Source organism: Eumetopias jubatus, unplaced genomic scaffold (genome assembly GCF_037043125.1).
Source record: "Eumetopias jubatus isolate StellerSeaLion01/CBP00866 unplaced genomic scaffold, mEumJub1_p1.0 scaffold_14, whole genome shotgun sequence".
Taxonomy (NCBI): domain Eukaryota; kingdom Metazoa; phylum Chordata; class Mammalia; order Carnivora; family Otariidae; genus Eumetopias; species Eumetopias jubatus.
This window is the reverse complement of record NW_028274820.1, coordinates 39,202,957-39,263,904: the sequence shown is the minus strand read 5'-3', so window position 1 is coordinate 39,263,904 and position 60,948 is coordinate 39,202,957. Positions and strand designations below refer to the sequence as shown.

Sequence of the window (60,948 nt, the reverse complement as noted above, 5' to 3'; positions counted from 1 at the left end):
TTTTAAATGACCCTTTTTACCAGACTTGATTAATGTCTCGTCCCCCAATCTTGGCTACCTGCTCCTTCCTTTTCTCATATGCAATCTTCTTCCCTCTCAGACTGGCACGAGTTAGAGGTGGCTGACCTTCATAGGACCAAGGGTCAGGAAATGTTGTGAGGAGGGTCCCTTGGGCCCAGTGATTAGCCTCTAAAGGGTGGGGGGGCGGGGGGCTGGTCATGCAAGGGTCAAGCCTCCAGTACTCGGCCCAGGCCCCGGGAACACTCACAGGGGACCTCCTGGCTTGGTAAGTACCAGACAGTTCTAGTATGTGGCTTCCAGAGAAGAAACCTCTGGCCAGATAGAGGCTTTGAAAGTGAAATGAGATCTCTGGCAAAAGCTGGCCAACTAAACCCAAATGTCACTGTTGCTGTGTGAAGCTAAGATTAATTTTCTGTGATTCCCTCTCATTAATTAATAGTGTCCTCCACTATCCTCAGAGGACACTTTGTTTAATATTGTGTTCACACATTATTTTATTCTCTCTCTGCAGCCGAATTGCGGAGCCCCCTGAGGCTGCTGCCGCCTGGTATGTATGGCTTTGTGCACCCCTCCCCGGGGCCCCCCAGTGTGGCCGGGTCACAGTAAGCGATGACTCCGAGGCTGGGCTTTTCCTTCTCTTTCAGAAGAGAAGTGGGTGGGAGGTGGACCACTCTTGCCCTGGAGATGGCCACTCCTCACCCAGAATTGTTTTCACTTGCTTGCTGCTTGTTTCTTTTCATAATATTTTAAGGGTAAATTTGTTGTAAATGATAGAGGTGATATAACTACATTACAGCAAATTTGGAAAATTTAGACATAAAATTCACTCCTATCATTACTCCATGAATGCACCTAATCTTAGCATTTTGATCTATATGTTTGATAGATTTCTAATGACAGTGTACTTGAATGTGATATTTTAAAGATTATAACATTCCATTCTAAGCTTTTTTTTTTGTTTAATCATCCTCATAAATGTTATTGGGATATCAAAATATATTTTTCACTCTTCCTATTGTTGTCTATTAGGTATACCATTATTCATTCCTCATTAGTATTGATTGGATATACCATCATTTATTTCCTCATTGTTATTTATCAGATATACCATTGTTTTTTGAACTATTTTCCTGTAATCCCACACTCCTGATTAAATGATGATCAACATAACAATAAAAAAAATTTAAAGAAAAAAAATAATAGCACTAAAGTGAGAAAAAAAATGTACGTCAAAATGACCAGTCTCATAAATTATGGTTTGTACATTAAAATAATATTATGCAGGTACTCAACTTGCTATTGCAGAAATATATGAACTGACATAATTTCTGTGATCACATGTTTTTGTAAAAATAAAATGGATGTGATATATAAAAAAAATGATTATTAATGCCTATTGGCTTAAGAAATCTGCCTATTTGGATTCAGTTTGACAAAGAGCATTATTAACATCTAGCATAGTATTTGGCTCTCAGCTGGTACTCAGGAAATGACTTCTTCCTTCTTCATTTTTGCCTTAAGACAACTTTCTTGGACTGTGGACCTGAGGGCATAACATATTGAAGAAACCCAGCAATTTCTAACTGGTTATCATGTAAGTTTGTGCTGGCCATTTCAGTTAATTTGTTGGGAGCGCTTGTATTCTGATTACAGGGGTTTCATTTTCTTTGTGTCATTTGGTAGGTATATTGCTTCATTCTTGCCAGATACAAAATGTTAGAACTTCGAAGGGCTGTGGAAATTACCGTATCCAGTGGTTTCCAAGTGGATGCACAACACAATTTTGCAAGGTGCTTAATAATACTGATTCCTTACTAAATCTTAATTTGGTGGTTGAGGACTGGGAATCTGCATTTTAAAAAGCATCCCTGTGTTCTGATGCAGGTGGTAGATGGACCATAATTTGAAGTTACCGTTTGGTTAATAGACCTTGCTGACTTTTTAGAGCTGATGTTAGATTTTCATCATGTTCAGTTTTTTGCTTTTAAAACTAATTGAATCTTGAGATGACTTATTTCGGGAGGCAAATATTACAATCACAATTATGTTCTGCAACAGGAAATAAGCTCTAAATGAATCTTAACATTTTACTTGACACATTACTATGTTTAAGTGTATTAAAGATGTCATTGAAAGGTGCAGGGGAGGAAAATGAACTTGATTTGGCAGGTAGGTGTTCATGGTACTATTATCCACAACTGTCTGTGCTGATTGACAGCACACACATTACCTCCTAACAGTCATTGTACTCAGTTGCATCAGATTTAAGTGTATGGCATTTTTACTGAATATTTGAAACTGTTTTAGTTAATAGTATTAATTGTACACAGACCAACTTTCAGCCACTGTTTCAAAGTGCTTAATAGATAATAAACCAGAAGGTTCTGTGGATCTCCGCTTAAACTTAGGTCTACAATACCATTTGTTTAAATCTTATGTATTTTGAGTAGGGCAAATGTTTTATAGTTTAGAGGAATCTCCCCCCCCCAACCATAGTATAGATAGGGAAATTAAACACAGAAAGGTGAAGTGCTCAAGGTCACTCAGCCACAAGGAGCAGTCAGAATTGGAGCTCAGATCTCCTGGGTCCTTGTTCTCTGCTCTTTCTACTAGACCAAATTGCCTTTTTTTGCATAGTTTCTAATGAGAAACGCTCAGTCTAATGGCTGGTAGAGATGCTATAATCCATATTTATATTGCGAAGAGCATCGAAGCAAGGAATTCTACTCAATATTTTCTTTTGGAAAACCAAACATGCTTTATTTCATTTTTTTTCACAATTTATTTAAACATCTCACATATACAAAATAGGTACAATTTTTCTGCTTGTCCGAGAAACAAGGCTTCTTTTTGGTACCACGGGAGAGGATGAAAATGAGACTGGCAAAGAAATGCTGAATTTAAAGAAGAGGACAAGGTTGGGCAAGTGATCTGCATACTTTTATTTGGGAATAAGATGTAAAATGCTTATGCTAAATCAAATGAAAAAAGAATACACAATACAACTCATTACAGAGGATTATTTCTTCTCAAATTCTTCTAGCACCATCAAGGGTCTTCAAGTATCTGAAATACTATTAGCACCTTTGTATTCTGAACAAAACAAAACAAGTACCTCAGCTCATCTCTGTCTAGGTCAGCACCTAATGATGTGGATCACACTCACAGGAAAGTGTTTTGAGGTAGTTTTAAACCTTTGGAAGTTTGGGTTTTAAACTTCCCTCTGCAGAAGATATTCAAAAGCCACAAGTGGTGCAAATGTTCATGGTTTTTATTTTTCAATTTTTATTTTGGTTTTCTTACAAAGGTTGACATTTTCCACAACAGGTGTAGGAGTGTTGAAAAAAAAATCCAAAAATTTTTTTGGGGGGTGGGGGGAGAGGGAATGAATGAAATCATATTGCACTATGCTCTGATCAATCCTTCTCCTTCTCTTTTGCCCACAATTTAAGCAAGTAGATGTGCAGAGGAAATGGAAGGACTCAGCTTTCAGTTAAAAAAGAAGAAAAAGAAATGGCAAAGAGAGAAAGTTTTTTCAGATTTCTTTTCTTTTTTTAATTTAGGTTGAGTTCATTTATTTGAAACAGACGGGGCCAACGTCCACCCTGAATTCTTGGTCAGTATCACCGATGTCCAAAGGTGCAATATCAAGGATAGGCAGGCGGGATGGCTTATTTGTTTTGTATTCAATGATTGTCTTTCTCCATTCATTCGTCTTTTTCTGTTTAAAAAAGAAAAATATATATATATACGTAAAGCAGCACTACTTCTAAATCTAACATCATCAGCAGAACCTTAGACAGTTAAGAACCACTTTTGGGCCTGTTCATTCTGAGGTGTGTCTCAGATCAACATGTTTATCTTTGAAACAGAAGCATTAGGGGTATTTTTAGGGAGAGAGATTTCCTACCAGTCTAATTTTTTAAAAGAAAATTTCAATGCCTATTCCAAGTGGTTTATTGCTACAATATCATTTTTGGGATAGGTGTGTGTCGGTAGGGAGAGCTGGCTGGGTATGCTGTAAATTTTAATTTTTCTTCAAATGTATAGCATATTGTAGAGAAAAATTACAGGCAGACCATACTCATAAGTCAAATAAGGTACATATAGCTATAAATTATACCTTGGGACCTTTTAATCTCAAGTACTTTTAAGTTATGGGCAGACATCATCATTTAACAAACTCATGTTTAAAGAAAAACAGCTAATGCACGGACATGGTATGTATTTCAGCACTTCAGAGAATTTCTGAAGGCAAGATCTGATAAGAATCCTCAAGATTTGCCATCTGAATTTAAATCAAGGTAGGTCTCTCCTTCGCCTGTTCATTCAATGGGTCTAAGCTGGAACTCCAACCCTACTTTCCCCAAATTTCCCTATTACTTACAGAGCAGCCATCTACAAGAACAGTGTAGGTGAACCTGCTGTTGCCCTCGGCAACCAGTTCAACATCATTGGAGCCTTGCAGAATGACAGCCTTCTTTAGGTTGCCAGTCTCCTCATCCAGGTAGGCAATGCTGTTCTTGCAGTGGTAGGTGATGTTTTGAGAGGCATGGTTGGCCAGCAGGCGCATGAAGGCGAGTTGAGTGGCCATTTCCTTGGTGGTTACTCCTTCAGCATTATATTCAAACTATAGAGAAGAAGATAGAAATGCTAGTTAAGTGGAGAGGGACTCAAATACTAAGTAAGTCAAAAAAGAGAGGGGTGGGGGAAAGGCTGACTTAGGGAGGAATGATGGACTCAGATCTGAACCCTGGGGAAAAAGGTACTTTTACAGGAAACTCAATTCACTTGTCTGTGCAATATTAGTTACCTAGAAGGCACCTAGGAACTACCAGGCTGAGGCAAGATCATCTCATCTCAAAAAGGTACCTGTTTTAGATAAGCCTTTACGTGTATGTTTCTTCTTGAGAATAAGAGAGCAAGGAGACAGGGTCAGATCTCTTTCTTTTTCTGTGATTCCCACCAGTAGGCATTCAATAGAGTTGGTGAAGAGATTTGATTAAAAATTCAGAAAAGCACATGTCCTGAGAATACATATGCATGGGCACAGGGCTAGGTGCTGGCCAGCACATCCTCATGCTAAAGGGCATGAGTTTCTCCAGTGATTATCAGTTAAGTCAAATTTGAATAATAACTTTAGATGGTATGGATATGTCCAATCACTCCAGCTTTAATGTGCAGTCCAGGACAGAACTGAAACCCGAGAAAAGAGGTTCTTTTTAATAATCCCACTTTGGTAAAGGATTAAAATGCAGATCATTAAAAAGCAAACAATCTTAACATTCTTTAGTAGGAGAAGGGCTGTTTGTAGGATTCCTCACCTGGGTACCACCATTGATAGTTTCTCCTAACCAGATGTGCTTCTTGACCTTGGAATTTCTGTACCAGTTCTTGGCTGGGATGTTTTCAGGTTGAGCCCGGATGCAGGTTTCGCCAGTAGAGAAATCACAGTATACTTTGATAGCATCCATAGTGCATCCTTGGTTAGGGTCAATCCAGTAGTAACCTTTAAAAAAAGAAACAAGACCCAGCTCATAAAACCTCTCCTTGAGTGCAGCAGAGGTTCTAATAATTACTAGACAAAGATTTTTGATCCCCACATCTAATAGGGAGAGGATGGATATTTTTAAGATTAGACAGTTCCTCCTCTCTTGTCCTCCATGAAAAAAATCAAATCAGAGTATGTTACCACAAAAAAGGCAAAAACTCATATTAAGAGAAGCCTGGGACTGGGTGCTGGCTGGGAGAAGAAAATGCTTTTTTAGTTAGGTATGATTCCACGTAATGCAATATTTACCCCAGACTTTTTCGTTCTAAATGTCAGTGGGAATGGACTTGTCAAAGCCCAGCTCGTAAGAAGGGCCGGTCCGGCTTGGACATCCTGACTTACCGCTGCTCCACTCTGGGTGGCTGAGTCTCAAGTCACGGCATGTGCGAGCTGGGTTCTTCCTAGAGCCTTCAGGAGTAAGAAGGGTCTCGATCTGGTTGTTGAGGGATTTCAGAGTAGCATCAACTTCATAATCCTTGGGTCTGAGAGAAGGTGGTGAGCGAGGCTGGTCAGCCCTGTAGAAGTCCCCTTCATAACCAAAGTCATAGCCGCCACCACTCGGGCCAGGAGGGCCAGGAGGACCAGGGGGGCCGGGAGGGCCCTGCAAAGGTGAAAGCGAGAAAGAGGAGGTTTCATACTTGGTCACGGGGACAGATGTCAATGACAGCAGACTGTCAGTTGAGTGTTACACACACGCACGTTCTAGTAAGTAGAAGAGACTAACTCGATCCCAGGCATGCTGGAGGGGATGGGCTGAAACAGCTCCTTCCATACCATGGCTACACGGCTTAGAGCTGACACATGGAAGTGGGGGACTCCTTGAGTGTGCTGTCTCAGCCATCTTGGGTTTGTCTGAGGAGAACGTTATTTCCCAGAACGGTACTTACAGCAGGACCTTGGCTCCCCTGAGAGCCACGGACGCCAGCAGGGCCAACTGTACCGGGATGTCCGGTGCGACCGTCCTTGCCAGCAGGGCCGGAAGGACCAGCAGGGCCCTGGGGAAGAAGGACACCAAGTCTGAGGGAGTCAGTAAAAACCCCACAAGGAAGGAGGGGCCTGGGGCTCCCTCCCTGCCATAAGCTCTCATCTCAGAGACCAAGGTCTCTTAGGTTGACCTACCCTAGGACCGGCAGGCCCCACAGAACCAGGTGCACCTTGATCGCCATGTTGACCCTTGAAAGAGAGGACAGGAAAATCACACTTTCAGAACACATGTCGACAAACAGATTTTTTTTTTTTAATTGAATGGAAAACTTTAGTTTCAATGGACTCTGGATTGAGAAAATTGAAAATGTAAAAGGGGGCTCTTTTCTCCCATTATGTCTATTATATTCAATTACATTTTTTTTTCTACAGGCTATTTCAGCAGTGCAATATTAGTCATTCCTCTAATTATATTTATTTTAAGTGGGGTTGAAGGACATTGTTGCCAGGAGATTTTAATATATGTATATTTCGATCTCCCTTAACCCTCACCTTTTTGTGTTGGGATGAAATAGCATTATCTCTGTGAGATACAGTCAGCCAGAGAATGGGAAATGAATACGATGTAGTTCATTTTAGAACAAGAGCAGTGAAAATTTGAGGAAGGCCATTTAAGATCTGTACACATGCAGAATGTCCACACTTTACTTACAGCGAGACCAGGAAGACCTTGCAGTCCATTATGGCCCTTTAAGCCAGGAAGACCTCTGGGCCCCTTGTCACCAGGCTCTCCCTTATCACCTCGAACACCTTGTGGGCCCTGTAAAGAAAGAGGAGGACAGACAGGGCATTTTACCTTCCTTTGAAAACGACTCTCACTTCCCCACCAGTATTGCTTTATCTGTTTACAGAGCTAACTCAAGCCATGCGTAGGTTTAAACGCCACGTGGGTGTTACACCCATCTACTCCCCTAATCTGCTTTCATTGAGCCCTCCGTTAAGTGGCTAGATTTTGGTGATTATTTAATACAAACAGCCAGAAGAGATTTGAAATGGAAGAGCCTTAGAAGCTATATGTAGCAATTCTCAGCATGGACTGAATTTTTTAAAAAATATGAGGTCTAGCTTATATATTTATTTTCTTCATGGACAGTCTGGACCGAGTTTCCTTAAATGTTCATTTGTGAAGAAATCGTCATCAGGTACGTACACTAGGGCCTCTTGGGCCGGCAGCACCGACTGGACCCACAGAACCAGCAGGACCCTGCAAATTGGAGAAGCAAAAGCGAACTCGTCAGCCAAGCCCAAGCCCCTCCCCCCAACCCCCCCAACCCCCCAGTTCCCGAGTGTGCGGAGGTCAGAGTGAAGCCTCGGAAGGGGACAGCACTAAGGGACTGGTATTTACGAACTCACGGGTTCACCACGGTTTCCGTGTTTGCCAGTGGGACCCACGGGGCCGTGAGGACCAGGTGCGCCCACAGCGCCAACGGGACCGATGTTGCCAGGGTAACCACGCTCTCCCTACCAAAGGCAAAGTGAAGTTTAGCATCCACTGGCCTGGGTTTTAGTCACTTTTAAATTGGAGAAAGACAAAGAGGTGTGCTGACCTTGTGTCCGGGTTGACCATCGCGGCCTGGGGGGCCATCGTTCCCAGGGTTGCCCTGTGAAGATACCACACCAATTAAGGCGCTTCATGAGGCTCTCTACCCCACCAGCCCCTGTAGTTCAGCTTCTCTGTCTTTATCCCTCCCAGTGCTCCGCAGTGAACCCCCCGTCAGACCATCACACAGGCCAGTTAGAACTTGCCAGCCTAGTTTTCTTAGAGGTGTCTTTAGTATTTTGGCCAGATCTGAAGTATACCATTTAAAGAGCCACCCCCCGACCCCCTAGCCCAAGTAATTTTTCACATTTTCAATAGCAGGAGTGGTCAAGACCCATAGATACTATGGGGAAACAGACCATCTTGTTCAGAGACTTGGAACAGGAGGAACTCAGCTGGGGACATGAAGTCACGCACAATGGGCTACAGTTTGCTTCTACAAACCACACGTCAGACTCACATCACGACCAGCTTCGCCAGGAGCGCCGTTCACTCCGGGTGCGCCCACAGCCCCGGGGGGCCCACGAGCCCCAGACGGGCCAGCGATGCCGAGAGGTCCGGGTTCACCCTAGACGCGGAGAAGAGGAAACATTCCTCTCATTGGATCGAGTGCAAGTCTCACCCTCCCAACACAACCCTGGCTAGGAGATTCCATTTTGAAAAGAGAAAGTGCAGGGGGGGGGGGAGGGGCCACAGAAAGGCCATAAGCGTCGTTTGTGTTATCCTCGGCCTCATCCTACGCACGCGGATGGCTGGCTTTCTGTCATTTGGGAACATCGCTCTGTACTAGGTGAGCCTAGCTGCATCTGCTGTCCCAAATGAAATGAATTCACAAAGTTGAGAGAGTTTACGGAGATGAGAGGATTCTTAGGTGCTGTCATGTATAAGATTTAACGGAATGATTCCGAACTTCCAGAGTTTCATTCTGCCTACAGGATAAATGTTGCCAGCATCTCATGCTGCAGAGGAGTAAATGCAATTAGAGCTTATATAGTTCTTAAGCATGTAAAAAGAACAAAAATCATTCTGCATAATGTTAAGCTGTATCTTTATAGCGTGTGTCTAAGTAAGGTGGTATTAAAGCTTCTTAGATAAGTGACATGTGATCTGTATAAAGAAAATGCCATGAATAAAAAATCTTAAGTGGAGTTATTCAGTGATCAACCTGTCACATCTGAAGTGGCAGCTTTTAAAATCTTTTATTATGTTAATGAGAAGAAGAATGGTGTCAAACACTTACCACAGATCCAGAAACACCTGGTAGACCACGTTCACCTCGAGAGCCTGGGAGACCCAGAATGCCAGGAGCACCAAGGAGACCTTGAGGACCTGCGGTGCCAGGAGGGCCCTGAACAAGAGGAAAAATACATCACTGGTGAGCCGTGAAGTGATAACACACGCTGGCTTGAGGATTGTGAGAATCCTCTATGCTCAGTTTAGAAAAAATCTGGTGACCTTCTAGTAGGAGGACATATCCTTGGACATCTTTTCTCTAGTGATGCCAAGGAGTTGACAGCTTGGCAAGTATATTTCTTTGCACCTGGTTCCTCCTTGAGACCAATGGAACAGCAGTCAAAAATATGTGATTGAGATTAATGAAGACATCTGGGGTGATGCAAGAGAGTTTTATAGAATCTATGCCAAGAAGCAAATTTTGACCTTGGCCTCTAACTGAACCCGGTCTAGGAAAGGCACATTTCAGAGTAACATTGACAGACAATGCATGTTTAAGAAATGGGCAGCTTACTGAGATTGATTTGTGTACAATAGGATGACCATGGCAATGGGATTCTGGCTCTAATCCCAGGACCCGTGAGGTGGCATTCTGATAAAACAGTGAGTTCCTTCATTTATTGTCCTCCCCGTCTAGTGCCTTCTAAGCAACTGCAGAAGCCCCGACACCTCAGTATGTGCCGGACAGATTTCCTGGCTCAACGGAGCTCTACGTGAAAGCCCGCAGTACTCATCAACAAATAGATGCCACTTGAAGATCTGTGTAAAGGCTTTATTTTAATTCAATACAAGGTATTATGAGAGAGGAGCCTGAAATCACTTACAGCGGTACCGGGCTCTCCAGAGGGACCCTTCTCGCCGGCAAAGCCGGGGGGACCATGTGCGCCGGTTTCTCCTGTTCGGCCAACTGGACCTTGGTCACCCCGAGGCCCACGGAGTCCTTCCTTACCAGCAGCGCCAGGGGGACCAGGGGGGCCGGTGATACCCTGTGAGCCAATGACAGAGTCATTTAACCCGTCACAGACCCGGGAAAGAGCATCTGAGGTTCTAGAGATGAAGATGCAAACAGTGTGAAGCAACAAAATGCTATCCTGGCCATTCGGGGGCCCTGTTGGCTTTGTCACATTCCTTGTAATGGAGAGAGGCAACTCCCTGTCCTCCTCCTCTGGAGCCTGTAATAAAGTGACTGACTGAGGTTGAAGCTGGGCCCAGTGTCCGTGAGGAGAAGAAAATGCTGTGCTACCAGGCCCCCGGTGTCTTGGGGTCAGAACTCCAGAGAGTGAGAAGAGGCAGTCGTAAATGAATGGGACTTGGGGTTTGGGAAGACCCTGCTCATTTCTTTTTGAAGAAAGCCAATACTGGCATTTTGTTCATCATTGAGGAATCACATGTGCGCTCCACTAGGTTTAATTAAATGCCTACAGGGAATGAAGATTTTTCTGTTATGAACCTGTAATAGGGTTCCAAGAAATCAACATCTTTGCTGTTTTTTTTTTTCCCTGAAACCTTAACCGGAAGACTTAATCCTTGGTAATTAATTAAATTCTCTTGAGTCCTGACAGGAGAGTCTGAATCAGAATTAAATTAGAGGCCAAACCACCTTTAAATTCAGGAACAATTATACCTGAACAACGGAGGCAGAATGTTGGCCATAAAGGGTAATTAGATATAGAAATATCTGATATGTGACTAAAGCTGTTCTGTTTTTTATTTTTAACGAAGAGACCATGCCCCTAAAAGGGGACTTGTGTTCACATGAATAAAAGCCTCTTAAGCTGATCTTATAAAATATAATTTGTGATGATTTTGCCTTAATGGTTCAGGAAAACTGATTTCAGACCAGGAAAGTAATAGCAAAATATTAGTAGCGTGTTTCCAGACAGTTTCTTACCAGTTTCCTACTAGAGGCAAGGCCTTTTGGGTAGAGTAAATGACATACTTTGAAGTGATTTACTTACAGAGGGCCCAGGAGGACCAGTCCGTCCAGCAGCGCCAGGAAAACCAGTAGCACCCTAAGAACCAAGCACATTAAAATTCCACAATCAATGCCAACTCTAGGGATTTGGGTGAGATGGAAATTTCTCCTCTGGCCAGTCCTCAATACACATGACCAAGGATGGACCAAGGAGTAGCTAGTGGTAGCCCCATATAGGGTATCATTTAACAAGGACCCCAAAGGCCCTCCATCTCTGCACCTCTCTCCTACCAGCACGCCCCGGTTGCAACACCCATATTTTGCATTAAGGCTTTGATGGTCCCTTTTGAAACGCTAACATATAACCTGATGGTTGTAAGAACAAGAAGACAAGACACCATGCCATTATTACACATTGATGTGTATACAACAAGAACTATCTTAACCACCTGGTGGGGTGCGAAGGACATGGACACTGGATAAGTACTTTTGTTTCCAGAGGAAGGTACAACAAAAGACCAAGAGTATTAATTACTGTCCAATGAGAGCAGGAAGGAGTCACTGCAGTTCATTCCTAGGGAGGTCCTGAAGGAGTCAGTGTAACAGCACCAGGCACCAAGAGAAAGGGCATGGTCAGGCAGGAGAAGGGGGGCATCAGTAAAAGGATGCGGGGTACCAGAGAAATGATTTTTTATCCATTTCACAATTAAACAGCCTGGGGTTAACTTTGGTTATTACCTCAGGTGAGGTGGTAGCAACATACACTGCACTGAGTTCCAGTTGGGCTTAAGTTAGTAGCCCATGATCTAACGGTAACTTCACTATCAGAATTTCTCTGAAAGAAGTGAACTTGGATCTCAAGAGTCCCCTTATTATAGTTCAGAATTAACCAAAAATCTCCAAACTTTCAAGTTGTTTTTAGTAGATTCTAAAGAAAGTCACGTTATCAGAGTCCATTGTGAATACTCACAGGGGGGCCACCATCACCACGACTTCCAGCAGGACCAGGGGGACCATTTGGACCCTAAAATGGAAACAAAAAAAAAAAACATGGGGTCAATCACAAGACAATTTTTATAAACGTTGCTTTTTTCTTCGAAGGTTATCATTCCCATGTCTATGAGAAGCCAATCCAGAAATTAAAAATGATGATCTGCGTCATAAAATAAATGTCCTTCAGTGTGACCACCCTCAGGGGGTTATACCAAAGAAGTGAGATGAGACGTTTATGAAATGTTTACAGATTATAAAATGGAATGCAAATGTTACTTCTTATTTTTTAAATCATCTTCTATCTCGCATGTTCCCGGTATACAGCAGGCACTTGATTGATCTACGTTGAATTGTTGGATTTCATGGGTAATGACACAGGCTGTGTTGACCACCAGTGAATTCAACTTACAGATGGGCCAGCAGATCCGACGGGGCCGGTGGGACCGACGGGACCATTTTCACCCTTGGGCCCTTTGGTTCCTCTCTCTCCTTTAGCACCAGGTTGACCAGCAGCACCCTGATAGAGAGGAAGAGTTGGGGTCAGGCGTTCCAGCTCACTCTACTTGCCAGCTTGGGATGTTTTCCGATTAACCTGCATGAGATACTCACAGCAGGACCAGCAAATCCATTGGGGCCAGCGGCACCGACCTCACCACGTTCACCCTAGGTAGGTGGGAGAGGGGGTTTAAGAATGTCACAGCAATCTTAGCTTCGTTAAGTTCTGAAAGTTCTGAGTGCCCCAGATGCCCCAGGTTTCCACTTACAGGGCTACCTCGAGGACCGGCAGGACCGGCAGGACCGGCAGTACCGGCTTCACCCTATAATGGGACCAGAGAGGAGTTTGTCATCGGGCTTCACATCGACGCTCGCAGAGGAGGTGCGGGGAGGGACCGGTGGTAGACAGCGGGCTCTTGTCAGAGTTTGCAGCGTGTGTCAGAAGAGAAAACTAACGCACATCTCAGGGAGTGAAATAAAATGCATTCTTGCTGTGCTTAATGTTGTATTCATTTGGGGGGCTGAAGTGGTATTGGTCATACGCTTGCAAAAACACGATAAATCAGTGCCCACAATACGAGGAGGAGGAGATTTTAATTTTTAGATGGACACAGAGCTGATCTATTTGCTGCAATCTGTGCAGTACAATAAATAAGGTCTATTTTAAGGGGACTGCTCGATGTGAAATGGGCACACTATGTATTTTATTGATTTTTTACAATTGAAGGCTTTGAGGTGGCTCAGTACATTAGGATATTGTTAATGGGCAACAGGGAAAGTCTTTAAAACAAATGATAGGGATGAAAGTATAGATCAGCTAGCTGGCACATCTATAGGAAGGGAAAGAGAACTTTAAACACACAGCATTTGTTTCCTGCGGCCCCATCACAACAGATAGGTTTTTAAATAAGCAGGCTTTCTACCAAGTCATAAAAATGAACTGCGGGGGCTCTCTGGGGCGAGGGCGGGCAGGAGACGCTCGATGCTGCGGTTGGCTCCGTGAAAATGCATGCTTACCCGGTCACCAGTGGCTCCAGCAGGACCAGGGGCACCCACAGCACCAGGGGCACCCTAGCACCGAAAGGAAACAAGTCTTATTAATTACACCCCCAGGCCATCAAAAGTGTCCCTGCCATTCGCCCTCGCTGTGCTTAGACCGTGAGCGAGCGCTGTCACTGCACACTCGGGGTGGACATCGAGAAAGCCTCTGATGCACTTCAGTTCTAATTATCAAAACTACCAGAAGCGGCTCTCGGGAGGAAAGTACCCCAGTGATCGGAGGGGATGGAAATGTGGAAGTCAAGGCAGGTTAGGAACTGGGGAGATCCCGAACTCTCTGCTCTTGTCAAGCTCCCCGGAGAGCAGCAAATGAGTAGCCTTGTTTGAAACCGCCAGGGCTGTGGGATTCAGAGAAGGGACGATTTTCAATGTGCCAGAGCGAGTTATCAGCTCTGAGGGAGGGGAGGAGGAGAAGAGCCAAGGTGGCTGACGGCCCGGAAGAGCCGTGTTGCCCGCGCTCGAGGTAGTGTTATTATCCCTTCATGGGATGATCTTTGGCATCTCCGTGGCATTAACAGCTCATCACTGGGGCTGCTCTTTGAGTGGTCAATCTTAGGACATGCATTTGAATAAATGGGACCTTTGTTAGAGGTTCTGGCTTCTTAAAATGTGAGAGTTACTGGGTTTTTTTTCTTTTTCCCAAAGTCCTCTAATAAACAATCACTTAAAAGTTCTATGAAACCTAGAGCTTTTGGTTTATAATTTGCACTTGGTATAGTTAACACTAAGGAAGGTAGAAAATTATTCAGGTTATGATTTTTAAAGGGCTAAGTTCTGTTTGAATCTTTCTTTTGGAACATGTTAAATGATCCTACTATTCATAGATCCAGGAAGGAAAGGAAGATTCTTACTAAACCTGGATCCTCCTTTTGTCAGTTCTGTTTTGGAGAGCCACTCAACTCGAGTGAAATGTAAAAACAGTAACAACAATCTAAGTACAAACAAAATGCTACTCACACGGGCACCATCTCTGCCTGGGTTACCAACTTCCCCTCTGAGACCAGTTTCACCCTGAAAGTATAAAGCAAGAGCAACTTTTGGTTTTCTGGCCAAATTTTTTAATCAAAGTGTATCTGCATTGTTTTTTACAGAAAATCCTATACACCTTCAGTCATTTAACGTTTGGCAATGTCTTGAGTCCCTACTCTTCTCTAGGATGTTGAAGGAGAAAAAAAAAAAAAAAATATATATATATATATATATATGGGAAAAAATAATTCAGGGCCCTCTCCAGATTATTGTTAAATACTCTTTTCTAATTCCAGCCCGTCTCCTGCGGCCTAATCAAGCAAGGTACAAATTCCTGGGGACGGAGTGACAAGGCAACATCACAATGGGCTCCGGCGCCCGATCTCTCTTACGGCGGAACTGATGCCGCGGCACGTTGGACAGCTGTTCAGCGTAGCTCCTTCCCGTTAATTAGGGCCGGATGAGGCAGTCTTGTTCGCGGCATTAAAATGAGCCTCATGTATTACTCAACACCATCTGTTTGCGTGAAATTCCATGGTAGCCAGCAATTTGGCCAGATTAGTGAGTTTAGAAATGCGTAGGTGCTAGGTGGCAGAGGGAAATGGGTAGAGATCGATATCAAAATGCTACCAGCCCACCTACCAAGAATTGCAAAAAAACCCCACAAAAAAAAACAAAAAACACCAAAAACCAGACCAAAACCCGGGCAGCCCTGCGCAGCCTGCTTCGCCAGAGCTCCTCAACCACACGTGTTAAGGGCCAGCACTGAGAGCATACCTTTTCTCCCTTGCCTCCAGGTATGCCGGCAGCACCCCTCTCTCCTGGCAGGCCACCGGGACCAGATGGACCCGCGGTGCCCGGAGCACCAAGCACACCAGGTTCACCCTGGAATCAAACACACGTGAAATCAATTATGTCAGTGGCAAAAGAAGAAAACGAGAACCCGAACTCTTGAAGGATTCCAATTTAAACATTTAATAGATCGCATTCTCGCCTGCTTAGAGACACAAAGGAGGGCTACTGAAAAGCAGGGAGACTGTAACTGAGGGAGAGGTTATTAACGACACGGTGGCTGAAGGGAAGAGAAGTGGGAGCGGGTGGCGGTGGGTTTTCTATGACCCGCTCCTGGTCCTCCCCAGGCAGGCAGGCAGGCACGGGAAAGAAGAGGCCCCGGACAATAGCAGGCGCAGAGGGAAAAATGTTTGCCCACAAACCTTTTTCAAGGATAAGTCTCTTAGCCCACACAGGAAATGTGGAGAGAAACCTCATCAACTGGGGAGATGTTTACATTTTAATCTCCTTAGAGTGGGGACTATAAGCTTCCACTTCATATAAAAACCCTACAATTCCACGTACTTCAGACCTATTGACTAACTTCTAAGAGAAAACTCTGAGAGTACCATCCTCTGGACCATGTTTTCTTTCTTGTTTCCTCTGTCTTCGCTTTTTATTGTTTTTCTGATACCCTTCCACCTACCAGAATAGCTTTTTGCCCCTAATCCTTGCACCCCTCCCCCGCCCCGGGCAATGTAAGAAATCAGGAGTAATAGGAAATGCCTTCTCTTTCCTGTGGTCAAAGTAATCTGTTTTTCAGAAATGTGTCATTCCACCTATTTTAAAATGTAAACCAGATTCTGTTTTGAAACTCAAATTGTCAGGCTTATGTTTTGGGGAATGAATGCATTGTCCAGTTAGTTTTCACCTCTCTTACTATTAAAATTTGGACTACCTTTGGAAATTTTACTCTCTGAAGTAGGATGGTGAGAAGGTGAAACTTTGTTCTTAAAAACAGTGTCTAAATGTATGTGATGTTTCCAGATTAAAACCAAAGTATAAGCAGTGTGATGACACGACAGTTAAAACCCATACTAATTCATTTATGTCTGTAGAACACTGGGACTTCCTTTCTTTTGGAATAATTCAAGTCCACTGGAATCAGATTGTCATTTACTGTGATGGAAATCATCACAGAGTAGGAAATAAAAAAATCTGAAAAACAATTCATTTCCTATTGTAAACGACCTAGTTACCCTATAGTGGGCCAACGCAGCATGAGAGAACAGAAAATTTTACCTTGTTTCCATCGGGCCCAGGGGGTCCAGAAGGACCTCGGCTCCCAATAGGACCAGAAGGACCAGCAGCACCACTTTCTCCAGGGGGCCCACGCTCCCCCTTTAAAAAAAAAAGAGAGAAATTATTTTTTTAAAAGATTTTATTTATTTATTTGAGAGAGAGCACGAGAGGGAAGAGGGTCAGAGGGAGAAGCAGACTCCCCGCCGAGCAGGGAGCCCGACGCGGGACTCGATCCCGGGACTCCAGGATCATGACCTGAGCCGAAGGCAGTCGCTTAACCGGCTGAGCCACCCAGGCGCCCCAAGAGAGAGAAATTAAAATGTTGCACCCTACATAGCTTTCAGAGATACCATTTTACACATCAGAGTTCATACTTTTTAAGCTTTTGAATCCTGTCTCTGCCATTGACAAATTATAACTATTTTTCCTTAATTTCTCTACCAGCAAAATGAATGGATGGGATGAGATAATCTCTAGAGCCTCATTCAGCTTTAATGTTCTGTGGCTACAACTCTAGAATGTTTTTCTTCTAGAATATTCAACCTTGGAATTCATTCTTTTTTTTTTTTTTTCTGGCTCTTTTTGTAATAGATCCATAGGTAAAAATAAGTGCCAGTTATGCGTGGTATTCATACGAAAGATTGTGTCGTTTCAGGAGAATAGCAATGCTAGGTGTAGATAGGATTAGATATTCTCACAGCTACCCTCCCTTTTTCTAATCTTATGCAAGAGTGATATAACAGTTATAATACTTAATAGGATATACATGTGTATGTGTGTCTGCATGTGTATAGCAATCTATCTACCTATCTAAATTTCTCCCAATTGCACGTCAGTATCACCATGACAAGGTATTCCATGGGCCAGAATATTTAACATGTATGTAGTCCACATTGTAACTGCTTTCAAAGGCCCTTGTTATAATTCTGGTTCTACGATACTAAATTTGTTTGGGCGTCCTAGATATATGGTAACTAACCATGTAACAGGATACGTGAGGGGCAAACTCATCATTCCAGTCATTCTAATGACCACAAATCTATTTTTTTTGTAAGAGCAGATTCATGATTTCAGCTTCAGACTGAACATCAACACACATTGCAAAAACTGATTTTAAATCTCAGTAAGATATTACTTTTCCTTGTCAGGTTGAGCCACTTTCATAATTACATACTTGTCTAATATAAATTACTGAATATAATACATGTATTCGGTCATTTATGTTTCTTATAACCGTGTGGGTTTTGGCTAAGAAATACGAGTAATTAAAAAAAGTCTACTTTCAATTAGAAATCAAATGTTCTCTACAGATTATGTTTGACTACAGAAGAGTGTCAGGAGCTTGTTGCAAGGTCATCAATAGCTTTTAAGAGAAAGCACTACTTGTTTTAAAGACACATTGCCCGAAGCTTATGAAAGTAAATTAAATAACACTTACTCTTGGACCAGCGGGACCAGGGAGACCAAATTCACCCGGGAGACCCTAGGCAGAATGTGATACAGAAATAAATCATGAAATGTATACATGTTCTCGAAATCCACTTATGATTATGATATTTAGATAAGTTTTGAAATAGCCAAACAAAGCCAGCTAGGCTCTAGCTCCCTGAGAGCATAAAAGTACAGGGCTATTAGGAACAAGAGAATTTTCAGTTGTATGTGGACAGATAGAAAAAGTGAGAATTCCACTGATATCAAAGTTATTTCTCTGCTAGAACCTGATATCAGAAAATTTGAGTTTCCATTACTTAGTTTATTACTTTAAAAAAAATGACAAAACACTATCTCATTTGATAATATGATAAATAATGATGAACAATATCAGACACTGCCTATTTTTAGTTCCATAACAGACTGCTTTCTTAATAGAAATGATCATATTCTGCACATTACCTAGTTAATTGTATACCCAAGTGTATCTCCTTTATTCCTGACCAGCTGTCTCCTTAATGTGCCCCACTGTTGACAAAGGAGACCAGGCCACAGAATGTAACTGAATTGAGGCACATTCATCACAATTACCAGAGAAAATGACTCAGAACTCCTGCCCTGATTGTGGCTAGCAGTGTCATGTCTGAATGCCAAGAAAAACATTAAACGCAATTTTTCAGGGTCTAGTTTGATGGAAAAGCAGTGCATTTACTTTTTCACCATGGGAAAGAAAATAATTTGCATGTTAACGTCACCAAGAACCATACAAAAAGTAAGGCTATTAAAGGGAATGTTCATTGATATATTTTCCTTTCATAATGCAGTGTTTCATTCAGTCTTTAAAACAGAGGAGTTGTTATTCCAACGAGAGAGCACAGAGTAACTGGGTTTATTCTCTCCAAAGTACCAACTTAAATAGAACGCTATCATTAACATATGAAATACGAAGTTTCTTTTTGCATATTATAATTGCACTGCAGTCAGGTGTTCGCTATTGGGTGGGGGGTGGAGTCCCAAGTTTCACTAAGCCTACTATCCCTTGTTTTACTCACCCTTTCTCCTGGTTTGCCAGCTTCACCAGCTGTACCTGCGGGGCCCGGCAGACCCTAGATGAAAAAAAAAAAAAACCCCACAAATTTCCATCTTACGGCTCTATTCAGAGGATTTGCTAATAACTAGTTTTTTCTGGATACCATCTGATAGCGACATGATCACGAACTACTCTGTGTTATTAAAGAGTTACACAAAAGTTTGCCTTGAAAAAAGTGGGCCTTTCTTTACTTCAGTTCTGAAATCATGCTCTGTGTGCTGGGGACGGGGGGAGGCAGTGCTATGGGGATTCACAGTCGGCTAGTCTGACCAAAGGCAGTATTCTGTACGTCTCAGTTGACTTACCTGGAAGCCTGGAGGACCAGCGGGACCTTGTTCACCTTTTCCACCTTGGACACCCTGAAAGTAATAGTAAAGATAGCGTTAAGTAGAGATGGATACCACCATTGCTGTCTACCTGGATAACTTCTGGACTGGAAAAAAGAGATGGTCATTTGGCAGGACTAGATTCATTCAGGGCGGCAGAGGACAAGAATGCGAGAAATACTCACCTGTGGTCCAGGAGGCCCCTGAGCACCATTGTTTCCATCAGGACCTGGAGCACCCTACAATAGGTCACAGAAAGGCTCAGCGTTACCTGTGAGTCAGACAGTTTAAGAAGCCTCGAAGCCTCATGCATTACTTTCTCAACGCGTATCATCTTAGCATGACTCATTGTGGGTCCCCTGCCCAAATACCAACTTTTGGTATGGCTTGTGGAAAGTCCACGGATGGAGGGCAATTTATGAAGGCCAGAGAATGCCACTAGCATCTGCATAGCTTTTTAGTCCTAGAATAAATTAAATAAAAATCAAATGCACCCATAACTAATTTTGACCTAAGACACATTCTGATTTGTTAGAGCTCCATCCACTGCCCTATAAGTGTGGTTGAAAAAGAAAAAAGACATTTTGTGACAGTTAAAGGATCTTTGGGGATGCTATTTTAAAAAGAAAATGACAGAATTATATCAGATGGCCTCAAAGGATGTGTGTTTCCTAAGTGAATACTACGTGGGCAGATACTCGAAGTTAGCACCTACCCGAGCACCAGCAAGACCAGCATGCCCTTTCTCACCAGCTTTGCCAGGATCACCCTATGATAAACATTAAAAAAAAGTAAACACTTCATGTCAAATTAACCATGACAATTCTGACTTGTTAATTTCTCGCTTGCTTTGCTTTTCCTTTCTTTTTTAAGGTTCCTCATCTTTGAATTCTGTTAGCTAAGGCACGATCCATCATCTTGCAACTCCAAGTACAACAAGGCACACCTGTGTCTGCAGGGGCGCAGACTCCGGAGACGGATTTCCATCAGGTGTACGGTGGTATACTGGAGATTAACTGTTAATGTGCTAAGGGGCTTGCAGTGTTCCTGTGTTCTACCCTTGAGGTAGAATGGACCGAGGACAGCAGAGAAACCGAGTTTGGGTAAAAGGCGGCACAGAAGGGCCGAGGGAGGAGAGGGTGTGGTGTTCTTACGGTGGGGCCCTTGGGTCCAGGGAATCCGATGTTGCCAGGCTCTCCTCTTGCTCCAGCTGGGCCAATTGGACCAGGCCTGCCATCGATACCAGGGAGGCCCTGAAACCAGAGTTTATTTAAAGTTCACTCAGCATCGACCGGGGTCTCCCGACCGCAAGCCTGTGATGCTGCCACAGGATGAAACAGAATCATTCTCTGAATGCATAGAGCTTCCTGGTATAAAGTGTCAATAAATTATGAATCCACTTTCCTTTTCTAAATAGGATGTCAGTACACACGCAACCAAGTCAATCTCGTATGTACCCAATTCCCTCCTTCCCCTCCCTTTCCATCCCTCGTCACCCGCTTCAATTTTCCCTGCCATGGTTTCCTTTTTCCTTTCCTCCTTCCGGTCCTGCGTTCATCTGGACTCCATAATTACAATCTATTACTTTGCGTTCCCAGATGATGTATGTGGCTGATATTTATTTTCAGTGTGTTCATGTATAAATAAGTCACAGAATAGACTTGATAAGGGTGCAATAAGTGTCCTTGAAAATATAATGGAAAATGAGCAAGTCTTACCATGGGACCTTCTTTACCAGCTGGGCCAACATTTCCAGGGGCACCAGGAAAACCCTATAAAGTAAATGAGGATGCTTTCGTGTCGGCACTTTAACGCACATACTCGAGGCTCCAATTTATTAAAATCTCACAAAAGCACTCCCCCACCCCCCACTTCTTGTTTGTTGCCTAGGGTAAATCATTCGGGGTATTAGCCACTAGCTGGGAGGTATGAAAAGAGCTCTGAAATCTTTCTTCTATTTTCTATGCCTTTCCTTTCATGGGAGTTTAGCGCAACTGATTCATTTACGGGTATCGCAGAAAACTGTGAAGCAATATACTATATGGGCAAAATGTATCAGGTTATTTACCTCATAATAGAAAAACAAATACTTTTAGTAAGCAATTTCCAAAGTGGATTTTTTATTGCTATATTTGGTGTCTTTATTACTTGTTTATGGTACAATTACAGATGACACTCATCCATAAGAGATAATGGAGGCAAAAAGAAAAAATAAAAATCACTCTATTGCTATGGAGTAGAGTGTCTACGAATCTAAAGGTCATTTCTCCATGGCTAGTGTGATGCTGAATACATTAAAGCATTTTGTGATTGCTGGAAAAATGATTTCACTTATGAGTCTAATACACTGATAATGTATAGTCCTAATACGTTTCATGGACACCTTATATAAAACTCACAAATTGAGATAAAAGATTCATGCTGATAGGAGAACCAACCTAATTTGGATATATTAAAATAAATCTATTCTTCCAAAAACCTCAGAGCCATTGGATCAAATAATAAATAGGAAATTTATGACCTAACCAAATCTGTAAAAAATATCTCTGGGCTTTGATAAAGTTAAATTAAAAAGGCAACCATCAGCAAATCTACTAACAGATTTACTTCGGATGATTTTTTTTTCCTTTTTATTGTCTTCAAATATCAATCCTCCCTTTCAAAAAGGAAACAGTGCCAGATGTGACTTGCTCCGCTTCAATCTGAAACTTACTCGGGGCCCCATGAGGCCAGGCTCTCCAGGGCGACCAGAATCTCCGTTGGGACCTCGGACACCAGCAGGGCCAGTCGCACCACGGGGGCCGGGAGGGCCCTATTCCACAGAAGGGAGAGGGGAGGATGCTGAAGTGGACAGACCCACCAAAAGAAGCATCGTATTCCCTGCCCGGGGGGTGAGTGCTGGACAGCGTACCATGACACCAGCTCTGCCGTCAGCTCCAGGAAGACCACGAGAACCAGGACCTCCCTGTAAGAGATTACACGAAACAGGAAAGATTGGGGAAAACCCTTGAATCCAATAGGGCAGTGTTTATTGAAACATGGCTGCACGCCAGAAATCCTGATCCCCTGAAGGGAGAGATACAAACAAAAAACCAAGCCAAAAAACTTCACCCAAACCCCAAAGGAATGTGTGGGGGAGGCAGGTCTACAAAAGTAGGTCAGCGTTGTTTCCAGACCAAACTGAGAGTCACTGATTTAATAAAGCAGATGGAAAGCAGATGCTCCCTTTGTCTAGAAAACGCACTCGGTGATTCTGACCAATTCCCAATGAAAGGGTGTCATCAGACCCCTCTGGTGTGTCAGGGCGTCAAGAGCGTCTGGAACCTACTCTCAGCCCAGGAGGTCCAGAGGGGCCAGTGGATCCGGCTTCACCATTGGGGCCTCTCTTTCCTTCTTCGCCACTGGGACCGGGAGGACCTTGGGGCCCAGCAGAGCCCTGTTTCATGAGAAAAGCAAAAGAGGAGTGAACAGGAAAAATCATTCTTATGTCCTATCCAGCCAGAGAAAAAGTAATCCCTCTTTTTAAAAAGTAAAAGTAGGACTTTTTGGATCAAATAAGGAATAAATCCATAAAACTGTGATCACCGAACTACTTACAGGCTCACCCTTGTTGCCGCCCTCTCCTTTGGAACCAGCTGGACCAGGCTCACCCTAGGGTTCGATACAAACCGGGGGTCAAAGGACAAACGTGTGCCATAACGCTCTCACAGACAAACATCTTGGAATATTTATGGATCCAGATAAAGAGAAGTTCAAGTTCTGTAAGAAGGGTCATATTCAAACAGCTGACGGGGGGCTGGCTGCATTGAAGGGACTTGAGTGATCTAGAAGTGTACCTCACTGCCCTTTGGGGAGTGTTCTAGGAGAGCAGGAGGTGTGTGTGAGAGAGAGAGAGAGAGACATGCAGGCAGAGAGAATGGACATGCGCGCGCGCGCACTCACACAAGTAATACAGACTACAAATGCTCAGGAAAGAAAGCATAAAACTGCTAGGACCACAAGAGGAAGTCTAGACGGTGACAAAATGACAGCCGAGCTGGCCTTTCAGGAGGAGGAGCGCCGCGGCCACGACCACTTACGACGAGTCCCCTGGCCCCAGTAGCACCAGCAGCGCCAACAGGGCCAGGAATTCCGCGGGGTCCAGGGAGGCCGGGAGCCCCAGCCACACCGGGCAGGCCCTGTGAAGAGAAGGCGGCGTGGCGGGTCACAAGGGGCCTGGCCGACGAGGCGGTGCTCATCCAAGTGCCTCTGAAGGCGGAGCAGCCCCCGAAAGCCAGATACTCACAGCAGCACCCTTAGCACCAGTCAGGCCGTTGGCTCCAGGGTTACCCTGTGGGAGGAGAAAGAAGGGAGAAGGCGATCAGCTACGAGGAGTGTTTCCGTTCTTCTTTGAGCCCAGCTTCGCTCTTTCTGCCTGCTCCCCCTCTGTGGGGTTAATGACAGGGGCTACTTACAGGAGGTCCAACGGGGCCGGAGACACCCGGAAGACCCACTTCACCGCGGGGGCCCGCGGGACCGGCAGGACCAGGGTTGCCCACAGGTCCGAGTTCACCCTAAGGGAGGGAATGACACGGAGGCATTGGTCTGCAAGTAACGAAAGAGCGTATCTCCATTTTTAGGCCGGCAAGTTCCGTGATCTTTCTTCAGAACTGCACTCATTTCCCTCCTCTGGTTTGGTACCACCGACCTGGATCTGAGTTCCATCTCAGCTCCCACCTTCACCCACTTCTGTCTCTCCGTGATAGAGACTCTAGTTCTCAGCTAGTCGGTCCTCGCTAGTTTGGGCGTACATCCCAGAGGGGTCCCATGGAACACATTTCCTTGTTGGCTCCTCTATCTATGTTCTTGGGCTCAAGTGCAGAGACACTATTTCAAGCGTGGAGTGAGAACACGGGTCATCCTACATCCATTTTGAAAGGGGGACTCGTTAAGTTCCCTGTTGTGTCATCATCTACCTGCACACCCACGGCCTATCTTTCCCATCACAATAAGAAGTTGATCAAGGCAATGACAGTGGTGGGCAGTGTTTTTACCTTGGGGCCAGGAGCACCTGGAAAGCCTGGAGGGCCAGCAGACCCAATGGGACCCTGAAATCAAAGTAGAATGTGGTAAAGAGACTTCCTCCCAGCAAATTAATAACACCACAAGACCAGAAGATTGAAGTGGCTTGATCTTATATAATATTGGCAACGAGAAAACAGACAGCTAGTCTGTTGCCATTAATACCAAAGGGGATACATTCAAGGTATCCCAGGTGAGGTAGAGTTTATGTAGCAATGAAAAGCCCTAGGGATAGCAGTACTTACAAACAGAACCTTCGAGAGACCACATAGAACATTTGGTAAGGTGTCTAAAATGGTGTTATTTCTATAAACTAATAAAGAAGACAGTTCGCACCCCACACTCTCAACCCCTTCCAAATTCTTTGGTGTCCCAAAACTTACAGCAGGACCCACAGGACCCACACTTCCATCACTTCCACGGGCACCCTGTGACGAAAATAAGGAGACAAAGTCAAGAGGAAAGTTAAGTGGCCATTATTAGAAGAATTTCTTAAAAGGATAAGGGACAAAAACGGAAGCAACTCACAGCTGGACCAGGGGCACCGACGCGTCCTCTCTCACCAGGAAGCCCACGGGCTCCCTAGAAGCAGAAATATTTTCAGTGAAATCCAGAATGCTAATTTTAAAAATGTCACAGACATCATTTGCCTTGTCCAAGTTCCAACATGCGCAAGAATCCACGAGAAATAAATAGGTCTTGTTCTAATTCCAACTAAAAGGTAATGGATTTCAATTAAGTATGCAGAAGGTTATTAGAAAAATATCAAAGAGTACAATGCCGAGGGAAATGGTAATTAGCAAAAACATGAAAGAAGTTCCAGCTTGCACAGAGGGTACACATTTAGATTTACAGTCAAGTCATCGATACTTACTGTTTGACCTGGAGTTCCATTTTCACCAGGGGCACCGGGTTCACCCTGTGTGGAAAAGAAGGATTGAGTTTTTGTTCGTTACAGGTGTCAATTATTTTTTTTTTTTCTGATTGGGTCATTTTTACCCTATTATTTTAATTTGAACCATTTATATATTTTGTAACATTTCTTACACAGACTTTCTCAATTATGCCAGTCACATAAATTTTTTAAATTTCTAAAATATGAGTTTTTAATATAGATAATAGCAAATATCACAGTACTAGGGAGATGTGGTCATTTGAGGGTTATGTACCCCAGCTCTAGTATTTCCCCTTAGATTTTGGGCGTCATTTTGACTAGGCTTATGTATCAGGAATGATATCATAGAAAGAGACAGCAGAGGATAAATTGCGTTCAATAGAACCACATTTACCCTCTTTGAAGTTATTTTTAACACTCGGTTTTCTCATTTTTGTAAAACATGCATGGAAATTTAAAGCTTTGTAATGTTTTTCAGAGCTGTCTTATTTATTTCCAACCTATATTCTTATCTTGAGTAAAAACCATGGTGGTGACGGGGGGGAGGGGGAGCAGTAATTTAATAAAATGGCACACGTAAAGGAAGTTTGCTTCTAAGTAATCTGATTAATACCTGGAAGAAACAGATTTGAGAGACCCTTTAGGAACCCTCCATTTCTAGGCTTCTATGTGAAGTGTATTCTTTGGGAACAGGCACAAAGTCCATTCTTTGATAGTCAGAAGCTCTAGTCTCTGCCCTCCTAACTACTAGATGTGTGACTCTGGGCAAGTCAGTCATTCTCTCTGAGCCTCAGTTTCCCTCATCGGCAAAATGAGGGGGGTCTCCAACGCTCCTTTCGGCTCTAACATTTTATGATGCTGGGACTAGTAGTCTGAGCTATTACATTAGGCTCTAGGGAGAATGAGTTTGACCTTATCCATTTCTGTGGCAGCTGGAAAGTTAGAACAGATTCTCCATATTCATGTTCATTTCTGGTCCCGCTAGTATTCGTTACTCATTAATTTGTAATTACGTTGGTATTCACTTTAATATCACATTATCTCCTTAATAGGAGAGAGAACATTTTATAGTTGAAAACGCTGTCAGAGAAGAACCTAGCCAAGAGATAACACACTTCTGAGACTTTAATTACCTAATTAAAATTTTTTTGAGTGTGCACAGATAAATCACAGGAAAGAGGTTGAAAAGTGTATTGTGACATGAATGTACCTATCTAATTAGCGCATGGCAAAGGAGAATTTACAGTTTAAAATAACAGCGTTCTAACATCTGATTATATGTTTATTTACTTTTATTTTGGCTGCAGAGATCAGCTGAAATTGTAGGAAGATAGGAAATGAAGGCGGAAACTATGGACATTATTTTTATCTCAACTGTTTAATAGATATTGAATTAAATAAATAGTATTAATAATTGGCCTTTTGTCACAGAATCCCATATCCTCACCACTGAGGGCTCTGAAATACCGAAGAGAAAATAAGATACTCTTTGGAATACGAGCAGTCTTCACTAAAAATATCCTTTCTGATGGGCATGGGGAATTGCAGTCAATTGTTTTAAAAACAATGCTTCCGATGTAGTATTTACCTTCACACCTGGAGCTCCGGGCTGTCCCTTCAATCCATCCAGACCATTGTGTCCCTGAAACGCAAATCCTTATTATTAAAATGTCGTTCCATTATAGTGCTTGGTCAAATCCTGACCCGCACCCCAGGTGACGGCCGCTTCCGTGCAACGCCCCCGGGTCCTGCGCCCAGGAAGCTCGCTCCCGGGCGAACTTGCTCCATTGCCCCTGGTAAGTCACTAAACCTCCCTGCACTTGAAAGGAAAGGAAATAGAACTAGATGCTCTCTCACAGCCCTTCCCTCCTAAATAACTTTTACAATTTTCAGATGGGTTTAAGGACCTCTTAAAGTCATACGCCTTTTACCCAATTTTCTCCGTAGGGATCCTCATTTCTTGGAAGCTAGGAACATACTGCGAAAAGTGCACCCCACTCTACTTTTCAGCCATCTGGACTCTTCTCTAACTCTCTTTACACGCTGGCAAATTCTGGGAATTTGGAAGCCAGTATGTGTCACCCAGGGGTTTAAATATAGTCGGGGCTTTTCCCAAAAGCATTTACTCTCCTCTGGGGAAAGAATGTGCTCACCCTGATGCCCTTGAAGCCAGGAAGTCCAGGAGTCCCAGGGAAACCACGAGCACCCTTGAAAAGAAACACAGAAGACAAATAATGTTTTTGTTCTAAATTAGAAAACAATGATTTCTTCCCTCCAAATTATTTCTTCTCATTGAAGTTCAAGCTTGGAACCAAAGAACTAGGAGATTTTTAAGCCTGGAGCAGCAAATTCACTTGCTCTCAGTTGAGTAACTAATACTAGGGTGTGTGTACAAAACACGATGTAGCTTATGGTACGCTTGCTGTCATTAAAACATTCCTTGCATTAACACAAACCGCATGCATTCTTAACCAGGCTCCTTGGTTCGTCGGATGCCTTCAGTGAGTGGTACAAGTGTTCAAACATCCAGGTGGCCATTTAGACTGATCCCAGCTTTACCAACCGTCTTGCATGGAAGACGCCACTGGCATCTGGACTGGATACACCGGCATAAAAAGCTTACCTGTGGTCCAACAACTCCTCTCTCACCAGGTCGTCCAGGTTTGCCAGGGTGACCCTAAAACATGAAAGCATCGTAGGGTCAGCCTTTTCTTGCGGAGCCATCAGGTGAAAGTCGGAACATCTTGGTTTTTTAAAATGGGGGAAAAAGGCATTCTATAAAAATGTGGGTCCAGATATATATTTAATTAACAACGAATTTCCTTACATACACACAAATTAAGATTTCATTAAAATAACAATCTTCCATATGGGGAAGACTTATGTCGGGCATATTCAGCTTTCGGCCGAATACTTCATTCGAATCCAGAAATTCTTGTTGAGGCAGGAGTGTTTAAATGGCATTTTGGAAATGCTTATGAGTAAATACTCACATCCTCCCCAGCCTTGCCAGGAGGCCCAGGTGGACCACGAGCACCCGCAGGACCCTGAGAAAACAGGAGACCAATCATTTCGTTAAGGTTATATTAATCAACATCTTGAAGAAAAAAATCTATCACAACGGGCGAAAATGTACTCACAGTTTGACCAGGTTCACCGGGCTCACCAGCAGGTCCTTGGAAACCTTGAGGGCCCTAAAAGGAAACAATACGTCATACTCCACACCTTTCTTTAATTCTGTTTTTTGTTTTGTTTGTTTGTTTTTTTTTTTCCCGTAAGAGAGATTACACGCTGCTGGTACTTACAGGAGCTCCAGACGCACCAGGTGGCCCTCGAGGTCCCATCAAACCCTGGAAAGAGGACAAGTCTTAGCACTGAGAAGTTATCGTGGCATCGGTTTGAGTTAGAGAGGACTGGCATAGTAGTGCCACCGACATTTTGTGGTAGACAAACAGAATTACCCTGGTTTTATTTCATTCTTGTTTCTGCCAAGGAGGCTCTTAAGGACCGACATTTCCTCCACTATTTCTCTGTCCTTGCTTCTGCCTTTTCTCCTAACCCAAATCAGCAGAGCCCAATTGGGTGGGTGGCCACAGGTTCCTTAAAGTTGCAGACAACTGGGCAGATTGAGATTGTTCTAATGCAATGAAGCGGATCCGTCTTTGCACAGTTCCGGATCTACAACCACCTTCTAGGCAGCGGAGGAAGCCTTTCCATTTGGATTCCCTCGATCAGAGGCCATCTCCCCATGTCATATTTACCTAAGAAATTGATACTTTTATTGCCACAAGGGTCATAAATTGAAAAGGATCAAAGTTTCCTCTCAAGGATTAGAGGGAGGTTTGTTATATAACCTTGTAGCTCCTATTTTAGGGCTCCTGGGGACTGATGAAAATGTCAGACAAAAGCGGATGTGGTGAGGGCTGAAGGAAAAATAAAACAGTATTGAAACATCTTCCTGGAGGGTTCTAATATTATTACTGAAAATGTGGCCCACAACCACAGCAGATGGTTCTTCCTTTTGTTCTTCCTCCTGTGCACACCAGTGGAGTGAGACTGTTACTAGTTGGCGAGCTAAATCCACATTCTCGACTCCCCTTTGCAGTAATCAATCAAGCTCTCCTGTAGGGACCAGCTCCTTCATGCTGAAAAGATTGCATAGGCAAGTCTAGAGGAATTTGTTCATGACACACCAACCATGGGGACTCCGCAGGCAAGTCTGCCCCCACGGTATTAATGCCTAGAGGGAAACAATGTGGACTTTATTAAAAAGCACCTCATCTTAATTGTAAGAATTATTTGTTTGGTTTTAGAAATTGCTTCCACATTAAAAAAAACTGTCACTTTTCAATCAAAGTAATTTTTTAGGTATACATTAAAAATAATTTTCTTTGACACCATGAATGTTTAATTACATTCATTTTTCTGCATATTTGCAACAATTTCATTTACATAAACGGTAGTTTATTTTGTTGAGGCTGTGCGACGGACGATGATTACTCATTAATTCAGAGAAGAACCCTGTGGGGTTTTATAGTTATTGATTTTCCAACATGGAAAATTATTTTAATACTTTATTGCTGCCTATCTTTCTTATTTGTGAACCACATATCTGTTGATTATATATATCTATGACTGTGTGTGGATGGTGCAAGCTTAAATTATATTACACTGATATTTAAAAGTAAAACACTCTCTTTTATGCCCCCCAGAGAATGTTCCAAAGTCAGGGGAATCTGAAATCCATATTAATTTTCTGGGCTTATGTAGGCTATTTTATTAGTGTTTTGCTTCCCCTCCCCTTTAGCTTCTTCTTGAGACATAGGTACCGCTTTAAAGCTGACTAATGTTCAGCATTAGCTGAAATGGCTGATTTCAAATATCCAATATAAACAAAGCCAAAGAAAATCTCTACTTCTTCATTTCAGATATGGATGTTTTAAATTACCAGGAAAAATCAGGAAATTGGAAATCATCAATTAAAGGCACATTACTTCTCAAGTGAGAGTTTTAATTTACAGAAAATATTATCTTGCCCTTATAGTGTATTAGCTTATTGCGGACCATTAGGTCCAGCTGAACATCCTCTTTTGAAGACAAGAGCACTGAATGCATTGTCCAGGTAAAATTTATACTTTAGAGACCATGTTAACATTAAACTGTAGTGTTTAATCAACTTAATATTTTTAGTTCCAGCAATTTTTCCCTTTATTTAATACATACTAGTATATATTGTGCATGCTCATATTATTTTTTTTTTCCAACACATCTCATCGATCCTTGTCGGAAGGCTCGCTTGTTTAAAGACAGACCATCATCATCATAATCATAGAGGGAACTTTTCTAGATGTGACTCAAATTATAGGATATGTTGCTAACTATTTGTGCTGAGTGATATGAATGCTAAATTATACTCATATTCTCTTCCATATGGATTTATAATTAATAGACTAAAAAGGTATTAATCAAAAGGTATTAGAAGAAACATTTCCAGTACTTTTAACTCCTTGAGGGAGGGTGAAATTCTGTCATATTCACGGCTACATCCCTAGTGCAGAGTACAGTTTGGGGCTCATTGAAGGCACCTGATAAATAGTTGTTAATACAGTGACGTTTTATTCAAGTACTAGATATGTGAGACATGATGTCGCTGATTATCAGACATCCTGCCTGGAAACTAGTCCTAGTTTTGCCATTAACCACCTCCGTGGCCCTGGAACAGCTTAAACTCTCTAGTGTAGAATAAATGGGCTGGGGCACCGGGGTGGCTCAGTCGGTTAAGCCTCCGACTCTTGGTTTCGGCTCAGGTCTTGATCTCAAGGTCCTGGGACTGAGCCCTGCACTGGGCTCCGCACTCAGCCCAGAATCTGCTTGTCCCTCTCCCTCTGCTCTTCCCTCCCCTCCCACTCAAATAAATGAATGAATGAATGAATGAATGAATGAATGAATAAATAAATAAATAAATAAATAAATAAAATCTTTAAAAAATGGGCCGGACTAGAACTTGCTGCTCCTTTCCAGCAAGTTTATAGAACTTAATACCTCTGTGTCTCTAAGGGTTGCTTAAAATTCTGGCAATGTTAAAGAACATAAAAAAAATTATTCAGTGTCCCTCCTTTGAATTATATTGATTTATCTAAGTTATAGTTACTATGTCCAGATATTATTTACACATTGGAAACATGTTTGCAGAGAAGATTCAACCCCCAAGATCTAGGCTTAGATTGTTATAGATTTGAATACAAAAGGAGTTGCTGCTTTTATCTGATCTAAGTATTGAGTGTTAACCTGGGTAGTTAAGGAAATGACGATGTGAGATTTTTAACATAAAAACAAATTCTCTATTCAGTAATTTTTTGGCTAAGATTAAAAAGAGAGAAACATACCATTGGTCCAGGGCCAAGGCCAACTCCTTTTCCAGGATCATACTGAGCCGCAAAATTCTAGACGGGAAAAAACACATTATATCTATTAAAATTACCAGCTCTGTAGTTCACTTTCTCATCCTGCTTGTAGAGATTTTTATGTTGTTGTTTAAAAGGGAGCAATATTTTTATATGTTTATTAGTTTATAATTCCATATTGAGCTAAGTTCCCTAAAAAGGAGAAAATACAAGTTTAAAATTGAGTCCCCATCTGGTTTGAAGTGGGAAGCTTCCCTACCTTATTTTTTCAAGCCCTTTCCCGCCCTGCCGTTCACCTCTCCCTTCTCTCCACCCTCTATCTCTACCCTGAGAAAGGGGAGCTTTCTAACTTTAAGTCGCTGGAGACCCCTGATATATTGAGCAGAGACCAAGAGGTCACCTTTGCATTTCTACCTGTTGCCCTGCTCCTCCACAGCTACACAAAAGTGACTCAGAGACCTTTTTCTGGCTGGAGTTTCAAGAAGGATATAAAGAGTTTTCAAGTTTAGAGGAAAATTAAATTAAAATGCCCCTTGGAAGATTAAACTTTTTAAAAAATAGTTCACAGTAATAACTTTACTGTTAAAGATCTCTCTTATAGTAGTAGATCTATTAAAGAAGGTGCTTTTGAATGCACTCCGTAGATAAGCAATCATAATAAGATCTTTTAGGGGAGAAAGGTCTTATTTTACTGGCATACAGTTGGGTATTAGAATCAGGCTTCTGATTCATAGTGCTAACCAATTAAGCAAATATGTTTTCCTTCCTGCAGCGAGGCCAGTTGGCACTCATACCATTGTTAAAGACATAAAGCTAAAAGAAGATATTAATGAAAAAGGGAAATGTACTTTTCTCAAATTAGTCTCAAGCAAATTAAACCTAAAACTACTTTGAATGTTGGTTCAGCAGACCTCAAGCCCAGGAGAATGAAAAGATTAGGATGTTGGTGAAACTGCTGAAGATCAGGGATTTCACTTATAATTCAATCTAATCAAACTCTTCAATAATGCAACACCTCTTATTTGTGCCCTACTGATGAAAGATATTAAATCCCCAAATTAAATAACAGTCGTGAGGGCTGCAGCTACCCGCAGTGAACACAAAGACCAGTCCTGAAATTGACAAGGGCCCACAAAGAGACCGGGCAGAGCAAAATCTTGAATGAAGAAACCAAAGAAATGAAATAAACTGTACTAATATCCAAATAGCAGACTTTCCCTTAACTGCTAAAAATAAGTTCCACAATTGAGCCTTATTTCAGTAGAGGTAAAAGACACTGAAGTGAGCTAAAAGTGAGCAGTACTTAAAGACACCTTACCCCGCCAAGACCGGGGGGGCCAGGAGGGCCAGGTGGACCTGGAGGGCCTGGCATACCGTCGTCACCATCTCTGCCTGGTGGGCCTGGTGGACCCTGTTTTGTAAAAAGTGAATTCGGTCACGGTTAGACAGACCCCCCACAGAAACCTAAACATATAAAAGGAGACCTATAATACATACTAGTATATATTGTGCACGGGGTAAGATTCATTGTCCAGACCTTTCCAATGTGCAAGTGCTAAGGAAATTTAATACGCCATACTTGTCACTAATCGAACTTCACTTATGACCATAGAAGGAGCTTTAGTGACTGATATAATACAAAGAAGAAAAAGACAGACCAGTTCCTCTGGAAGAGGGATTTCTCGGCCTTTGAATATTAATTCATAATGGAGCTCCAGGAGCTCCAAATAAAGACGGAAATTATAGCTACCATTTATAACCCTTAAACTTCATATGGAAAACAGTGCACAAGTGATGTACTCTGTATAGTGGCTGTCAGTTTCAGACTGATGAACTTATTCAACTGTTTTGGTATATTATGTATGAATGGTAGATTAACTGATATGATAATTAATGAAAGTCACTTTATCACAAGGTAGAAAATCCTGCAGATTTCCTACCATTAACACTATTTCTGTTGTTACCGTAATTTGCTGACATAATGCTACCTCTAACAGACGGTTTGAGTGGAATACATTTTAGACTGCACTTCCCAATAGATATTAGATACATAGGTATTTATATATTGGCAAAAGTGTTACATAATGTAGTTATACATGCCAAAAAAGCAGAGCAGGGAGATGTAAGAATACCATGGATAAACTGTAAACAGTTTGCACATTTACGAATTTAGACAGAAACATGTTGTTGAGAGCCATTTCACTACTATTCCCAGGCTATGTAGGCGATCTTACTTGAAAAGCAAACAAAACCTATGCAAAGAGAGGACTGTGGTGGTTAGGTAGATACATTTCCATTGTGCATAAGTTGGACAGGTCAACTGAAAACAAAGACAGACACACCATGCAAAGAATATGGCTGCTCACAACAGCTTTGCTTTCTAAAAAGATAATCTTCTTCTAAAAAAAATAGTGATTATATATAATAATGCTCATTCGCCTCTTCTGTAGGGCATTCTCTGCTTAAAAGGTGGTGCAAATATCTGGATACATAATACTCTTGTAAACTGTCTAACCTGTAGTTATTCAAATATGGTCCAAAGCTTTTCAACAGTTCAAAAATTACACACCCTTTCTCCACGTGGTCCTCTATCTCCGGCTGGGCCCTACGAGGAAGATACAAACAGCACAATCATAAATGTCTAAGCAATTTCCAGTGAATGAGCAAGCATTCTTGACAATAATTAGTCGATAAGACTCATCTAAACACACTACTATTAGAAAGTAGGGGTAACAATGGCATAATACAATAGAAAAAAAGTATATTGTTTTTCTTCTGATTACATGTAATGTTCTTAAACCAGGAGACTAGAGGCTGCAGTCTCCGGTCATTAGGCCAATAGTATAACTACTATTTTTAGAAATATGACTTCTGTGGATAAAATTGCCATTTTGTTACATTGTTAACAGTATATTGATATAGATAAAGCCCTTTAAAATCAACTTTCATTTACCACCTCTAATTAACATAATACTCATTCCATCTCCAGAATTAAAACAAGTCTTTTTTTCTTTAGTATGTAAATCACCAGTTTGTATAATATAAGTGTAATTAGAGATAATTCTGGAAGATAATTAAGCTTGGTTATCTTAAACATCAAAGCTACTTTATTTTATGGTCTAGCTAATGCATTTCCATGTGGGCAAAATCTTGACCAAGTATCTTCCTTCTGTAGTTTCCTATAAATTTAGTTAAATCAGAAGTTACCTCTGACCATTTCAGATATGATGGAAAAGTACTGGACTCTTACCTTTCTTGCAGTTGCCTAGAAAAGAATAAGAAATAATTATGAGGAAAAACTGTATGTTTTTTAAAATGGCTCCCATTTCTGGGTAGTCTACAAATATATCTACAGAGAATATACATTGTGCATACCATTATTCCAATATTTCAAAGTATGATTTTAAATTTTACAAATAAATTAAATAACATATGTTTAGAACCAAAATGCATACTTATCTGTAATTATGCCTCAAACTCAATTCATGAGCTAAGAATTTGTTCCTAATACTCTTGCAAATGAGTCCAAGGGAGTAACAAGATTCTCTAGCTCTGTGAAGTCTCCTGCTTTGTAGCAGCAGATGCTTAAAACCCAAACTTCCACTGGATTATCTATTCTGTTTCTTATGAGCATTCTTGTAAGGGTGGTCTCATTCAATAGCACCGCCCATTTTGGAAATTGGGGTGGGTACTTTCTAGGCAGCCAGCAAAGTCTGACTACCATAACTCTTGATGATTTTCTTGGAAATCCAGGTTGTTCCACACCAGTGTAGCCTCCTGTTCCTTCCCCAGAGAAGGCATTAGTGTGGTCAAAGCCATCTCAGTATTAAAAAAAAAAAAAAAAAAAAAAAACTCTAAAAATAATTTTACTCACCTCTTGTAAAGCTGTAGAGGAAAGGGAAAAGAGGGAAATAATCATTAGTGTCATTTCATTGATCAATAGCAGTGATTAACAAATAGATATATTAGCCTATAAAATGGACTTACCTAATTAAAAGATCAAGTATATTTTTTACGAAGAATATTCTAATGACTTGGAAATTATGCAGGTCAAAAGTATGGCAGGGATCAGCAGGGTGATTTGTTTGCAATATTAATATGTAAATACATTTTGAATTAAATTGTTAATTATTTACTATTTTATAAATGCTGTGAAATATTAATGTGTCTGAAGGATATTTCCAGTGTGTAGTAATTAAGTTGGTAAACTGCATAGGTGGATCGCTGAATGGGAGACCAGTACACTGATGAAGAAATAATTTATGGTTTAGATAGTTTTTGATATTAAAAAATCTAAAAAAGGGAAAATTTAGGGAATTATGTTACCTAAATTGTTTTTTATAAAAATTACCTAGTGCTTCATTGAGCTACCTTAATGTCCTTTTTCAAAAGGTCTAAATTGCAAATCAGTCACTATGAAAATGGAGCCATTTGGACATCTGAAATTTTGCTTTAAACTGGTTCACTTAAATTAGGTAAGGTATTTTATCAATATGTATCACTTTTGTCCCTGAGAAGGAACTGCTCGGTATAAATGGAAAAACTGTGGATTAAAGATCTTGAGAAGTAATGGGAAAAACACACTCAAGTAATACCCCCCCCCTTTGCCATAATTGCTCTAAGTCCTTAAAGACTGAATTCCTCTCCTACGGTATAAAAATTATAGGTTAACACAGGATATAACGGTGGCCAAGCTGGCAACAAGATGAATCACCCCTAAAAATTGCTTTAATTAGGTGGCCAAGAAGTGTGTCATTTGGAGTGAGAACATCTGTTGCAATAGTCACAATTCAGGAGGGTGGACCACATCCAGCACTGATATTTAAGGGCAATTTATGAGAATTACTTTTAAATTAGGAAAATGATATGTTTACTTCATTGTGTCCATCAGTAGGAAGAATAATTATGCCCAGGCTTGATTAACGGAACTCCTTATGATTTTGGAAATTTGCCTTTTAATTACTCATGAGGCATTTTGAAGAAATGTGTGTTTGGTAACTTTTATTCCAGACTGCAGTTGGCTGTTGGTCAGAAGGTGAGCTGCCTTTTGTCCCTTCAGACTTCCCTAGGTCTGTTTCCATCTTTCCTTTAGGAGCCAACTCTTTCCTCCATCCTCAGATCTCATAAAAACGAAATCGGTAATGTGAATTTGTTCTATACAATTACTCCTTAGTATCCATTGTGTGTATACTAAAAGTGGACAAAGGGAGAAAACGCACACACAAATGCATCGGCAATGATGCAATGGTAGACACCGTGGCATGTGGGTGGAGCAGACTTTTCATAGAGTGTTGGGTGTGGGCCAGACACCCCTCAGACCCTACAAAGTCAAAACCTTTGGTGATTAGGCAGCCATTTTCAAAAACGGACAGATTTTCTCCATTCTATCTTGACACAGAAGTCTGGTCATGAAACCTATGGCTGAAAGTGGCCTCGGAGTCCATCTAATCTGCATTCTGCGTTTTAGCAAAGGCTTAGCTGGACTTGCCCGAGGTCACATGGTAAATTAGAGGCCAAGTCATTGGAAAACCCCGGGTCTCTTGAGTTTCGGATCCATGTTGATATTTTCCAACTTGCTGTGTTCAGAATGTCTGATTGTCACTGAGAACATGATAAAGAGGTAACTTGCAGGCTCAACGAAAGGCAGAACAGGTTTTAATTAAATAGTGTTACCATTTCCATGACCAGATAATAAATGGAAAAGCTAATTCTACTCTTCAGACTGTATCCATTCCAAGTAACATCATTTTCTTTCCCAGGCTACACCGACTAGCTACGGGGGATGGCTTCAATCAGAAATGCAGGTCCCCTCTCCGTGTAAACCTGTAGGGTCTCGCCTGGGGATTCCATTAGCGTTAAGGCCTGGTGCCCTGTGCTTTCACTGTCCTCCCTCCAGAGGGCGCCTCATAGTTATCGTCACCATCCAGGCAAGCCTTAAACCGCCCAGAAGAGCAAAGCCCTTAGGGGGTGAGTTCTGTATTACTAAATTCAAGGGCTTTTTAAAGCAGGCCTCAAGTTTTACGGGGTGGGCGTCAGTGCAGCCATGGGGCCTGATAGTTGTCAATATCTCACCCTTAGGAAAAAGACTTTCTGCTTTCTTTGAGCCTCACTGATCCAGATCAAATTCAGACTCACTTCGAGTTGAGAGAAAAGTTCCCTAACTTTTGGCGAGGGTTGAGCCTTTTCTGTTTTCATTTCTAAAATAATTTCCACGTTTCTCATCCATGCCTGCGTTTCTCCACATGCCAGGAAGCCTTCCTTCCAAGCTGGCCCTAGAATTGACTTTAGGTTTTCTTTTTTCAGACCAGGGTGCCCACCCATCTAACCTTTCTCCCCCGTCTGCCCCAAACAAGCCGAAGGCACTTACATTGGCATGTTGCTAGGCACGACGTTACTGCAAGCAGCAACAAAGTCCGCGTATCCACAAAGCTGAGCATGTCTACCACTTAGACATGCAGACTCCTTGTGTCGCAGAGCCCCTGGGTCACCGGCGGAGGTATCACCTGGCGGGCGCAGGCATGCAGTCGTGGCCAGTACCTCCAACTTAGCTGAAACCTCCTGCCGCCTTGGTGCTAAAATAATAAAGCCCGGATCTGCTCTATTTATACGGCCAAAGTTTCCCTGGCCCGAGGGTGCCTCCAAAAGCGCCTCCACCAATCGCAAGGCTGGGGCTGGGGGCCCGGGCAGCCACAGCTGGGAGGAGACTGCGGGGGCGCAGAGGAGGGAGCGAAGGGGGGAGGGACGTGGCCACGGGGCTGGCTTCTTAAATTGGTTCCATTCTTTTTGAGGACGTGGACACTTTTGAGGCTTTCAAGGGGAAACTCTGACTCGCTGTCTGCATACCTCCGCCCTCCCCATCCCCCCGCCCTTCCCCGCCCTTTCCAAGTTTGGAAACACTTTTGGACACGTCGGAGCGCTCTGCAGACACCGACGTGGGCACACTTCGCAGATCTCTGGGCAGCCGGGCAGCTGCAGAAGGGACGGGAACCCGGGGATCAAAGCAGGAGCTGTCCAGCCCTGGCTCACCTTGTGCCCTGCGGGCCACCCGCAGGGTGGAGGGCGCGCGCCGGGCGCAGAGGAAGCAAGGGAGGAGGGAGTGGGGATTAGACAGCGTGGCGCAGCCGGAGGCCGCCCTCCCCCCGCCCCCTCTCTCCGTCCTCTCCCCCGCCCGCGCCCCAGCTTGTTCCAGCTTTGGGGCGTGTGTGCCCCCACTTTCTCAGCAGTAACGCTCTCTCCTGGCTCCGGGAGAGGGTGAGAGGGGGCTTCTGTCTGTGCAGGGTTGGGTTGGAGTCCGAGGACGCCTGCCGTTGGGGAGGAGGGGGGGGGAAACACGCGAGGGGTAGCGTGGCACCGAGCACGGGGGAGGATATGCTTTGCGCACTCTAGACGGGACCCAGCCACTCGGGAAGTCCTTCGACCTCTACTGAGGCCGACTCTCGGCTTAGGCTTTGGAGATTATCTGGTCCTGCGGAAAAGACTGAGATTGACGCCTGGATGCCTCTCTTGGGGTCTCCCCTTTCTAGGTTGCAGTGGAGAATCCATCCTCTCCCCTTCAGGTTTCCACTCTCCACCTCCTCTTCTCCACAGATGCCTCTTCTCCACGTTGAGCCTGGACTCAGATTAACTCTCCAATGAGTTCCCCCAATGCCTCGACCTCCGTGTGCATTCACTGACCCCACTCACGGGTAACGCCCAAGCACATTCTTGGCTTCCTCATGGCTCCCTTGGGGGACAACACCTTGGGGAAAATGCCGAGCCCATCTAGAGGAGCTTCCAGTTCGACTCTGAGATGGGGCAATCTTCTCTGGTCACACCCCAAGCAGCAGCCTCATCAGTGTGGATATTAACTCCCTCCCGAAAACCCAACTTCCTTCTCCCCTTTCAGCCCCATCCCATTCTCTGCTCCCCACCAGGGAGAGGAGGAGTTGAGACCTTGACCCTGAGCTCAGGATTTGAGGGTGGAAGGCCTCATTGAGAGCTCCTGAGAATTGTGAAATACTGGGTGCAGTCCACTTCAGTGGACGGCCCCTTCTCCTACACTCTTGAGATGTCATTCCAGGCCCATGAGGCTGGGGCTGCACTTCTGCCTGCTCTGCACCCCCAGTGAGGCAGTCATGTGCTGCTCAGAATGCCATGGGCTCCCAGAAGTCAACGCAAAAGGGGCATCTTTAGGTCAGTTCCCTCTGTGCCAAACAGAAGTGAGTGGGCTGCAGTTCCTTGCTTCCCCCTCCCCCCCCTTCTTTCTTTCTCCTATCGCTCCCTTCCTTGGTTGGTGTTTTTTGGTTTTTGTTTTTTGTTTTTGGCTGTGCTTTAAGGAAGAATTTCTGCCTAAGTTAACTCCATCAGCAGCTCCTATAAACCAAAGGGACTGAATATTCTTAAACTGGTTGCTTCCTCTAAACTTAACAAACAGGTTAATGGAAATAAAAGGGAACAAACAAAACAGTAATAAGCCCTTCTTTTATTCTATTTAAGGGCACCAACTTGGGAGATAACTTGGAAAGACTTTTTGAAGTAATTTGGAGGGAAGGAATTTGAAAAGGTATCTGGTCAGTTCTAGGAGGGTTTTTACAAGGAGGAATCCACAGTCAAATCTGATAGTTTAAAATGGAGAACATTTTGTGGAAGTGTGACTATAATTTCTTTTTTAGCATAAAAAATGCTCAGTTAGTTTTTGAAAACTAGAGAAGTAACAGTTCAAGCACACATTTATAAACTTAAAGGAAAAACATCTCTGCAGAGTAAACTGATAACTTGAAACACATTCCTGGAAACTGATGCAAATACCAAATGCTGCCAGGCTCCTTCCCTGCTGATGTGGCAGAGTTTGAAGCAGGCAGTCCTCAGCGTTTGGTGGGAGGCCCTGAAACTAGACGGAACAATGAAGATGGTGAAAACCAAAGGGGAATTTTTCTTTTTTAAGCGGAGGACCGACTGCCATCCCAGCCATTTTTATACATTATTTTGACTCTTTCTTACTCATCACTCATTGGGGAAGATAGTGTTTACAGTGAGATCTCCGTTAAATATTTTGTGCCTCAAACAGAGAGAAGCTTTTTGTGTCCCTGGGGGTGGGGCTGGGAAAGAGAGCTGACCCAAAGCCTACAGGACAGTCCTGGTGATGACTGCCTGGTGTGTGAGTGTAGGGGGGCCTGGCGCCGTGGCTGGGGATTGAGCAGGAGGAGAAGATTGAGTGAGGGAGTAGAGGGGGAGACACTGAGGGCTGAGGAGTAGCAGGCTGTTAGAAGGGAGGCAGAGATCAGTCTGCTGCTGCCTGACAGTTAACACCTGGGTTCCTATTCCTAAAGTATTCTCTGTTGCAAAACAGATGGTCTCTTCAGCTTCCTACACCCCACAGATTTCAAACGGGGCCACACCTTCAAGTATGACCCGAGAGTCTGCCTGATTAAAGGGATGTGAACAGCCTGATAAAGCCTTGTTGTCTTACACTTTTATTCCTTTCTTTTCTTGGATCAAAGTAAGCATCAGACTGATGTCTCCTTTCAAACATTTGTTGAGGACACACTCTGTGGAAAACCCCCAAAATACCCTCTCTCGTTCTAGTTTGAGTTGAGTTGGTTGTCAAACAACTTCCGAGAAGGGATTAGCTGATAATTAAGGTGGTAGCTGACATGGTTTGAGGGCTGCCTTCTCTCTGTGATATTTGCAAGACGTGGAGATTCCTGCCCTACAGCCTTTCAGTTGGGTTATTCAGTTCCCACTGACCATTTAAATGTATAGTCATTCAAGTAATATTTAGTGTTGTGCCAGGCACGGTACTAGTTGGGGGGTTTATAACTGGGAAACAGAATGACATGGTCATTGGCCTAAGGAGGCTGGCTGATAGGCTGTTGCAGGATAGAGGAGAGTGTGGAGAGGACTGCCATGGGGAAGGACAGGATGTTTTTGTGTTTATGGGAGGATTTAAGGTGGACACCTCATCTAGACTTAGGTGGGTAGAGTCAAGAAAGGCTTCCTGGAGAATGCAGCAAGCTCAAGCCTTAAATATGAATAAGATTTAGAAGAGATGGGGGTGGGGGAGATCCAGGTACGGAGGCATTAGAAAATGCGGGAGTTCTGAGGAATGGAAGCATGTTGGCATGGTAGGATGATGGGGTGGGGTAGGGAGAGGGGGGACAGAGAATAGAGGAAGGAGCCTGAGATGAGGTTGGTGGATTTGGCAGGAACCAGATCAAAAAGCAAAAGTGTGTTTAAACTGTATTCTGCTGTTTGTGTTTTCTAAACTGTGCTATGGGGACTGTTTGGATAATTTTAAGCAGAGAAATTATGTAATGAGAGAGTGCGTCTAAAAAGATGGTTTCGGCTACAGAGGAGCCAGTGAGGAGGCTACAGCAGTAATTGTCCCCAAAAACAACGGTGGTCAGGACCAAGGTAGTGCTGTTGGAGTTGGAAGTAGTCTGATGTTTGGTTGTGGGGATCGAGGGGGAGGGAGGACTGAAGGATTGTCACCAAGTCTCTGGCCTTAGCAACTGGCTGCCTGGAGGCATAGTCCATCCAGCTGGGAAACCTCTGAGGGGAAGAGCTGAGGTGAGGGGAGGATGAAAAGGCCAAATCTGGGCAAGTTGAGTGTTGGGTGATCATGGACTACCCAAGTGGTTAGGTGCCATAGACGATGAGCTACATAGGCCTGAAGTCCAAGACTTATACTTGGTCTAGGTTTATGGACAAAGGAGTCAAAGACATTAGATTACGGATGTCATGGAAATGGATGAAATCCCCCAGGTGTATGTGTGTGTAGAAGTGGACAATAGGAAAAACCCAGGACAAAACCCTGAAGAGGTCCAGCGTATAAGCAATGGACAGAAGAAGGGGAAAATGCATCCAGGTGTCTGAGAAGGAATAGCCATAACAGGATGGGGGAAAACCATAGTGTCTCCATCACAGAAGGCAAGGAAACAGGTTGTTTGGGGCGGGGGGGGGGGCGTAGTTTTTTGGGTGTTGAAGTTTCATGTGTTTCTGAGAGGTCAAGTAAAGGCTAGAGAGACTACATAAATTAGCAGTCTGGAGGTCACTTGTGATCTTGGTGAGATGGTTTCAATGGAATGGAATCCAGCTATGAGAAGGTGGAAGAGTGAGTAATAGACACATCGAGGGTAGGATTGAAGTTATACCGGGACTGTAACAGGAGTCAGGAGAGAGCTGGGGTACGGTTTAAGGATGATGTGAGGATTCATACGGCAGAGAATTATGTATGTTAGAAAGAGACCATCCGAGGCAGATGTTTAATCTTAACACAAACCCCATTCTAAAAACTTCCACTGAAATGCTCTTCTCCTTCTTTAGGCTTCCTACATTATACACCTCCTAATTTGCTTTTTAGCACTGAAGCAAGGAGCAATTATGTGCTTACAGATTTTTTTTTTTTTTTTTTTTTTACTTGATAGTGAAGGATCATTTTTTTTCAGGAGTTCTCTTTAAAATGTGTAGACACACTCGGTTTCTGGGGAATTAATCTGGGATTCAGTGCCCCATTTTTCAAGTTTAGAAATATGAAATAAACAATCACTTCTTTATTTCTGCAGGACTCCGAGTATTCTTGTGTACAGATTGTATGGATATATTTGTTTTGTGGTATCTTGTTATTGTCTATTCTAAGCCCGATAATTCCAAAGGAATATATTAGGGCACACGAATTTCAGCTTTCAATTAAGTCCACCTCTTCTTTGAGAAGATGCTGATTACATTTCTTCAGCTAATTCCAGATCTATCCTTAAATTGAAGAGCACCAGAATGCTGATGCATTCCAAAAGTCCACTCTGGCTTATTAGAACTTTGGTTGGCTTGGTTTCCAGGCTCATATTTTTCAATTCATTTCAAGTAGCTGGAAGAAATAAGGAGGCTTTTACTTCAGTTGCAAGAAAGCTTCTGGGTGTTGGTAATTAATTGATTCACCCATTAAGCTGAATCGAGATACATTGTCTTTGGTCCCTACACTGCATACAGAAAAAGAGTTATAAAGACTTAATTATATATGATACCATATTTAGAATTTATATAATTTATATTTCATCTTTTAAAAATGACTAGCAAATTAAGTTAATGGTATTACTGACGAACTCTTTAGAGTTTAAAATTCGATCTTGACTTTTGGAATTCTCTATCTGCATGGATAATCGTGCAGTTAGTTAATGAGCCATCGTAACTACCTATTATATTGTGTGCTAGGTACTATGCTTAGGAATTTGACATAAATGGTCTCAAACCTCCAACAATCATTATCTAAATCTCAGGGGGGGGTGTGTTTTATTATTCCTGACTTTACAAGTAAAAAGCCTCAGGCTTAGAGGAGTGAAGTGACTTGTCTAAGGCTTCCTGGATACCTTAGAATGAATCAAGTCTCCATTGTACGTTTTCTTTTCTTTTTTTTAAAAAATTCCAGTGGAGTTAACATATAGTGTTATTTAGTTTCACGTATACCTATAGTGATTCAGCAATTTTATACATTACGCAGTGCTCTTTAAAAGAAATGTCTCTTAATCCCCTTCACCTATTTCACCTGTGCCCCCCATCCACCTCCCCTGTGGTACCCATCAATTTGTTCTCTATAGTTAAGAGTCTTTTTTGGTTTGTCTTTTTTTTTTCCCTTTGTTTATTTGTTTTGTTTCTTAAATTCTACATATGTATTTGTCTTTCTCTGCCCAACTTACTTCACTCTGCATTATACTCTCTAGACCCATCCGTGTTGTTGCAAATGCCAAAATTTCATTCATTTCATTCTTTTCTATGGCTGAGTAATATTCCAGTGTGTGTGTGTGTGTGTGTGTGTGTGTGTACACACATAGGACATCTTCTTTATCCATTGATCTATCGATGGACCTTTGGGCTACTTCCATAATTTAGCTATTATAATTTATAAGTAAGTGCTTCAATAACTGTATGGGGTACATATATCTTATTTAATTAGTGCTTTCATATTCTTTGGGTAAATACCCAGTAGTGGAATTACTGGATCATACGGTCATTCTATTTTTAATTTTTTGAGGAACCTCCATACCATTTTCCAGAGTGGCTGCACCAGTTCGCATTCCCACCAACAGTGCACAAGGGTTCCTTTTTCTTCACATCCTTGCCAACACCTGTTGTTTCTCGTGGTTTTGATTTTAGCCATTCTAACATGTGTGAGGTGATATCTCATTGTGGTTTTGGTTTGCATTTCTCTGATGATGAGCGATATTGAGCATCTTCCTGTTGTACATTTTCTAATGCCTTGTACTTCTAATATCTAGTAGCTCTCACAAGGACAATTGATTAATTAATGAAAGGAGTTAATTTCCCATTGACTGACCTCATTTAAATGTGAGGTCATTAATAGCAGAGACAATGCCCATTTTACTCACACTTCCAACCCTTTATCCTAGCATGGCGTCTGCTAAATAATAAACGCTCAACAAATATTTACTCAGTTAACGAGGACTGATTTGGCATGATGTCACTGAAGAATATGGAACTTAAATGTCAGTTGTGGTTATTTTCTTCATTGTTGGTTTACCATCTAATCCACACACTTAAAATTTTCTTTTTATTGGTAGGTAAGAGTGGCAGCTAACACATGAAATTTCCTTGAATAATACGTGAGTGTGTTTTAGCCTATTCACCCAATAGTAGCACCTAATTTTTCCTTGGGTATCTCATAAACATTTCAAGCCCAATTATTGAAGAACAAAGAGATTGAAAAACAGGAAAAAGCTAATTTTTCCAATTATAAAGTCACAGAAATTTAGAGTTGAAAGACAACTGAGGGATCATCCAAAACATAATCATAATTCTAAATGTGTAGAATTAGGATTTGTTTTCTACCATATTTTTAATGTCTGGCCAATGTCAGGCACACATCAGGTATTCAGTGAGTTTAAGTTGCATGAATTAATACATTTTATAAATGAGGAAACATGCCTAGAGAGGTTATATGACCAGCTGCCTTATTATAGACCTGTGACCAGGGGGTTTCCTGATTCCCAGTCTCTTGATTTTTCCTTTAAGTTAAAATAACAACTAGCATTTCCCTGAAATATTTTGCAGCATTTAGCCTTTAAAACAATCTGAAAATTAGTTATTTTAGAGAGGATAAAATTGAGGCTCAACAAAGTTTAAGGTTTTCTCCAGGTCAGTGGTTCTCAAAATATGGTCCCGGGACTAGTAATATTAGCATCACCCTAGGACTTGTTAGAAATACAAATCGCATGCCCCATCCCAGACCTCTACTAAATCAGAAACTCTGGACATGGGTTTAGCAGTAGTCTGTGTTTGAACAGCCCTCCAGGTAATTTAGTATTGAGGAATGTGACTTATGGTTAAGCTTGAATTAGATCTAAATCTAGCATCATGGAGAACAGAGTGAACATGACACCTTTCTATCAAAGGTGGGAGAGTCCAGGTAAGAAAATGTTAACTCCTTTTCTCTATTCTCCTTCACTCCAGAAAGCCCCCATTCACATCTGCTTTTGCTCTCTTTCCAATATATCTGTTGACCTGCTGCTTCTTTTCTTAATTCTTCTTGGTTCAAGGGAATGGGTAGCTCAACATTCTGAAAGGCTATTTTTTTTAATTTATTTATAGTATTTGTAACATTAAAGGAAGACCGCTTCAGTTCTGTTTTGCTGACCCAAACTCTATTTACGTTTATCTGGATAAACAGCATTTATAGTGGGAAAATGTGTGAGGAAGGGTATATGTGAACTCTTGAGGAAAGCTGAGTGTGGTTGGCCTCATGGCTGGAACTTGGTGCTAGTGAAGTCCGGGCTGTAGCTGCAGTCCCTCTGTGGACCAATTAACTTCTCCCTGTTACACTACCTTGGAATTCACCACTCTGTGGTCCTGGGTGTAATTCCCTGGGTAGTTAGATCAGGTGAGGCAGGAAAGATTCACGGTTTACTGCAAATCCATGACTTATTCTGGACAATACCCCCCAAAGGCCCAGTTGATGTTTTGGAACATTTTATTTATATACTGACATCACAGACGTATGCTTCCATTCCCTATGGTCCCCAAGTCACGTTTTGATACTTGAATTAGAATGGCACTCCAGAGCCTTAAAAAGTGGACGTTCCTTCTGAAGACCCCGAGAGAGGGTGAGTGAATAAATCTTCCTACTCAGAGTTCCAGAATGTGCAAGATGCTAGACTAAAGCAGTAGCAGAAGTCATTGTTCCTGCCTGGGAGTCCCCACTGGGCTTCCTGACAGGGTCCCAACTTTAGAACTGTGGCCATTTATGTACATCTTCAAGACCCAAGACCCCGTGCTGCCCAGACTCTGGAAATGCACCCTGTCCTTGGATAAGATGAAATTAAGAAGCTCCAGTTCTAGCATTTTCTGCCAGTCTTTGGATCTGACTCTGTGGCATTGTTCCTTTTGTCTGGGCTTCCTCTAGCTAAAGCCCAGTCTAAATGTTATGCCCATTCTTACAACAGAGATTCTGTCTCTTCTTGCACCCAAGTTCCTCTTTTGATAATATGCTTATTTCCTTGATGACTGGCTTTATTCACTCCATTCATTCAGTCACTCCGTGAATCTGTTACTGTCCATGCAAGACAGTGTTGGGAACTGGCTGTGAGATACGCTCCTGGCAACCCTCCCTTGACCGCCCTTTCCTAACACCCTGAAGACCGGAGTCCTGCCCCTAACTTCAGCACCCTGTCTCTAGGTTCCTGTCTGGTACTGTTGCGGACCTGTCTGCCTGGATCTGCAATAGTGCTTCCCCAGGGCTCTATCTTCCAACACCTGTGGCAACACCTGCCTTTCTTCTTGCAGGACCTCACTGACGGCAGTCCTGGGGTGGCCCAGCACATCCTCCTTATCTCTGTGCTTTCCCTGCTTCTGACTTCCAGCTATTGCCTGCAGCTGAGTCCATTTCTGCCGCGCCTGCTCCCAATCTCCACTTTTCTCTCAGAGTCTCCGTCTGAGAGAAGAGAATGGGTTTTGCTAGTTCCTCTAGCCACATCTTGTTTTGGACTGTATGCTCAACCGGGCCGGAGTTCCAGTTGTGTGCCAGGTGCAGATGTGGGGATAGACAGAGGGATAAGATAGAGTTTCCAATCTCGGGAGATGTCACAAACACTGCAGAATCTCCCCAATTGTGAGGATAAGGAGATATTTCAGTTCAAGGTACTTAAGACGTAAGGGGGAAAATAAGGTTTTGGAGGGACTAAATGCAAACCCTTACAAATGTTTGTATCACCTCTAAAGTAGAACCATCAAGACAGCATACTAAATAAAGAGAGTATCAGTAACATTTTTCACATCTTAAATTACTAATAATGGTTATGGTACAATTGCTTTCCATTTACCATCTCTTGCTCGATAGAAATTTTTCAGGGTCCTTCTCCCCTGCCATTTCAATGAAATGCCCATAAATTTGCTTTGCTTTGCTGAAGGTAATATGCATATGAAAGGATTTTTTCCCCCTGTATCTGGTTCTCCATCCAAATGTGCAATGCTTTTCTGATTTCATGATTTGGAATTGTTGACTCCTGCATCCTCAGTCCCAGAGATAACTCCCCAAAGCACATGCCATCAGGCCCCTCTTACACAAATATCACTTCCCTGCTTCCTTGCAGCTGCGGGAGTGCCATTTTAAGGTCCTGGTTTATGTCTCCTCAGATTCCCTTATTTCCTAAAGCCTCAAGGCAAAAACCTCTGTTACTGCCATGCCATCTGCTTTACTTTACTTTTTTATTCTCGACACCCAATTTCTTTTTTTTTTTTCTTCTAATTATCCTCAACAGGAGTGACTTATAATTCTTATATACAGGAACTAAAATTTTGTGGTTGGGAAAAAGTATACAAAGCTAAATCTGCACATGCTGAAATCCCTTGGTTGCTAAAATTTGAAGTAGGGGCAATTAACTCATGAGGAGAAATTGCCTTACATAACTGGAGAAAATAACACATTAACTCATTAAAACAAAGATATTTTGCGTTTATTCAGTGAACAACGTATTAATAAGATCTAAGGGAGTCTCCAGCAGGATCAAAGAAGAAGTAACTGATTCTGCTGGGGATGGTTGACTCGGGGAAGGAAACACTGAAACTGACTCTTGGAGGAATTCATTAGGCCAAAAGGAAAGGAAAACCCTTCTGAGGGAGGTGGTACAACACGTGTAGAGGCCGATGACATTTACCATAATCTGTACTTAAAAAATAATTAATGCTATAACAATTTCCCTCTAGAATACTGGGTCTCAACCCCAGGCGATTTTGGCCCCAGGAGACATTTGGCAATATCTGGAGACATTTTTTACCATCACGGGTGGTGGGGGGCTGATGTGCTACTGGTGTCTAGTGGATAGAGGCCAGGGATGCTGCTAAATATCCTCCAATACACAGGACAGGCTCCATAACACATAATTATCCACTTCAGATAGCAATATTGCCTAGCCTGTCTTACTCACCCCAGTGTCAACAGGCAGAGGTAATACTGACTTAACATTTGTTGAGTGAATGGAGGCATGAAAGAGAGGGGACATATTGGGGGAGGGGAAAGACATATGCAGAGTTAGAAGTTAGGGTATAATTAAAGATCAGTGAAGAAATAAGGCCATTGTAAGTTAAAGAAAAACTGTAGGGGCACCTACGTGGCTCAGTTGGTTAAGCATCTGACTCTTGATTTCAGCTAAGATCATGATCTCAAGGTCATGGGATGGAGCCCCACATCAGGCTCTGCACTCAGCTCAGAGTCTGCTTGTTCCTCTCCCTCCACTCCTCTCTCCCCCCCTCTCTAAAATAAGTAAATAAAATCTTTAAAAAAAAAGAAAAAAGAACTATAAAGGGCATCTTGTGCCATATTAAGGAGGCTTCTTTTAATATACAGTGTGTGGAAAACCACCAGAGGGTTGTCAGCAGGAATATGATACCATCCAATTTGTGCCCTACCAAGGAGCAGTAGAAAGAGCCAGGAGTCTGGGAAGTCACTTAGGCATTGTAATAGTGCAGGGATGATGAAGGCCTAACCTAAGGCTGAAGCAGTAGAGATAGAAGAGGGGCAGATCTGAGAGATTTTCAAGACTTAAAATTAATAGGACTTGATAATCAATAAATATGGAAAATGGAGAAGTTTTTGCCTTGGCTACTAAGTGGACATTGGTATCATTACTAGAGATGAAGAAGACAGGAGGAGAAGCAGGATTTTGTGTGTGGTGTGTTTATGAGCTTGTCTTTGTATATTCTTTAAAAACATTAACTTATATCATTATAACTCAATAGACTTTTGATTAACCAATTATCTAGGCACTGAGGATATCAAAATAAATAATTCCAGTCCTTAAGAAGCTGACATGTTCATAGCAGCTCTAGTCACAATAACCAAATGTGGAAACTACCCAGATGTCCATTAATGGGTGAGTGGATACACAAAATATGGTATATCCATACAACGGGATTTTATTCATCGGCAGAAAGGAATAAAGTACTGATAAATGCTTTTACAAGGATGAACCTCCAAAGTATTATGCCAAGTGAAAGAAGCCAGACACAAAGAGGTTACATAATGTATGATTCCATTTATTTGAAATATCCAGAATAGAGAAATCCACAGATGATTTGGTGGTGGCCAAAGGGCTAGGGGAAAAGGGCAACAGAGAATGACCACTTAAAGGGTATGGGTCTTCTTTTATGATGATGAGAATGTTCTGGAACTATATATTTGTATGGTCTCACAACACTGTAGAGCTACTAAATGCCACTGGATTTTACACTTTAAGGTGGTTAATTTTATTTTATGCAAGCAGTTTTTTTAAAGGAAGTTCACAATCTCATGAGAAAGACAAGTAAAAAATAAGGCAAATCAATGTGAACTATATATTATTGTCTCGAATAATGTAAAATGTTCTTCAAGTCGAGGAAACTGTCCAGATAAAGCTTCAGCAGGTATGAAAGCCCATGTCAGGAGTGGGGAGCAAAAAGGGATTTAAGAGACCATTTGCTCTATTTTTACAGGCCTGATTACCACACTTCATGTGAAGCATAATGGAGTTATTCCAGAGACATAAAGTGGTTCCATCAATGTCTTGTGACCAGACAACAGCAAAGGTCTGAAATAGTGCAGTTCACCAATTCTTGGAACTCAAATCTCCTATAGACTTCATCTCTAAAATATTTGTAGAAAGTGAAGTCAGAGAATGACAGTGGTAATTCAAAGAATTACAAACAGAAAAATAATTAAGAAAGAATAGTGGAAACTCATAACACCACTTAAAACGGTATGACCTCTAATGTTTTAGATGGGCTTTTTTTTCCCCAAAGAACATTAAGGAATCTCCACTACTTCAGTTGTTTTTAAAAAATAAAGAAAGGGTTAAAAGAGGTACTGTAGTGAAAAATAAGGAATTGGGGGAATAGTCTCACAATTAACTGAAGGTATATTCCTAATGTAAAATGACTATATTAACATCCTTATTTTCTGTATCTTAAAAAAATAGACTATTGCTCCTTTTATGTTGATGATGCTTTCAAATATGGTAATGAAGAACTGGAATCACTGAATAGTTATGATAGCTCCATCCTCCGTATTGGAAGAAATACTACTTAACCTACCTCTTTCTCAAGTGAATCATTTATCCATTTATTCAGCAAACATGTCTTGAATCATAGGCCTGAGAAGAAACGGTTGCTTAAGAAGATAATTGTCTTCAAGTTGCTCATAATTTAGTGGGGATGTGTGAGAGAGAAACAATCCAATATGATAGAGGTCTTTCTGTAGGAAAACAAATGAGGTCTCTAACTTTGTCTGAGAATATGAAGGTGGATCTCCAAGAGGAGAAGATGATTATTGATGGGTGAGGGTTTGTTAGGTTGGCACTGCAGGAAATCAACAAGAATATGTAAAAGCATAGCAGCATGGTGCAATAAAGTTATTTATTCATTTATTTATTAAATAGTTATTTTATGCCTACTATATCTCAGTATTTTATGCCTACTGTGTCTCAGGCACCGTGACAGGCACTGATAATCTAAAGCAAGAGGGTTCCTGCTCTCATGATCTATAGTCTAGCAGAAAAGACAGGCATTAAACAAGTCTGCACAGTAAACTGTGATGAATTTGACAGGAAATATGTGGGGAGCTATGGGAGTAGTACATGGCAGGGGCCCTAATCTAGCCATGAGACATAAGGAAGGACTCTGGGGAAATGTCAAACTCAGAATGAGAATGGTGTCTTAGCTTGGGCTGCCATAACAGAATACAAGACTGGCTAAAACAACAGACGTTTATTTCTCACTGCTCTGGAAGCTGGGAAATCCAAGGTCAAGTGCCTACAGATATGGTTCCTGGTAAGCACCCACTTTTTGTCTTGTAAATGGCTGCCTTTCTTGTTTTATCTTTATATGGAAGACAGAGCAGGAGCGCTCTGGTCTCTCTGCTTCTACATAAAAGGATACTAATCCCTTCATGGAGGACTCACTGTCATGACCTCATCTATACCTAACAATCTCTCAAAAGTCCCATCTTTAAATACCATCACATTGGGGGGGGGGGTTATTCATCACAGTTGAATTTGGTGGGGACACAAACATTCAGTCCATAACAAATGGGTGCCATTTAGCTAAGGGAAGGGAGATGGGTGAGGTAGGGGTTGAGTCCACAGAGGTATGCTCTAGGTTAACCAGAAGACAATCAGGGAGGGCCTTGAAAGGCATCTCAAGGAATTTATTCTAGCAGGAATGAGAATCCACTGAAGAATATTAAGCCCTAAGCCAAATGTTAACCCTAACCTTCTCTCTAACTCTAACCCCAATCAAATTTTGTTTAGAAAGACAACTCTCTGTGGTCTTGAGAATGAATTGGAGAGGGGTGAATGGCACAAGACTCTTTAAGAGAACTTTAAGAGATTTTTCCAGATGAGAGATGATTGGTAGTGGGGTCTGGGGTGATAATATTGGGGATGAAGAGAATTAGGTGGATTTAGGATATGAGAATCAGGAAAAAAGAAAATCAAATGTGACTATCAGTTTTCTGCCTTGTGGTAACATTCCTTTTTTTTTTAAGATTTTATTTATTTATTTGTCAGAGAGAGTGTGCACGCACGTGCAAAAGCAGGGGGAGGGGCAGGCAGAGGGAGAAGCAGGCTCCCCGCTGAGCAAGGAGCCCCATACGCGGGACTCAATCCCAGGACCCCGGGATCATGACCTGAGCCAAAGGCAGACGCTTAACTGACTGAGCCACCCAGGTGTCCTGTGATAACATTTCTGAGACAGAGAATCCTAGCAGAAGAGTGCATCTAAGCTTGAGAAAATGATAAATGCCCTCTCAAGCATACTGTTTTGAAATACCTGTGTATAATTTCCCATGGATGGAACATGGGAGCTGTTTATGGCAAAGAATCAGAAGAGAAGTAGACAAGTAGGCAGCATCCATGTCATGGAGGGCAAAGGTCTATCTTGTAGGGAATGGAGAGTTATTGAGGGATTCTCACTAGGGCAATTCTGTGGTTTGATTTGTGTTTTAGAACAATTATTCTGGCAGTGGGAAGGATGGATCTTGGGGAGTTGAGATTAGAGGCAGGCAGTTAAAAAGCAATTGTATCACATAATGTGGTGGTGGGTTGGACAGGAGGAGAAGGAGAATTGTGTTTCAAGGGCAAGTTCATAGAATTTGCTGAGAGAATATCAGGATTAAGGGAGGAATTGTGAATGATTCCTAAATGTCCTTTGGAACACTGAGTGGATGATGGTGTCTAATAAATTTGGGGAAAGAAGGGAGAAAGGCAGACTTGTGAATTTAACTTAGATTTGCACCTGGTATATTTCAGGACATTATTTGCTGCTGACTGTCAGGCAACTGCTACTGTGGTTTCTGTGAAATCACCACTGGTAGTCTTATGAATACTGATCCATTTCAGTTTCCCTCTATAACCTCTTTCTTTCTCTTGATCCCTGAAGATGGGTCTCCTCCCCTCTCTGTAACACTATTGCTCTGAGAAGATCTTTTAACAGGGAGGTAACTGAATATCATCATTCTAATGTAAAGCACCACCACTAAATGTTGACTTTTGTTCTATGAACTCAATGTTAGCCTTATATATACAACCAATTCTGGATATTTCTATTTGCATGTTCTGCCATTTTCTCAATTCAACATATTCACATCTAACCTTTGCAAAATTCTTCCATTATGTCCAAAATCTTTGTATTTTCCCAAGTCTCTTTGTACCATAATGGTCTCTCAGTTGTACATCTGAAACCTCAAGATCACCTGTGATTCTTCCATAGTCTTTGTTCTTAAAATTCAGTCAATCGTAACATCTTATTTTTTTCCTTTAAGATGCCACCTGTGTCAACCTTCTTATATTACTATCCCAAATGTTCTAGTTAATAAAAACAGAAAAGAAAAACACGGATTAAGTCCCATACTGTGTGTCAGATAATCAAAGCTGCTCAGAGTGTAGTACCATTGGAAATACAAATACATAAATCAACAAATGCCATTTAGTATGATGTGGAATTATTACAGAGTACAATGTATAGTGGAGGCCACGACAAGAGAGCTATTAATTCAAACTGTGAAAAATCAAGGAAAAGTCAATAAGAGAAGCAAACCTCTCAATGAGTTTTGAAAGAGGAAGAGGATGGCATGGTAGATAAGAAGAGAAAGACAAGACACAGAGGTAGGGGGTACAGTATGAACCAGAGTGTTGAGGCTACCCTCCATGGTTAATGGGGCTAGGGTACAAATTACGTAGCAGGAAGTGGTGGGAAATAAGGCTAGCGAGGGACCAAATCCCTCATCCTAAAGAAGCAATGCTTCACACAACTTGCAGATTGCTGTTCCAACTTTGTAGTTGCTTTGATGCCTCTAGTCCCTCCTTCGTCTGACTCACAAGAATTTATTTCATATGGTATTTAGAATGAGCTTTCCAGTACTGTCATGTATATGACCCATTTAGCCAGCATAACAATCCCTTGAGGTAGTAGCAAGCTCAATAACTTTTTGGTATCAACAAACCCAACTTTAGACCCTAGATCTTTTATATCAGGTTGTCAAATGCTTGCCATTCGTGTATGCATTTTGTGTGTTTATGCCAAACTATCTTCCACACAATGCTATGATTATCATTCTACTGCTCAAAACTTTCATTTACTCCCTATTATCCTATATCAGCAAAAAGAGCCACTCTGCTTGACGTTTTCAAGCCTCTCCATAATTTGGAAACATCATACATATTTAATCTTATTTTCTACTACTCAACAAAATTCGCCTTTGTGCTTTGGTTATCTATTGCTGCCTAACAAGCTAGCCTGAACCTTAGTGACTTTAAACAACAAATTCTTGATTTATGGCTCAGGAATTCAAGTGGGGCTTAGCTGGGTGATTATTCTGTTTTACTTTGTATCGGCTGAGGTCACTCAGGGTTCAGCCGGCAGCTGCTCTGGTCCAAAGTGTCCAAGATGGCTTTGTTCGTATATGTGGTATATGTGTTGCCTTAACAGAGATGACTGAAAGTCTGGGCTCAACTGGGACTATTGACAGAAATGTCTACATGTGGTCTCTCCAGCACAGAAGTCGGTTTTCTTATTTGGCTCCCACAGAGAGCGTTCTAAGAGACTAAAGCAGAAGCTGCGAGACTTCTTCTGTCTTAGCCCCCATAGAATGGAGGTGATGCAGTGCCACCTACACTACATTCTAAAATCACAAAGAGAGCCTCGGTGCCAACTAAGATTCAAGAAGATGGGACGGCATAAGTTATGATCACCTGGAATCATGGTTATTAGGGAGCCACTTTTGGAGATTAAAAAGCATGCTTGGCTTTAGTCCAACAAATCCTTGGTATATATGCACATGTCATGCTTATGCCCATCTCTGCATCTTTACCCATGTTGATCTTTCCACCAGATTCCATTCCGTATCTCCTTTCACTTACTGAAATCCTCCTTGTCTTTCAAGGGGTGTTCAAGTCTCATCTTGAGCATTTTGAGTCTTTTTCTGAATACTCTTGTTCTCAAAAAATCTTCCCCTTATTTAAAATGCAACATTATTTCCAGTCTGGCAGTAGGACAATTTCTAGTCTGAATTGGAGACATCTGGGTGGAAGAATCAGCAGGGCTAGATCCCTGTTTGAATGCTGTGGGCTAGTGTAGGAATCAGTCAGAGATGATGTTGTAGCTTAGAGCCCCAACGGATGAGAGGATTGAGCTACTATTCACGAAACCAAAAAATACCACGTGAGCAGTGGATCTGGGAGAAAAGATTAATTCCCTTTTGAATACGTTGTTTTGGGGGTATAGTGGAAGAGCCGGATGAGGGAGTCTTGTGAACAATAAAGAGAGAGGAATGGAGATGGGAGAGTGGTCAGAATTAGAGAGAGGGATCTGGGAGCTCTTGTTGATGAGGTGCTCTTGAAGCTGTGGGGTTGAATAAGCTTGCCAGATGAGTATTTGTGGAGATGGAAAATAAAACAGCCAATGGCAGTTCTGGGAGGAATTTTTTTTTGCAGCAGAAGGAATATGAGGATACAGAGAAAGAGCAGAGAAAGAGCTAAGAAGACATCTGAAGGAGAGCAGAGCTCCTAATGCAAAGGAGTAATGGGCTTCAAGAAGGTAAAGATGGTCAAGCGTTAAGGCTGAAAATATGTTTAAGAAGCAAGGGACTAAAGAAGACCATTGAACTTTATGATTAGGAGGTCACTGACCACTGATCTAGGAATCATGAGAAGGAAAGCTAGGTTGTACCCAGTGTAAGTGGGCAGTGGGGCAAGAAGTAGTGAGGCAGACTAGCCACTTTTTCAAGAAGTTTAGCATAAAGGAAAAAGAGAATATCCTCTGCAGCAGAATTCCAAATAGAACTCTTAAAGATGACTGTTCTTCTCTGATGGTAGTCATTAAATGGGAGTGCTGTGTATGTGTGTGTGTGTTTAGGGATACACTATGTAGCAGTGCTTTCTAAGCCACGTTCTGCATTAATATCACTGGAAGACCAATTACACTTTCTAAGGCTTCAGGTCAGAATGAGAATTTTTTAGGGGTGGGCTCCTGGTATCTGCAAGTTAAAAAAAGGCTTACAGACACGGATTTAAGGGTTTTGGTACATCCAGGGACCTTGGGCTTCACAAAATAGTTGATGTCTTCATGGGAGCAGGGTGAAATGGAATCAAGTTAAAATGGAAAACTGCAAAATGAAAACTATAGTAAGAATTCCAAGTGTGAAAAAGAAGACAAAGGGCGCCTGGGTGGCTCAGTCGTTAAGGGTCTGCCTTCGGCTCAGGTCATGAACCCAGGGTCCTGGGATCCAGCCCCGCTTCGGGCTCCCTGCTCCGTGGGAAGCCTGCTTCTCCCTCTCCTACTCCCCCTGCTTGTGTTCCCTCTCTCTCTCTCTGTCAAATAAATAAAATCTTAAAAAAAAAAAAAGACAAATATCTCTAAATTGAAGACAAATATTTAGCAACTACAGAAATCCTATGCTTTAGATTTATTATTGTTGTTGTTGTTATTATTAACACTGTTTGCCTCAGCAAGCAACATGGACAATTTTATGAAAGTTTATCATCAGAATTCCAAGCCATTTTCCTTTTCCTCTTTTTCTTTCTCTTAAAACTGGGCTGGGGGAGGAGGGCAAAAAGAATGTGGTTTGTGAGACAAGCTAAACCTCAGGAATTATTTCAAACCAAACACTTTTTCTAACTATTTGAAGCCTGGAAGTCTGGATATTGGGGGCCAGGGAGTGAGCAAAACTTGGGCTATGGAAACATTTGTCATTTCCTGGGAGGTGCCCTGGAATTAACCCTTGAGCACACTTTTGAGATGTGACCGAGGTCAGGTCTAACCCTAGGCTTTTTCTTTATACTTTTCAGACTGGTGTTTTCTTGATCTACATCTCAGTGGGAAAAAGAGTGGCTTTCCTTGAGAAACCAGCAAACGGCGGTGCCATTTGGGGATGTCAATGATACCAACCCTGTTCAGTGCCTCTGTGTTCTCACACGTTTCTGCGGTAATCCAAAACACAGACACAAACAGTGTCACATTTTGTTAATCATATTTAAATATTAATTAGTTCGTGGTGTTATGTTGTGTGTATGTTTTCAAGGGAAAATCTTTATCAGCACTGAGCATCTGGCTTTAGTGTTGCACTGGTGTGCCAGGAAAGGGTTACAGAAGCCTGTCTTCTTGATGTATAACAGCTGGTAAGAAAGCTCTGCTTCCTGCTAACTCACCACCATCACCACCCCCCACTGCCTCTCTCTACTTAGTAAAATTCCTTGCAAAGTTGAAATCCAGTGGTAAGCAAAGGAAGCAGCGGTGGTTCATTAGTTTTGAGAGGACTAAAGATGACATTGTTACAGCTGAAAAGCAAGTCTTAAATGCACCAAATGGTATACAGTCTCCAGGATTTGTGGTTAGAGTGTTGTTCCTGAAAAGGAATCATTCGGGATAAAGAGTAGTCTTGGACTTACTGAGAGCCTGAGCTAGAATTGGAAGCCCCAAACCAAAATCACAATCAAGTCTGAGCTCGGCATCTTCAATTACGTGAACACCGCTTGGCAGCTTCTTGCTATATGCAACTTACAGTAGATAACAACTTCCACTGCCTCTCTAATCAGTGTCGTACAGAACTGGGCTTGCTCGCTACAAATAAACAGGGACACACAGATGAAGTGTCCACAAAATGGCACACCCTTGGGTCAGCATAATAGCCACTTAGGCTGTGGAGAAATCCACATGATTCATGAGGTCCTTAACTAAACACATTAAGGAACTATATATTACATTTTCTCCAAGTTAGAATAAGCGCTTTAAATAGCAATCAGGAAGGAGAGGTGGAAACATCCATCTCAGAATGGCCCCCTCTCTCTGTCTCTGTGTCTCTGTGTGTGTGTCTCCCTCTTGCTCTCTCTCGTGAAGATAAAGTGTCAGTGTGTAACCCTCATCTTTTGAGTAAAATTAAGTCCCCAAGGAAATGAAAACAACAACTCATTTCTCATTTAAATCCAAGGATTATCTGGATGGACCCAATACACTACAATGCTCATTGTGAGAGCCCAGAGAAACTGATTTAAAGGACAGGAGCTGGGAAATGAAAGAGAGAGAGAGATGGTAAAGTTTTCTAAATGCATAAGTACTGCTACAGAAAGGGATGGCTGGTTTCTTGGATGGCAGGCTGAGGGCAAATGCCCTCTGTCAGAGCACCTCAGCTGAGCCACGCTGGCTTCTCTCTGGAAGGGCGGGCTGTGGGGCCGCAGCTGGGCTGGGCTCCAGCTGGTCAGCTATGTGGCACTGCTGCTGTTGTTGAACAAAATTCTTTCCTCATTACACATCTCTCTTCTCGATTTAATAGAAAGTACAGTTCTTGGGATTTTTCTCTTTGTGAACCTGAAGAAAATCAGAAACAAGAAGCTTATTTTCCCCTCATTTAACAAGGGACGATTTGCTGGATCTGTAGCTTGAAGCCACTTTATATGAAATTAATTCTAAGAACACAGAAGAAAGAAACAGAAATTTGATCAATGTGATAGGATGAATATTCAAGCAGAATCCATAATTTACGAATGGAGAAGTCCGTTAGGGCTGATTGGCTGTTTTTAATGGACCTTAATTCTGTGGCGATTTGCTTTAAATTGCTCGTGTGAATTTAATGATCAGTCCAATATTGTTTCTATTATAGATGTTAAGAGAAACTTCTGGAACTGGAACATTAATCTTTTTTGGAAAATTATTAAAATCCTGGCAAGAGCAAAAATGAAAGAGGGGCAAGATCCTTTTGAGTCTCATTTTTTAATCTGTAAATTGGGAGGAATACTTTCTCAGCCTACATACATAGAATGATGAACAGAACCATTATTTGTGAATTCACCAGTGCTTCTGAAAATCAAATGGAAAGGCTTTGCAAATTATAAATCAGTGATTCTCAATTGGGGTAGCAAAGTTGGAGAAATAGGATTGTTAGTCACCTACGTTTTTAACTTAAAAGAAGACTGTAGCCAGATTTGAGGACACCAATTCATGATCTTTCCCCTTCGGTTTTAGGATCTGAGGCCTCTAATTCCTGGTTAATATGGCCCCACATCAGATAGAATTTTGCACAATCAATTATCATTGAGTTGGTACTCCTGTGTATTTAACAGCTTGGATAATTCTGGCCAAAAAACAAAATCTAAAGCAAGCATAAATAAGCCCTGTTCTTGCCAAAAGCCAACTTGAAAAAAAAATTTTTTTTTAACCAAAACTTGGAGTCCAAATTCTCTAGAGTGCCATGGCTGTGACAAGCCAGCCCAGTGATTCTCAGTGTGTGGTCTCTAAAGCAGTAGAATCAGCCTCACTTGGGAAACCTGTTAGAAATAGAAATTCTGGTCCTCTTCCCCAGACCTAATGACACAGAATCCCGAAGGGTGGGGGGCCCAGCAATCTATGTTTTAAGAGGTCTTCAGGCAATTCTGGCCCACACTCAAGTTTGAGAATCACTCATTGATCTGATCTAATTCTGTTGGCCATTTGGTCACATCACCCATTTGAATAATTACAATGATTGTTGTCTCTCAACCTCTACTCCTCTCTTCTTCTAATCCCTCCTTTGCCTTGTCAGTACTGATCTTCCTCAAGCACCATTTTAATCATATCATTCCTCCTCTCAAATTGTCTCAGTGGATCCTATTACCTGCCACATACATTTATGCAGATATTGTAGCTAAAAGAGGTCCTCACTATCAAATCCCACCAACTAGTTTTACAAAGGAGACCATTCTGAGGCAGAGAATGAGGGTGGGCAAATCAGATGAGAAATCCCTGTCATCACATCAGCCTATTTCTATCTTGTTAAAATGTGGCTATTGACAGCTTTGGGGAAGTGGGACAAAGTTAGTGCCATGCGGGGGTAACACGCAGATTGGGGTGTGTGTTTAGAAGGGGCAAGAAGTCTAGGATCCAAGCTTTTTATTCTTTGGGACAGTCAGATCCCCTTTTGTGTTCTTG

General features: G+C 42.2%; 1 protein-coding gene and 1 long non-coding RNA gene across 3 annotated transcripts; one reads left to right on the top strand and one right to left on the bottom strand.

Moving 5' to 3' along the window:
* Positions 1-529: 529 nt before the first annotated feature.
* LOC114220791 (uncharacterized) lies at positions 530-4,329 on the top strand. Its single transcript, XR_003611618.1, has 4 exons — positions 530-568; positions 1,543-1,615; positions 3,585-3,637; positions 4,255-4,329. It is a non-coding gene; the product is annotated as an uncharacterized LOC114220791 (long non-coding RNA).
* Positions 3,436-38,600, bottom strand: COL1A2 (collagen type I alpha 2 chain). 2 transcript variants are annotated; one of them, XM_028118842.2, is made up of 52 exons: positions 38,408-38,600; positions 35,915-35,925; positions 35,291-35,305; positions 34,610-34,645; positions 33,359-33,451; positions 32,023-32,079; positions 28,942-28,986; positions 28,777-28,830; positions 28,630-28,683; positions 28,260-28,313; positions 27,790-27,843; positions 27,225-27,278; positions 25,616-25,660; positions 25,270-25,323; positions 25,125-25,169; positions 24,714-24,767; positions 24,135-24,233; positions 23,966-24,010; positions 23,760-23,858; positions 23,278-23,331; positions 23,009-23,116; positions 22,592-22,645; positions 22,394-22,492; positions 21,399-21,452; positions 20,835-20,933; positions 20,396-20,449; positions 19,866-19,919; positions 19,660-19,713; positions 19,317-19,370; positions 18,272-18,316; positions 16,834-16,932; positions 15,538-15,645; positions 14,749-14,802; positions 13,750-13,803; positions 13,002-13,055; positions 12,847-12,900; positions 12,647-12,754; positions 12,215-12,268; positions 11,288-11,341; positions 10,154-10,315; positions 9,337-9,444; positions 8,557-8,664; positions 8,104-8,157; positions 7,910-8,017; positions 7,707-7,760; positions 7,209-7,316; positions 6,692-6,745; positions 6,460-6,567; positions 5,915-6,173; positions 5,346-5,530; positions 4,409-4,651; positions 3,436-3,742 (listed from the first exon to the last, which is right to left on the bottom strand). In XM_028118842.2, the coding sequence occupies exons 1-52, from the start codon at positions 38,475-38,477 to the stop codon at positions 3,596-3,598; spliced, it is 4,104 nt and encodes a 1,367-aa protein (XP_027974643.1). In that variant the 5' UTR covers positions 38,478-38,600; the 3' UTR covers positions 3,436-3,595. The 2 variants fall into 2 exon arrangements, with proteins under 2 accessions (XP_027974643.1, XP_087874844.1); XM_088018718.1 differs by lacking the exons at positions 35,291-35,305; positions 35,915-35,925 and having other exon boundaries at positions 38,367-38,600.
* Between the last annotated feature and the right edge of the window lie 22,348 nt (positions 38,601-60,948).

What these genes read in the sequence shown, in the direction of transcription:
- COL1A2 (XM_088018718.1), bottom strand. Translation starts at nt 38,477, where the DNA reads ATGCTCAGCTTTGTGGATACGCGGACTTTGTTGCTGCTTGCAGTAACG. An exon ending in TCGGATCTGCTGGCCCATCT is followed by an intron (nt 12,269 to 12,646) that starts GTAAGTTGAATT and finishes TTTCCATTTTAG; the next exon opens with GGTCCAAATGGTCCCCCTGG. An exon ending in ATGGTCAACCCGGACACAAG is followed by an intron (nt 8,018 to 8,103) that starts GTCAGCACACCT and finishes TGCCTTTGGTAG; the next exon opens with GGAGAGCGTGGTTACCCTGG.